General features: G+C 42.6%; 3 protein-coding genes across 3 annotated transcripts; 1 reads left to right on the top strand and 2 right to left on the bottom strand.

Moving 5' to 3' along the window:
- Positions 1-25,019: 25,019 nt before the first annotated feature.
- foxa3 (forkhead box A3) lies at positions 25,020-29,701 on the bottom strand. The gene is given in 3 exon segments (XM_034701770.1): positions 25,020-27,025; positions 27,027-27,740; positions 29,090-29,701. Coding segments are annotated over 3 exon segments (1,380 nt in total). The 5' UTR covers positions 29,162-29,701; the 3' UTR covers positions 25,020-26,431.
- A 3,857-nt stretch (positions 29,702-33,558) lies between these two features.
- Positions 33,559-40,366, bottom strand: irf2bp1 (interferon regulatory factor 2 binding protein 1). The gene is made up of 4 exons (XM_034701773.1): positions 39,884-40,366; positions 37,750-38,594; positions 37,074-37,432; positions 33,559-36,970 (listed from the first exon to the last, which is right to left on the bottom strand). Exons 1-3 carry the CDS (start codon positions 40,043-40,045, stop codon positions 37,114-37,116), a joined length of 1,326 nt encoding a protein of 441 aa, XP_034557664.1. The 5' UTR covers positions 40,046-40,366; the 3' UTR covers positions 33,559-36,970; positions 37,074-37,113.
- Positions 40,367-41,685: 1,319 nt separating this feature from the next.
- polr1g (RNA polymerase I subunit G) lies at positions 41,686-44,256 on the top strand. Its single transcript, XM_034701781.1, has 3 exons — positions 41,686-41,891; positions 42,136-42,280; positions 42,942-44,256. Exons 1-3 carry the CDS (start codon positions 41,807-41,809, stop codon positions 43,753-43,755), a joined length of 1,044 nt encoding a protein of 347 aa, XP_034557672.1. The 5' UTR covers positions 41,686-41,806; the 3' UTR covers positions 43,756-44,256.
- The last annotated feature ends 27,833 nt before the right edge of the window (positions 44,257-72,089 follow it).

Below are 72,089 nucleotides of genomic sequence, written 5' to 3'. Positions count from 1 at the left end.
TGTGTGTGTTTTCATCCCATTGCTCTGTTCCACCATTCATGATGGTAGCTCCTCCTGAAACAAAGTCTGCAGCAGCATGGTGCTGTAAGAAGTACTAAAGCCCTTTAATACAATCAGCACAATACAAGCGTCTTACCTCACAATGAGACAGTGCTAACAGGATTAGCTTTAGGTAACTCATCCTGCTACACCTTTTAGAAACTATGAATCAAGTAGTCATAAGAATTACCTACTGGACTCCAGAGGCCTCTCAGTGAAACCTCCTGAGTGTAAAGAAACGAGTGGAAGTCATGAAAATAATCGATTTTGCAGACTGACTTATTGAAGTTATTAAAACTTGAGATACCCTTGGTAGCATTTTGATCCTTTGGGTGTGTGCTTTGGTTGAGACTGAAATGTCAAAACAACTAATGGATGCCCAATTACTTTGGCTCAGAAGTGTCTTTTGCATTGCCAGTCCACGATGGTACCTTGGTTAGGCCTCACTATCCGTGTAACGGCTAATTCTGGAGCCCTCTGAAGAAGAAGGTGCGCAAGACTTCTATTTTTGCAGGATGCTGGAGCCCAGAGCAGATCGAGCGGGACAGGAAGTCAGACCCCAAAACATCGGGTTGATTTTCAGAATAAAACTATCTATGTTGATGTCAGATCTTATTTGATTTACTACATCAAAAAACCATCATGATGAGCAGAGCCAGGCCTGGAGTCAACAGGTGAGAGGTTGTTAATTAAGACAACATGAATGAAAGAGGCTCGTCACCGTTGATTCAGTAATTACCTTGGGAAATCCTCCGTCTTGTGACTCAAGCTGTCTGCTGGCCCTGCTCAGTACGAGGGTTAAAAACCACAACAGACCAGACACAGATCTGATGGAAGTCCGGCGTAGATGTCACAGAGGTCTCACGGTGGGGTGAAGACGTTCCACGAAGCTGAGTCTGCTTTAGAGGTAGTGACAGAGGTGAAACAGGCTCTCTAAACATCAATCAAGGACCGCACAATGCATGCAAGAAGAGTGCACTAAAAGTTTGCACATTGTGCCTCCCAACACTGTAACTCTCTGTGTGACTTCACATCCATTAGGACACCATGATGACACCTTTATGGGGTTCATTATAGACGTACAAAGCTGAAGTGATGGTGGAGCTTCAATAAGGCACTGCAGCAGAATCTCAAGGTCAGAAGTGAAAGATGCTCACGTTGCCAATTCTTCCTGATTGGAGTAACCTTTCTGTCTGTGGTTTTGATTCACTCTAAAGAAGCACTAAATGTGAAGACAGCCCAGTCGCCTGCAGCCTTGCTTAACTGCACTTCACTTGTGAAAGGTCCTGATCACTTTAAATCCAGCTCAAAGCTTCCTCTGTGCACTGCAGAACTGAAAGCATGAATCTAGACCTGAGCTGTTTTTATTCTAAATAAGGGATTAGATCTTAATGTGCTGATGTCTGAGTCTTCAGCTGATTGAGAGCTATCACTCGACAGTTTAATAAATGCTTCATGCTGTTAATCATCCTCCCTGTGTTCACTTGTTCTGGGATCAAATCAGGATCATAGTCTGAGGTGTGTTTCCATTGATGGTGCAGCATTTATTCATGCTTTCATTAATAACAGGAACGTTTCTCTCCTCTCTCCTGATGGTGTGTTTTATTGCGTTTTCCATGTCCCAGGTTGCCCCCTCTCCTGCACAGAAACCCTACCGTCCCTGTGAGCTTCCTCCGTGTTGATTTGATCTTTATTTGGCCTTTTCACCGCAGCTCTTTGAATAAAGCTTCTCAGCGCGTTTACGGGAAGCGCACAGCGCAACATCACAACCAGCTCCCTCATGCTTCCAAACTCAGCATTTCCAAATAAGTTTGCACGAAATCTGCCAATTTAGAGGGACCAGTTTAGAAAATATCTCTCTCTCTCTTGCTCCCTTCCTCCTCTCTCTCTCTCTCTCTCTCTCTCTCTCTTTCTCGTCAGGACAACCTTCAGGAGGAGCCGTGCCCCAAAAGAAGGTGGTTCTAAATTTAAACCTGCAAAAAGGTAGCTTTGTAAGCTCAGAGGTGGCTTCAGAGGGAAGAGAGAGATGTTTGGGGGGGAAGGAGGGGAGTGGGGGGAGGAAAGTTGTGAGAGAGGAAGATTGAGGGAGAAATACAAGACGGAGGAAGAGTTTGAGAAGGGACAACACACCAAATAGCACATCACATGTCTTAGATAATTAATGATCATCAAAGAGCATTTTTCTAAAACCTCACTTTTAGAAAACGTTTCATGGTTTGTGATTCGTTGTTGCCTTTGTGGTAGATTCTGGCCCTACGATGACACAACATCGGTCGTGGTGAAGGTCATAATCATAGCGTGGAGTGAGTCATTTCCTAAACAACATTAGAAAACGTTGAAGGCTCATTCAGGATATCGTAATATCACGAGCTGTGAATCATTTCCACATGAATAATACACCCAGCAGGAGAGAGGGAATGGAGCTTTTCTGGCTTTAGATATCATGATAAGCTCACAACGTTATACCTGCACTGTCTCCTAGTTTTTTATCTGGACAGGGGTTTATCTTTCATTTCATTTCCCCCGTTTTCTCAGCTTTAAAGAGAAGATTCCACCTTGAGAAGACCCTTGAAAGCTTGAAGTCCACAAGAGAGAGAAACAGGAATGCAAAGGACAGCTTGCTAATGTATGAACTTATTGAAACATGTCAGGCCTTTAGTTGTGAAACTTTGGATGGCAGATGCTGGGGGCAGAAATGAACAAGCGGTGCAGAACACACGTCTAAGACAGAAACAGAGAAGCAGAGAGAGAGAGGGTCTGAGGAGAGACAGAGAGAGAGAGAAATTCCCCCGTGCAGTGGCCTGGGAGCTGCTGGACGGGCGGCGTTCTCTCCGGCCCATGAAAGGTGTGATTGTCCCACGGCTTCCCCGAGCCAGGAAAGTTCCCCCAGCGGCGGTCGGCGGCCCCTCTATCTGCCAGGAAGGCAGCGCCGCGGAGAGAAGCCCAGCGCCGGTTATGTCAGATACCACGCCGGGGCATGAGGAGGAGGAGGAGGAGGAGAAGGAGGAGGAGGGAGGTGTAAAAAAAAGCTGCTTTTCAATGTGTGTTATAAATACTTTAGAGAAACACACATGCACACACACATTGAAGGGACACAGGACACACACACGGGAGGACAGCGGGGTCCTAAATGAGGCTGTGGGCTCAGAGCGTCTGAATGAAAAGAAGGGCAGCTCTCAATGTGTTTATTTTGACAGGAGGGAGTGAGAGTGGAGGGAGGGGGAGGGAGGGGGATACAGAGGGAGACAGAAATGGAGAGATGAGAGAAAGAGACGGAGGAGAGGGTAGAAGTATTTCAGGCTCCGACATTCCTTCACTTCCAAAAACAAAGTTCCTGAGAGGCAGCAGAGACGGTCAGTGAAGACGGTCTTAGTCATGTTCACAGCAGCTTTCTTTAAAGGAAGGGGGGGGGGTATCAATGCAGACATGCAAATACTCTGACACTGGCAGGTAAAGATACTGACTCAGACACTTAACTGTGGGATGAGTTTGGTTTCAGAGCAGTGGAGGGGAGAGGGGACAATAAAGATGCCTTCAGGGTGTAATGACTATTCAAATTCAGCTCAGGATAGCTCCGGGGGTTAACTGGCTAACTGCTCCTGCCCCGCTGTACAGGACACCACTGTGTGACTCCACCGGCCGACTGTCACCGTTGTTTAACTTAAAAGAGTTCTTTCTGTTTGTTTTTTCAGAAAAGTGGATTTTCAGGTATTTTATGCACGGATCATCACGTCACCTCAGGACGTATTTATTATTTATGACCGAGACGACGCTGACACGGTTATCTCCACATGTATCATGCAAATGTGTCCAAACATCTTGAATGTTACAGGCGTCCTTTAAATCAGTCAAAAGACACACGTGTGTTTTTGTTGCCTTCTTATTAAATAGTGAGTTTTAGACTTTAAAACCAACCAACTTTATGTCAGTGAACTTTTCTGCTATCAGCCCACCGTCAGGAAACAGAACTGAACTTACTGAAACATTAAAGAGGAAAATAAAACTCAACCTTTCTACATTTGAAACTTAAACTTGAAGTGAGGCTTGAATTTAGTACTGATGCTGCTCAAGACTGATAAAATGGGGGCGCCGATGGCCTGGCGGTCTAAGCGTGTGCCCCATGTACAGAGGCTATAGTCCTTGTTGCAGAGGTCGTAGGTTCGATTCCAGCCTTGACCATTTACTGCATGTCCTTCCCCACATTTCCTGTCTCTCTTCGGCTGTCCTATCAATTAAAGGCAAAAATGCCCCAAAAAATATATTTAAAAGAATAAAAAATGATAAAATGATTGTTGCTCAGGCGCCATTGGCCTAGCGGTCTTAGTGGGCAGCCCATATACAGAGGCTATAGTCCTCGTCACATCTGTCACAGGATCGATTCCCAGTCTCTACCATTTCTTGAATGTCTTGTCCTCCTACTCCCCACACTTCCTGTCTCTCTCCAGATTTCCTATCCTATATAAAGGCAAAAATGCCCCCAAAACCTAACTTTAATATGGTTGTTGCTCTCTCTGATTTTGCAGAGTGGCAGCTGCATAAAGAAGTTCCTCACTCTGTCTGATGAGGACAGAATAAAGAATGTATGATCTCAAACCTGACATGCATCTTTTGGGTTACTGTTTTGAAAACGTCCTGCATGTAAAGCCAAAGTTTCACAGCTGTCAGAGCCTGACAGATTACTCTCATCATCATTGGTAATCAAACTGTTGGATCAGGAGTATGCATCCTGCACCCTGCATCCTTATGAGCTTCCTACTTCCTTATTCTATAGCTGGGTTGCAGGCGGAGGGGCGCATATGTGTCGTATCTGCAAACAGGCTGCAAAGTAAATGTCTATATGGAGTGTAGACTTACATTGACATTAGTGTTGGGTTTGGAGCTTGTTAAACTCAGCTAAATGACATGGTAGAGCTGACCCCATCTGCAGCGGTTAGTAGCTTAACTTCTATGTTGGTTCTCTGGCTGGTTTCCTCATACAACCCCACTTTAAAAAACAAGGAACTATCCCTTTAACAGCATCAAGTCTTTCAAAATTCAGCAGCTTTGTCTAAAATGACTCCCTGTTTGCTAATGCTGAGGTCAGACTACACAATGTGTTCATAGGATGATGGACACTGTGTCAGAATAGGCGATCAAGGAGCCATACATTTGTGGCGTGACTAGACCAACAGACATGAACTGGAAGAGCCCAAGGGGTGAACAACACTTTCTTTAAATTTGATCCGACATGACGATGTTTTCACAACAGAATATGTCAGTGGAGTGTGTTTATGTAGCGCTCTCTCTTACATGTCACATTCATCCATTCACACCGCATTCAAACGCAGGTGTCAGCGGCTGTTATGTAAAGCACCCATCAGTATTACCTAATACCATTCCCACACCGCTGGCACCGCTACTGCCACCGGGGCAGTTTGGGGTTCAGTGTTTTGCCCAAGGACACTGCGGCATGTGGACAGCTGGACCTGGGATTGAAACCCAGACTTTCTAATTGAAGGACCCCCGACTTTAACTCTGAGACCTGGCCGCCTGTATGTGATCTGTAATGAAGTCGTTTCTGTTCCAGATGAAAAATGAAAACCTACATTTAGAACCTACGGTGTCTGAAGTGGTCCAAACTGTGCTGCGGTGTGTTTTCAGCCTGTGATGTGAAAATAAGTGAAGCTTGTCTACCTGAGCGTGAGAGGCCGTCAGGCTCTCCTCAAGGAGCCCCGTTCAGCTGCACACACACACACTGACACACACACACACACACACACACACACACACACACATGGACACAGAGTCCGGAGCCAGCAGACATAGTAGCTCTCATTCATCCCCTGGCAGCGGCCACCTCCCCCCCTCCCTCAATCCTTCCCCCGGCTTTTTTCGTCCCTCCAGCCTTCTCCTCCTCTTCTTCATCACCCCCTCCTCCGACCACGACCATTTTAAGGCTTTGGGAAGGTAGAAAAACAGTCTGACGGATGAACAGGCGGGATGGATATGTTCATAACGCAACTTGGCTCATTTAAGACACCAAGACGCGCCAAACCAATTTATCCTGCCGTGTCGGCCGGTGACCCGTCTCCACAGTCCTGACTGTTGTTCTGTGTTTTCAGTGGAACAGACCGGTCTGCTCCAGACAGGGATGAGGACAGGGGGGATTTGTAATTGTGATGCAGGGCCAAATGAACCTGTCAGTGCTCTAAGATAGATCCTCTGTGTGTTTATCCTTTACAAGATAATCCAGGTCAGGTGTGTAATAATCCAGGTCAGGTAAAGTGGGCTTTCCTGCAGAGACAGCAGAGACAGTGACGGAGGTATTCTTCTCACACTTGTTAACTTGAACCCCCCCTCACCATTGTGGCAGCACAATACATGACTGCAGGGTCACTCATCTGCTCCAGCTGGTGCTGCAGGAGCCTCCCTGTGACTGTGTGTGTAAGTGTGTGTCTGTTGGTGTTAATTGGTTCTAGCCAGGGGGTCTGTGATTGGAGGCGGTGGTAAAACAAATGAGCATGAGTAACAGGTCGGTGAAAGTGAGAGGGGCCCTCAGATTCCTCTGTAACATGTCAGTGAGTTTGGGGGCGGGAGGCGCAGAGCTGTCATTCATCCTTCAGCTGGAGACCTCAGCCTTTAGAAACACTCGGGTCACTGATGACTGGACTGATCAGAAAACCCTTTAGAGGTGCATATTGACCTCTGCCAGGAGAGCCATGTTAGTCAGCTGGATTATATAAAGACTAGAGGCTACTGTTCATTTAATCTGGTAGGAGGTGAAGCATTGGCAAGAAGGAGCCATCACATCATGGAGCAGATCCATCTCTTAAAGAAAAGATGAAACTGTCAAAACTGTAGCACCGATATGTTTCACTCACTTTCCTCTTGATGTTAGCCGGGTCGGTCTAAACTCATAAACCATCAATCAATCAAGCTTTATTTATATCACACCTTTCATACAAATCAAATGCAACCCAAAGAGTTTTACAGCGATTGAGAACAAGAAAGATGCAGAAATAAAATAATGGCAAGACATATTAAAATACAAAAATGGATTTTAAAATAGAGAGTAATGCACACCAACAACAATAAGATATGTGTAATTAAAATAAGTTAAAGCATTAAATTAATATTAAGAATGTAGATAGTTAAAATAGATAAATTGAAAAGGGTAAGGATAAGAGTTAAAAATAAAATGAGGCTAAAAATATCAATAAAACAGAGTAAATAAATAAATAAAAAATAAATAATTGTCAGATTTTCTTATGTGGTCTTTCCTGAAAATACACAGGCTCTTTCTTAATAATAATAATTTTGTTTGTATTTGGTTCATAAAGCACTGAATGGTTTAGGCTGATCTGCTGCTACTTTATGAACCACCTGGACCTCTGAGGTCCTCAGGTACTGGTCTGCTTTCAGTCCCAAGAGTCAGAACAAAACATGGTGAAGCAGCATTTAGTCATTATGCTCCACATATCTGGAACACACTCCCTGAAAGCTGCAGGTCTGCTCCAACTCTCACCTCTTTAAAATCCAAGATTAAGACTTTTTTATTTCCCACTGCCTTCCTATCTTAGTTTATTTTAACCCACTTTAAATTAAAATTTTAATGTATTTCTAATTTTCTTTTTCTTTTCTGTTTTGTCGTTTTAATTATGTTCTTTTATGCCTGTCTGAATGTCTCCAATGCTTTTAATGTGTTAATGTAAAGCACATTGAGTTGCCCTCGTGTATGAAATGCGCTATACAAATAAAGCTGCCTTGCCTTGCCTTGTAGAGCACTGTTCAAAACCAAGTTACAAAGTGCTTCAACATGGGCTGCAAAATAAAACAGGCAGTTAATAAAAACACACAAGTCAAGATAAAGAAATAAAATATATTTTAAAAGACATAAAATTCCCCTAAAAGAACTCTAAAGGAATACAATTATTTTAAAATAAATGTCTTAAGAAGGTTAAAATAAAATAAAATAAAATTCAGATAAAATCTGTGAAGGCTCTGCGATAAAAGTATGTTTTCAGAAGAGAGTTAAAAGAGCTCACTGACTCAGCAGCAGACCTGATCTCCTCGGGCAGATGGTTCCAGAGTGTCGGCGCGTGCATTGAGATCCTCCTCTTGTCATAAAGAGATTTTTCTGTTTGTTTTGCATTTTATTTTGAAGGTTCTAAAGTTCTTGGCACACAGCATACGAGTAATTCTGTTGTCAGGATGCACAAACATGTTACACACGGAGGCAGATTACAGATCAGGAGTCCAGTAACCAACCAGACATAAATAAAGCTGCACATTCTGTCTGTGAGGTTTTTAATAATATGAAACTCTGCCAACAGACAAGAAAACAATCAAACCAAAACAGAGTTTCCTTCCAAACATGATTGATTCAAAGTTCTTGGAGCAGGTTTCCAAGAACTTTCTTGGAAAATGAAATGAAAACAAAGTTTCTCCCAAAAGGTCTTTTTCAAACGTATAGGAAAAAGTTGAGCCACATGAAAAGAGGCTTCATATTCCCCTTATCATGTGTTAAACCTTTCCACTGTAATCTCATAAAAGTCAGAAATCCATGTGGCTTCTGATGAGACGTTGTAACGTTTTATTTTCATAGATAGTAATCGAGCAGTAATTGAGATGCTGCTGAAAAATGGAAACATGAGCAGCTTAGTTTTCCTGTCCTCAGCGTAGTCCACCCACACACAGGCGTCTCCTGTGTCTCTATTTTTTGGCTCAGGTCTGTGTGATGTTACCACAGATAGTGACACATTTCCTCATAAAAACCAAACTGCACCGACTTCAAACTCATAAAGCCGAGTGTGGCCCCGCCCCCTTCAGATAAAAGTAGCATGGGAGCTGCCAATCAAACATCGCCTGTGCAAGCCTGACTGTCACCAATTAGCTGTGCACCTGTATCCTCCTGCAGACAGGTGCAAAGACTACTCTGCACCTGCACACTTTTACCTCACCACTCATTGTCTGTCTGCGCTCTCATCCCTCTGTTGTTGCTCTCCTGACGTTTTGCATCTCTGCTCAGAGGCTCGTGGACAGCGGGCATTGAAGGAGAGTCGCTCCTGTTCCCCAGCTGTGGATTAAAACCTGCGTCTCTAACTTCCACAGCTCCACAGGCCACAGCTGTTTTATTGTCCTCTCTTACATGTGTGTGTGTCCAGCTGTACACACACACAGCTAATGAACTCTAAGTGCTGGCTGCAGTTGTCACGGTGGTGCGACCAGTCTCAGTCAAAGGCCGCAAAACAGCTTGATTTAAGGTCATTCTGGTCCGAGGGTGCAGCCGCGAGAAGACGGATACAGGGGAGGAGAGAACCTTTGAGATACCAGGGAAGACTCTGTGACCACTTTGGTTTTAAATCTGATTCAGGATGTTTAAAAAAACTACCACATAGAAACAGATCCAGAGTTCTTAATGCCACCAAACCTTTGAGTCTTTAAGTTTTCTTTGATGTGAGCCAGATTAGATGGATTCATCACAGACCTGCTCCAGGCATGGATACAGATCTGTGTTTTAATGATTGCTATTGAGATGTTAATGTGATGTCTGTTCTGAGCCTGCAAAGATGAGCTGTCGATGCTCCACCTTCAGAATAAGTAAGGACACAGACGTTTATATATGTACAAATGAACATATATGACACGTGCACACACACATGCGAGCAGTCACATATTCATAAACACACATTGGCTTTAACACACAGATGTGCACACACACAAACGCACACATGCACACAACCACACATCCACTCTTCGCAGGAAACCGGTAATGGGTGGGGTCTCTGTAACATGCACACCTGTGATGACTGATAAGATAACTACAAGGCGTGTGTGTGTGTGTGTGTGTGTGTGTGTGTCACATGCACACTGCCCTGCACCTGTAGACAGTATATCTTAGGAGTTTGTTTGAGTGTATTTTTTGTGTTGTATCTGAACACTGATGTTTTTTTTTGCTCCTCTCTGTAAAAACAAACCTCTCTCTCTTCCTCCGGGCCTCCGCTCACACACTCACACACTCACACACACACACAGCGGTAGTTCCTCCGCTGCTCATCTCCTCTCTATAGGATACACAGATAAACTCAAAGCAAATTTGATTTTCAGCTGGTAGAATATTAAACAATCAGAGATTGTCTGTGCTGTAAACAAAGATTAATTCTCTGATTCGCAGCAAATATTTGCAGCAAATAATCAGTGTAATGAGAATATTTGCCGACTCACTGTTGTCTTCCTCACCTTTCGACTCTTTCCTCACAAACAATAAGTCGTAGACAAAGTTTATTTATACTTGGTTTACCTGTGTGGACAAAAGGAAGTGATCCTCTTTGACAAGGCTTACTTAAATTTAGCCCTGAAGTCATATCTATGTATTGACTCTGAATCAGATCAACCTAAAATACTCAATTTGTTCTGAACATTTCTCAACAGCACAGTTTGTTATGATTCCTGAAACAGCACCACAACGATGCTCTGCTGTCACTGTGCCTTTGTGTTTCTACATTGATCCTGCTGCAGTGTGATGTTGGTGTCTTCATGTTGCATTACTGCGTCACAAAAGCTTCAGAGAAAGGACCTGAAAACAACCAGCAGTAGCTTCACACACACACACACACTCAGCAATATTCCATCCTGTCGAGTAGGGATGCTCCGATCAGGTTTTATGCTGCCGATTCCTATACCGATCAGCCATGAGTGCCGATCACTGCCGATCACCGATACCGATCACATGGATTTTCTGTAAATTTTTCAATTTAGTTATGGTGAGTGCTACATCATCTGGGAAAAAAGAACCATAAAATCACCTTAATTTAGAAAAAAAACGTCTTTTTACAAACTTCTTCAAGAGGAAAAACACAAAAATGTTGCACAATGCAGCAACTATTCAGTCAAAAAGACAACTGAAAAACACTGAAATATACCTGCTATCAGTAACACAATCTCTAACAGATTGGAAACATTAAAGGTGACATATCATGCAAAATGGACTTTTTAATGGTTCTCTACCTGAAATATGTGTCCCTGTCTTCAAACCCCCCGAGAATGAAAAGAATCCATTCTGCCCCTGTTCTGATTTCTCCACCTTTCTGTAAATGTGTGTGAAACGAGCCGTTTCAGACTTCAGTGTTTTTGTTACGTAACAACAATATCCGGTCTGTCACGGAGTCAGAGATCAGAGCTTGTTCAGCCCATAGACTGTATAAAATACAACTCAACCCCTCCTCCGTTTTTCATTACCTGCACACATGTGTGCTAACAAGGAGCTTAGGAGGGAGGCATGCTAGTTGTAGGCTGTCTTAATAAACACAAAGGTCGGTTTTACTCCCCACGTCTGCAGATTTGAAGATCTAGTGGATGAGTTTTATTTATCATGGATAAGTGCTAGCGCTAGTTAGCATAGCTACATAGCTACATGTCGTAGCTGTAGCTGTGTACCAAGACACACGTCGACATACTGACAAATAAAACAACAAGAAACACTAAATCTGTGACCAATCCTTCAGAAAGGTCCTGCTACAGGCGCCTCTCCGTCAGGATCAGATTCTGGATCAGATTCAGAGGGTTGAAGTAACGTGATCTCTGAGCAGCCGTGTATATTCAGCCAACATGTAAACATTAGATCAACGTGCTGGACAGCCGAGGCACATCCACTTCCTGAGGGGGCGTGGTCAGAGAGAAAACAGAGTGTTCTGAGGAGGGCTGAAGAAGAGGGGTTTACAGGCAGACCAAAATCTGATTTCAAAGTGTTTTTTTGAGGATAAACTTTAAAGACATGTTTTGGGGACCTCTTAGACCAATATATATTGATGAAAAAAGCGTGATATGTCACCTTTAAGGCTCTCAACAGGCTAAATAGTGCAGAAAGTCAAATAAATAAAAGACAATATGTCTCAAGTTTGTCTTTCAGAATATGCCATGTTTGAAACTCGTGAAACTTACAGAGAATGAGATTCCCTCTTTAGGGAGACGTTCGATGTGAGAGTACACAGTCTGGTGGAGCTCTGACAGCGCTACGTCTGTGAATTATTTACATCCCGGTGGCACGTAGCTACCGGGGCTCCAAGTGAGCGAGCAGTCGGTGGAACCCGGTGTCTTCCACCACTGAGAAAGGCTCATCTCGCCCGATTCAATTATTTTTCGGGTTATTTGCTCACAGCCTTCTGACTGTTACGCTCATACAGGCGAGTGTTGCCACCATGGGCTGTTAGCTGCCGTCTGACTGATGCTGCTCCGGCTGTCTTCTTTTCATTCACTGCCGTGAGCCTCAAAACCTCACCATACTCCGCCAAGTGTTTGTTCTTTAAATGTCTTATTAAATTGGTTGTGTTGAGCATAGACTGTAAGAAATATGGATGTAGTATCCGTGACGTCACCCATCTGTTTCTGAAGAGCTGTTTTGAGACCAATCGGCTGCGGCAGCCATATTGCTTCTGTCGAGCCAGTGTGACGTAAAGAGGCGGGCTTTGAGCCTCCTAGCCAACAGCTGCAGTGTTCCTGCAGGCAGCTGTGCCTCTCATTGGAAGACTGGTAATCTCAATATCTTCAAAATTGCCGAATTAGAAAAAAATTCACCCCCCTCACAGTGAGAGGACATCGAGAAATTAGCTATTCAGACTACACTCATCTTTTGTACCAGGCTGTAAACATGTTTATTAATGCTGCAAAGATCGTCTTTTCCCCATTCATGTGTATGTGACTTCCAGTACTTCCGGAGCCAGCCTCAAGCGGATCCTCGATGAACTGCAGCTTCTAACACTTCCGCATTGACTCATATTTTTAGACCGGAGGTTGCCGCTTGGTGTTGAGGCTTTTTTAACGTGCTTCCCCTGCGAGGTATTTTTTCGTCGTATGTGTTGCAGGATGCAAACTTTACATCACTCTTAGACTGTCTAAAAGTTCCACACGGCAGACATGTTTGTTGTGGTTTGCCGCTGCGCGCCTGCGCAGTGTGAAGGAAAGGGGGAGGGGGCACATTACACACAGGTCCTCTTCAGGCTGCAGGCTGCAAAGTATGAGCCACAGGTGATGGTTTTTTGTGATCGGCAATGAAAGGCATTGATCGGCATACACCGATCACGTGCTTTTTCACAGAAATCGGCCGATAATGATCAGTGGCCGATCGATCGGAGCATCTCTACTGTCAAGTTAAGGACTCCGACTCTAAGTCCTGAACTTGTGACTCGACTTGGACTCGAGCACTGACTGCACCAGGACTCTGCAGAGTGAGTGAAGAGGACTCAGACTTGCTTGTAATCAGGACTGTTTGATTGTCTTTGTCAGATTTATTATTATTTTTTTTTTAAAGTTATATTTTTGGGGGCTTTTTGCCTTTATTTTATAGGACAGCTGAAGAGAGACAGCAAATGTGGGGAGTAGAGAGTGAGGGAAGACATGCAGGAAATGGTCAACCGGCCGGGAATCGAACCGGCAACCCCTGCGACGAGGACTGTAGCCTCTGTACGTGGGGCGCTTGGACCACTAGGCCACCAGCGCCCCTGTCAGATTTATTATTTAACGCTCTAATAATTTCTTCCCTTTCAAGTGAGGGCTGTCATGTGAGTTCACCTGCATGCATGTTCACGTATCGTCTCATTCAGCAACACTTCCTGCTAGGTGCCTGCAGAGAATTGCTTACAAAAATGTTACTAGAAATGTGAGCAATAGCAGTGCAATATGAGTTCAAATCTGGAGTAACAGCAGGTGGGTTGCAGGTACCATCAAGTTTATGAGACACCAGTGATCTCAGCGCAGCAGAATCAAGAGAGTTGTGGTGTGCACATGACACACAGCGCTGTTACTTCACTTCTGACTGGGTTTTAAATGAACTCAGAAGAAAGGGTTCGGTAAAAATGTTGTTCATCCTCAAACTTTCCCCTTTCCTGCTTATTTCTTCTTCTCTTCATTTGAATACGTTTCTAGAAACACAGAAAACGTCCAACCCCTGAATGTCAGAGAAGAAGCTGGCAGAGTTTTGGGACAAGCAGACCTTCATGTTTTATCGTCGCTGATGCAGAGATAAAAAAAACAAACCTAAAAACAGAACAAATAAAGTGAAATCCAGCTCAAGGGAGAGGCGTGAGTCCAACTGGGCCAAATTGATTTCAAGCAGAGACAAAGCTCCGCTTCTCACCCGCTCGTCCTGAAACCTCCAGAACTCAAGTTTGGCTCACAATAAAAGTTTGTCGGAGCAGAGCCAGGTTCAACAGATCAGATTCAGCCGTTTGGCAAAGGCCGGACACCCTGCCTTCATCCATCTGTGAGGCAAACACAGCCTCTGACATGCTGTGTGTGTGTATGTGTGTATGTCTTTATGTGTGTATGTCTCTGTCTGTGATTTACAGGGCAGCGGACAGTAGCGTCCGTCATGTCATTTCAAGTGTTGTTGTCTTAAAGTCTAGCCAGCAGCTTTCTCTCTCGCTGTGTTTGACCCGACACATGCTCTCCAGATGTTGGAGAACATTCCTGAAGGTCTCATCACACTCCAGGACATTTAATGTCTCCTCACACCGTCCTGACACCGTCACTGTCCACGTCTCGGTTTTTCAAACTGAAATCAGTGATGAAGAACACAGGACGTCCGCTCTGCTGCAGGACTGAAACACCGGACTGTGACTGAAGAAGATGTCCCTCAATCTTTATGTTACAAACTGTGTTCTCTGAAACAGCATCAGCCTCCTCAGTTTTATTGTTAAAGGAGGTTTAGACTCTTATCATTCTCCTTCTGTCTCATGTAGAGCAGAAGGCTTGTGTGTTATCAAAGCGTCTAATGACTGATCGGTGGAATTATGGGCAACTTAATTATTGGGTGCGCTCTGAAGCTCAATTATGTGTTTGTGGTTTGACTGTTTAAATTCGGCACGCTAAATGTCACACAAAGCTTTAATTGATGGCTCTGTCTGCAGGTAAACATGATACGAGGATTAACAGCACTGCAGGATGAAAGCACGTTATACACACCTGAATCCACCAGAGAGGAGGAAAACAAAACACGGAGTTAAGATGTTTGAATTTGCCTCAAACAGCAAAACAACAAACTCCTCAGTTTTTATCTGTACGCTCACAAGCAAACCAGTCGTGTATGTGATGCTGTTTGGCTCTTTCCAACAGAACTCCAGTCCTTTCAGCACGGTTGCTTTATCGTTAGTTTCTGTTCTTAAATGAAGCAGGACAATTTGCATATCTGGGTGAATTTCTTGTTTTATTTGAGTTAAAGTTGTGTTTCATGTGGTCACCTGTGTTCCAGGGTAACTTAACAAGCAAAAGTTGATGCATCAGAGCATTAGCTATACTTATGGGTCTTTCATTAGCATGAAGACTAAATGTGACTAAATGAAACGTGATTGAACTTTTACTGCTCTGGGGCACGGGTTGAGATCAGCTGGTAGAGTGGTGCCCCATGAACAGAGGCCACAGTCCTCATAGGATCGATTTCCAGTCCTGCATGATCTGATGCATGTCATCTCTTTCCCCTGATCTCCTGTCTCTCTCAAGCTGACTTATCAATGAAGACAAAAAGCCCCCAAAAATCCCCCCCCATCCACCCGGACCTCAATACGTGTTTAAGTGTTTAGTTGTCAAACAATCAAACGTTGTCACCCTAGTCAGTACCAAAGTTACCAGGTGCTTAGACAATATTACTTATTGATGTATATATTTTTTATTTAAGTATTTATTCAGAACAAAATTGAAACAAGTTTTGCAGCGAGTCAAAGTTACAAAGCATTTTTCAGAAAGTAAAGAGATACATAAAACAGATATAAGACAGTTGTCTAAACATTCTTATAAAATGAGGTGGTGATAGTGGGGAGAGAAATAAACATTTTTGTGAAAGAAAATTCAAAGCTTGGCAATGCTATTATTACTTATTGATATTTTTACTATTGTGGGGCCGTAAGCCGGTCATATGTTGTGTCTAAGCTGTACAGCCACTCGTTCCTAGATCCACTTAATGGCTGCAAATGCTGTTATTCTCTACTACCTGGATATAAACAAGCAGATCCAGGAAATGGAGGTGAAGTCATATGTAGGCTATGTCTGGTTAAACTGGCATATAACCGCTTGACTGTATAACTGTATAACTTTATAAGGCATGTGGATTTTAACCTGCAAGGAGGACTGCAGTCTGGTGGTGCTAGCTCTGCTAGTGTTAGCCACACTTTGCAAACCAATTTAAGATTGTTTATCCACAGACTCTGTGATCCATGATCAGCTGTGCTAAGTAAATTGAGCTCAGTTTTTGATGTTTTCTTGACTTTAGACTTGCCAGCTTGTATGGATTTAAATTTCTGTGTCCATGACTCAGAAATTAGTTGCTTAAGTTTATCCCTGATGTGAACATTGCCCATGGTGTCCCTCAAGGCTCGGTGCTTGGTCCCCTCCTTTTCATTCTGTACATCCTACCCCTTGGTCACATCATTCGCCATCATGGACTCCAATTTCACTGTTACGCCGACGACACCCAACTCTACCTTTCCACCAAAACAATCAGTGCTGCCACTGTTTCCACCCTCACCACCTGCCTATCTGCAATAAAATCATGGATGACCACCAATTTTCTAAAACTAAATAGTAACAAATCTGAAATCATCATCATCATCGGCCCCAAATCCCTCCTCCCCTCCGCCCAGGACTTCAAGCTCTCCATAGACGGTCACTCAGTCACCCCCTCCCCTCAGATCAAAAACCTTGGCGTCATCTTCGATCAGACTCTCTCCTTCCAACCCCACATCCGTCACATCACCAAAACTGCCTTCTTTCACCTCCGCAACATCGCTCGCCTCTGTCCCACTCTCTCCAAATCCGCTGCTGAAACCCTAATTCATGCTTTTATATCCTCACGAGTCGACTACTGTAATAGCCTCCTGTATGGTCTTCCCTCCTCCCATCTACAAAACTACAATACGTACAGAACTCTGCTGCCCGGCTACTCACCCACTCCCGCTCCAGAGACCACATCACCCCTGTCCTTCAACAGTTCCACTGGCTCCCCGTAAAACAGCGCATCCACTTCAAGATCCTGCTCACCACGTACAAATCCCTCAATAACCTGGCCCCCCCCCATACCTCACTGACCTTCTCCAGTACTACCACCCCTCCCGCCGCCTTCGATCCTCTGACTCCAACCTCCTCACTCCCATTACTACAAGCACCGTACCTTGGGGGACCGGGCCTTTGCCATAGCCACCCCAACCCTCTGGAACTCTCTCCCCCCACACATCCGTGCTTCTGACTCACTTCATTCATTTAAGAAAGAGTTAAAAACTTACCTTTTCAAACAGGCATTCCCCTCACATTCATTATTCCACCTCTTCCCTTGTCGTCTGCTTGTCTTATATGTCTTTATTGTATTTATTTATTGTCTCTCTTGTAAAGCGTCTTTGAGTTCTTGAAAAGCGCTATTTAGTAGCCTGGAGAAGCTTTAACACACAACAGTGTCTTTTTTTTAGGAATGAAGACAATAACTCCGTCATTAATCAATCAATTTTAGATTTCTGACTCAGAGTAGAGCTTTAAAACCTGTTTTCATCTTTGTTCAGTTCATCCTCTTAACCTCCCTGTGAAGCTCCACTTCTCTTTGACATGAGAGCTGAGCAGCTTTTGGTTTTAGACCCTCGACTGTGTGATTGTCGAATGTAACTGATCTGACGTCCCAGGCAGTCTGCCGGTCCTTAGAGCAGAAATATCAGCCTGATTACAGCTCATTTGCATGTTGAGGTGGATTTCTCCTCCAGATATGCAGCGTGAAATCACACAGGTCAGGAAATAAAGCAGATTCAGTGGATCACGGTTCATTTAAGTAAAACAAATGAGGCACGATGGGGTTTCCCCTGTGGTGTATCATAAACTCCAACCTGAGGCCCTCAGCGCTCACACTGAGGAGAGAAGGAGAGAAGGAGAGAAGGAGAGAAGGAGAGCGGTACGAAGTCCTGAGGATATTGAACCTCCCGCCTCCTCGGCTGCATATCCAAACATCCTGAAAGAACAGAGGAGAGCCGGCCTGAAGCACAGACAGTATAAACCTCTGATAAGACAGATTTTATCACTGCTATCATGTAAGCAGACACCACAACAATCCACGCACAACTGTCCACAACATGGGGCTTTTATTTTGAAATCCACTGTGTATCCTATTGTGGAGTGGACTTGACAAACCCAGCAGGTGCTTTGTGTGTAATCATAACAGACACAATGTTACTCACAGAAATTAAGATAAGATAAACTTTAATGGTCTCTGAGGGGAAACTGGGTCAAAGCAAACAGAGGGAGGATGCAGCGGATCAGCTAAAGATGTAACAGGAAGCATAATAAACCGTGCAGACGCATGACCAACACACACAAAGAAAGCAGGAGCGTCTTTTTAAATGTCTTGTTTTCATGAAATAAGGCTTTCCACTCATAAATCCATGAAAGTGTTTCTACAGTATCCTTCTCCTTCAAGGCATTTACAAAAAAAACTGTTTGCACACAGTTAAGGTTGAACATTTGCCCCAGGCCACAAAGATCCTCAGATCCAGTAACTCAGGGATCAGAACCAGCAACCTTTCCAGAAACCTGCTCCCCGACCTTTGACCTGCTTGTTGTTCTCGCTCTGCTTGGCCGCAGAGAGGCCGCCTGCCGAGAATCTGCTGCGTCCCTGAGTCGATGGTCCTGCTCCGATCGATACTGTCCTCCCTGTTTGTCCCCCTCTCTCTCTCTCTCTCTTTCTCTCTCTCCCTCTCTCTCTCTCTCTCTCTCTTTCACACACACACACACACATACACACACACACAGGTTAAATGTAATCAGCCGCCTCCTCTGTGTTCGTCTCTCAGGCCAGCAGTTTTATCTCGGCCTCTTTGCAACACCCACGGACGACAGAGCAAAGTCCAACCGCTTATCTGAGCCTCTGCTGGCCAGTCTGTCTGTGTGTCTGTCTGCATGTCTGTCCTTCTGCATGTCTGTCTCTCTGCATGTCTGTCCTTCCTCTCTGAAGCTCCATACATCTGAATATCTATTTATCCGTTACATGTATGTACAGCTTCTTGTCCTGACAGTCTGACTCTCTCACACACACTCTGACTCTCTCACTCTCTGAATTTATTCATTGATTTCTATTTCACTGTTTTTCAAAAGCAGTTTGTTTTATGTCCCAGTTCCTCCCTCTCTGAGCTGCATTGAACCTGTAAAAGGTGCCATAAAGATAATAAGAGTCAAGTTTTGGGCTGCAGCTTTATCTCCATCCTTAGGAAACAAGTCATACTCTGGTTTTTAAAGCTGCACAAAAGGGTTGCTGATATTTCTAGGAGGGGAAGTTGAGGACTTTGAATGCATCATGTGTCAATAACAAATCCAATCCACTTTATTTATAGGGCACATTTAAAGAACAAACAAGTTTAGCAAAGTGAGGGAAAATAACAGAACATAAAACGCTGTCAGAGAATAAAATAGAATAAAATACTCTCCTTACTTTCCTAATTTAGAAATGCATATTCTGTTTTTTGTTTCTCTTTCTCTTCTTTTCTTTTCATCATTGTTTTAAATATTAATCCCTCTTATTAATCTCTTTTGTTTTGTTTTTATTTGTATGTAGATATTCTGTTTTTACATTGATGCTTTGTGTTGCTTGTTTTCTTTTTTTGGAGGGCCACTCGACTAGCCTGTTAGGGATTTTTTGGCTGCTCCTGCACATTACATGTTAGTGATTAGTTTTATTATTGAATTTACCTGTTAGATCTCGGCTGGTGTTATTGAAAAGCAATGTTTTGTTTTGTTGTTTTATATGTGCAATAAATAAATAAAATAAATATAATAAAACACATAAAACACCCACAAATAATAAAATGAAAAATAAATAAAATAAATAAAATAAAAACATTGTAAGAGCAAATACAAATCAAATAAAAGAACAGACAGAACAGTGTTCAAATTCAGAGGATTATGTTGTTTTTTGTGGCATTTATTGGATAGGAAAGCTGGAGAGAGACAGGAAATGTGGGGAGTAGAGAGTGGGAGAAGACATGCAGAAATTTGTAGAGGCCGGGAGTCCAACCTGCAACTCTCATGCTGGGTTAAAAGTCAAGGAGTAAAAATATGTTTTAAGACAGGATTTAAAAGTCTTTAATGTTGGGGACAATCTAACATGGGGGGGCAGCTCGTTCCACAGTTTCAGCCTGGTCTTAGGGACCACAAGAAGCTGCTGACCAGTAGACCTCAAAGACCTTGTGGGAGTGTTAAACTCCAAACATCCAATCGTCTCATTTGAGCCTCAGAAGAGACAAAATGTCTCTGTTCACTGATTATTCCAGGCGGTGAAGTTGAGACGCACATTTCTGTTCCTCCTAAATCAGCTGTGGGATCTTCCAGCTCTTCCTGACTCATGACCTGTCTGTCTTTCTGTCTCACTGACCCTCCGTCCATCCGTCCATCTGTCTGTCTGCCTGCTTGGTTAACTGCCAAACTGTCTCCCGTCCTCGCTGTTTGTCTGTTTACTGAATGTCAGACTGACTTTTTTCTGCGTGGCACACTTTCTCTGAAGAGGCGTCAGGGTGAGGGTTTTGTTTTTGTGTCACTCTTCAGCACGTTGGGAACATCCTTATCACTTTAAAACCTGCATGTCGCCTCGTACAGGTGCCACAGAGTGAGTCATCATCACAGTTATTAGCTTCATGTTTCAGATGTGTGTGCTGACTGTCTCACCTCCTCCCTCACCTGTCTCTCTCTCTCTCTTTCCATCTCTCTGTCTGTCGCCTGTTTTCCTAAAAAGGGAGCACAGAGCCCGAGGCCTGAACTGTAAGTGCTCTCTCCTCTCTCTCACTCCCTCTCTCACTCCCTCTCTTCCTTCACTCCCTCCCTCTCCTCGGGCAATAATAACAAGTGTAAACAGTAGATCCACCTAACAGGATCCAGGATGCACGGCTTCATTTGCATTGCACATCTTGAAAGCACGCACCACCCTTTTTTCTTCTTTCTTTCTCTCTTTCTTTCTCTCATTTGTTCTTTAATCCTTTCTTTCTTTCCTTTTCCAATGCATGTTTTAATCACTCACTTTTCCTTAAAGAATTAAACACCTGTCACAAAATAAAGTATTCCCTCTGCTGCAGCACAGTCAATAAATATCACTTCATTAAATTACTTTCTTCATTTATTTAGCAAGTGTGACTCAGTAGAAATCCAGTTTCTGTGACTTTAATTTGGAAGAAACTTTTTCAATGTTTATACATTTCAAAGTCCTGCAGAGACCCAGCAGCTCTGATGTGAAGAAATGAAACTCAGAGCAGTAAAGACATCTTCTCTTTGCCTGAGCCTCGTTCACCTGTGCTGGTGAACAGGCTCATGGTCTCCATGCTGCATTCACTGTCACCAGCAGCACAGCCCGAGGGCAGCTGTCATCAAGTGTTCAACAGGGCGAGCGGAGAGACTGTTTCACCTCAGGAGATAAATATCCGTTACTCCGGGAGTGACAGGAGCGTCGCCCTCACAGGTCTGAAGCCACGCTCGCTCTCCTCAAAGCGTCTTTCAGACCTTCAAAAGGCAGCAATTATGCAAAACATGACATGATGTGATTCATCGTTTGATAAGATCCTATCAATGGGAAGCCTTTCTCTCCAAAAACTGTCGACTGTCACCACAAACTATTTCACACCTCCTGGAATGACGGGTAACAATCACAATCACTTTACTTCAGCTCTTTAAATCAGGGAACAGTTTAAAGGTTAACGATGACATGGAGTCAGATCACTGAACAGGAAGAAGGTCAGGACAGTTAAGACGAGTTGATCGAATTTCAAGTGGAAGGTTTCACCGTCAGTTCAGTGTCATCATTTCTTTAAGCAACATCACATTAGAAGGAGTGATGTTGTGTTGTATGCATGTGTGTCACACTAAGCACAGACCAGAGAGCTTTCTGTTTTATACACCGTAATTGTGGAGCTCTCTGCCTCTGGACATCAGAACATTGAGCTCTCTGTGTGTTTTTAAGAGTAGATTTAAGACTTACATTTTTCAATCTAGCTTTTAATTTGGAATAATTTAATTTTAGCCCTGCACTGCATTATTATAATCATTATTTTAACAACATTTATTCACCTTATGTATTTAATTATCTATTTATTTCTTGTATTTATCTGATATTTTTAACTTTAAATTATTTTAAATTTTGCTTTCTGTCCTTATTTATTTTATTAATTTTGTTTAAGTGATTTTATTTTGTTTTTAAATATTTTTTATGATTATATATTTATTATTTTACCAATTTCTGTTGTTTTCTGTTCTTTTGTGAAGCACTTTGGGCTTCATGCTTGTTTGTATGAAAGGTGCTATATAAATAAATAAAGTTGAGTTGAGTTAACCGGATGATATTTGCCATGTTCTGATATTGGAAGAGATATTAACAACATATTAAGAAGCTACCTGCAGAGGTTTAGAAATATTCATATTTATGTCAGGCTGTGGGGTTGTGAGGAGATCTGTTGCAGCTTCTCCTCAGCTCCAAAGTTCAAGCAGAACCAAGCGTCCTTGAAAATAAAAAATGCACTACAAGTAAAAAAAAGGTCAAACTGGACTCTATTTGCACTCTGCGTCTGAGACACAGACGACACGCTGTCATTAATGCAGCGAGATCTGGAGCAGCTTATTCTGCACGCAGCAGTAACATGTCTAACAGTTCCTTCCATCCTGCAGAAAACTTCCCACACTCATACAATATGTTCACATAGACACATCTCCTGACTCATTCTGACCTCCAGTCAGTCTCTCTCTGCTCCTCACAGAAAACTTTGAGTCATAAAGAAATACCATTCACAGTTTAAAAGTCATAGCTGTGACCACACTGAACATAGAGTTTTGCAGAGTTTCTTCTGCAGAGGTCGGTTTACACATCAGTGGCAAGTTATACTGACGTCCAACAACTCAGGACAAATGTCACTGTGCCCAGCTGAACTCTGCAAGAATCTTTCACCCACAGAGTCACCTTTCCCCTGATTATTGGGGCCACGTTTGTCCTCTTTCTGCGTTACATCTGCAGAATCTTTTCTTTTTGATCTCTTGTTGCTAAAATATCAATCCTAGAAACTTTGAGCAGACTCCCGTCTTTAGTTTAAGTTGTTCTGCAGTTTGTGAGCAGGGATTAATTTATGTGACGTTCACACTCTTATCAGCAGCCGCTATCTTTTTCCTGAAAGCCTCGCTTTGGAAACTGGGTCAGCGGAGGGTCACAGATTACGACTGAGAGGATACAAATATAAGGGTCATAAGCAGCATTTTTCCTCCTTTGTCTCTGAAGTTGTTTCGCTCCAACTTCTTCTTTGTTGCTCTCTCTGAACCTCACAGCCTCACTGAGTTTTATCTGAGCTCTGACTCTAATCTGTTTCCTTCATGAGGAGCTGAATGTGACTCTATCAGCGTGGTCACCTGATTACTGTGAGGGGACATTTTAGAGTGGCCCAGGTTAGTCATACCTGGAGGAGTGTGTGTGTGTGTGTGTGTGTGTGTGTGTGTGTGTGTGTGTGTGTGTGTGTGTATGTGTAGCAGTAGAGAAGTGGAGAACACAACAGGCGGGAGTTCTCCTATCTTATCAAACCGACTGCTCTAAGGGGACTATTGTGTATGCAAGGTGACAAACTGCCTTACATTCCCACTCAGACCATTCTTTGGTGTGTGTGTGTGTGTGTGTGTGTGAATATATATATATATATATATATATATATGTATATATATGTGTGTGTGTGTGTCTCCATGGATTTATGTAAGTGCTGTACTCTTTAAGAGACCTGTGCATCGATCTTTTATCATAGAAAGGTGAAATTATCAGACACTTTGGATTTTCTGCAGAAACAGGCACCAATTTGTGTCTTTCAGTGTCAAGACTAATTGACTATTTTAAGTGTGTGTGCATGCATGCGTGTGTGTGTGTGTGTATGCATGCATGTGTGTGTATGGACACTATATTTCTGAGGCCTCAGGGCTCATGGTTGCTGATCCTGACGTGACAGAGAAGAAAAGGCAGCGACTAATACGTGACTCTGACAGAACAGGGCTGGGTTGAGCAACTGAAAGGGGACAGACAGACATGCAGAGAGAGAGAGAGAGAGAGACAGGTAGAGAGAGAGACAGGAGGCCTGGGGACAGGGAAGGATGGCTGCAGGATCCAAGATCAATAAATGTGCGTTTTACTTTTCCTGTAAACGCAGAGAGGCGATCGTGTCAAAGTTTCTGGGTTAGTGTGATCAGAGGAGTCAGATTTTGCAACATCTTATCCCCTTATTCTTTAAATATGACACCAAAGTGATATTTATATTATTAAGCTCCTCATTGATTACTCCTCTGACTTGCACCAGAGGTGATGCATTCACATGTTGAGTTTCTGGATCATCACAGCGCGTCTAAAGCCAAGCAGAACACATCCCAGACTGAACCTTCTTCTTCTTCTCTCCCTGTTTTTGTTGTTTTGACCTGCTCATAGTTTTTCTGGTGCAGGGTCAGAGGCAGGGCAGTAGTTTTTGGAGCGGTCCGGGCCTCGCTGCGTGTCTCGTTTGAGGCTCTCAGTGTGATCCGGCCGTGTTTAGTCTAGGAGTCCGACATGTCACACACCACAGTCATTTGGTCAGGAGCTGTTTCAACAAGATGCTGCTATTCCTGCCGCTCACCAGAAGTAAAAAGGTGTGACTGATTGACGGACAGAGAGGAGTCCCTCTGAGTGATCTGAGAGCTGAGGTCTGACCACCTGAGATCAATGTGTGGTTACACGGTTTGTCGTATTGGGAAAATTCTAAGACTGATGGTGATGATGAGCAATGTGCTGCTAAATGGTGTCATAGATTTAATTAAAGCTGGTTGATTCAGTTATTTTGAAGCAGGAGCTCATGTTTTTATGACTTGTAGGAAAAGAGCACGTGACTTCTTGTGATTAAAATGAACCAGAGAATAATCCCTGCAAAAACAGACTTGTGTTTTGATTCCCTGAGCATCATTGACCGCTCACACGTAAAGAAAAAACAACAGATGCAGCATTTCTCCCCTCATTTTTTGCCTTTTTAATAAGAAAAATGAAACATGGATCATTTCAATCACATTTAAACCAAACAAAAACAAAAAAACAATATATTATATCAACACACTTTCAAAGTTTGAAAAGCAACATAGCTTAAATAAAAGACATTTTTCTTCCACAGCGGACGTCATGTGACCTGAAGCTTCTGTGTGTCAGAATAATCCTTCAATAGATTGTCGAAACGTTGAGCTCTGATCGGATCAGCAGTCTTTGAAGAAAAGGCACTTTTTTTTTTTTTTTTTTACTGGGACAGCGGCGTTTATTTGACATTGTTCCACTGATCCCATTGAGCTGATGCATTGACAGTGTGAGGGGGGGTGGTCCTAAGTATTGTTGTAACACACACACTATCAGCCCACCTGGCCAGTGGGAGCTCCATAGTGCAAAGTACTGTATGTAAATCTCCCATAGTGCATCTCTCCTCCCCTCCACTGTTTTAGTAACTAACTGAACTCCCCCGCTCTGCTCCTCACCCGTCTCTCTGTTCTCCAACATGTTACAGTCTGACAGGAGCACTTCATGCCCTCCGAAAGGTAACAACAGGAAATGTTTGTGGGAAATAAAAAACAGAAACACGACATGTTTTTTTTTTTCTTTTACCACAGTTTCTTCGCCTCTTCCTTCTGCACAACTTTTCACTAAACTTCAGTTTCCTCACGATGGCTTCTTTTTCTTCACATCGACCAAAATAACAAACTTTTATTTTGAAAGTTACGGATTCATGTTTTTACACTAACAGGACGGAAATGACAGAAGTGGGTGTGAATGCTGTAACACACAAACAGTAACACCTAACTGAAGCAGTAACCTGAATGTCGATCTAAAAATAAACTCACATTGGGGTTGTAACCGGTCGACAGATCGCTATACAAGATATATTAATTTTATTCCCATCATAAATAAATGCAGATATCCTTTTCCCCCCACATTACCTCTATTTACAGTTTGTACAAAGCTGATCTCAGCTCGTGCAGCAGAGCTCCTGCGTCCAGCAGAGTCAGGATCTGACTCACACAGATGCACGAAAAGTCTTCATCGTCAGTCGAGACTCTTCATCACCGAGCTTCACCTTTCTGTCCTCCATGTAACCGACCAGCCTCCGGGATTTGAGACGGTCAAAGAAAATCAAACTGTTCTTCTGCCCCTCAAACAAGCCGGCCATTTTGAGTGAAGCTTTGGACAAGAGCCAGAGAGAGAGAGAGAGAGAGAGAGAGAGAGAGAGAGAGAGAGAGAGAGAGAGAGAGAGAGAGGGAAGAAGAGAGAGAGAGAGGGGGGGAAGAAGAGAGAGCTCTGGTGTCCATTTTAAACAGAAAGAGAAGTCTCCATCTTGGCTCACTGCCACAGAGAGGTGTGTGTGTGTGAGGGTGTGTGTGGTGTGTGTCCACATTAGGAGGCGTTGAGCACCGAGCGGCTGTACAGAGTTTGGTAATAAGCGCCTGTGTCCATATTGTTGGGCCCCTGGCTGTCGTAGATCTGCTTGGCCCCCACAGGAGAGCCCCCAGTGTAGCTGTTGTAGGCCATCACCTGGTCCTGGTAGGACTTGAGGTCCATCTTCTGCTCGTTGGACATGAGGTTGGTGATGGAGAACGGGTGGTTGAAGTTGTAGTGGGGGTCCAGGGACTTGAGGGCGTCATTCTGTAGGTCCATGTGCTGCTGCATGGCGCTGGGCAAGAGGTTCCCCACTAAAGACTGTGGGTGGAGGAGCGGGTTTGAGGCGGAGGCGGCTGAGAGGGACAGAGAGGATGGAGGGATGGAGGACGAGGATGAGGAGGAAGGCAGGGAGATGGGAGGGCTGTGGAGGTGTGAGGAGGACAGCGGAGGGCAGTCTAGAGGAACCAGGGAGTTTCGTTGGTGAGGCTGGTCGTCTGAGGAGCCCGGGTGGGAGTTGTCGGAGTGGGCAGAGTCAGCTCCCTCTGATCCTCCTGTGGGGCTGTGGTCCTCCATGTGGTCTCCACCGTGGCCTCCTTTACCTGACCCCCCCGTCCTGACTCTTGCCTGCCTTCTTGGCCAGCTTGTCCTCGATCTTGAAGCGTTTCTGGCGGCGCAGGTAGCAGCCGTTCTCGAACATGTTCCCTGACTGCGGGTGCAGAGTCCAGTACGAACCTTTTCCCGGCTTGTCAGGCGAGCGAGCAACCTTCACGAAGCAGTCATTAAAGGAGAGCGAGTGGCGGATAGAGTTCTGCCAGCGTTGCTGGTTCTCGCGGTAGTAGGGGAACAGGTCCATGATCCACTGGTAGATCTCGTTGAGGGTCAGCATCTTGCTGCCGCTCTGCTGGATCGCCATGGTGATGAGGGAGATGTAGGAGTACGGTGGCTTGGCGTGGGTCAAAGAGCGGCGGTACGGCTTTGGAGGGATCTCCTTGGGCCCAGCCCGGCTCAGGGTGGTGGTGGAGGGGTAACCCAGCTGGCTCATGGACTGGCCCATGTTCTGGTAGTGGGACAGGGAGCTCAGGGAGCCCGGAGCCGCGGGGCCCAGCTGAGCCAGAGAGCCCGAGGTGAGGGAGGAGGTCACCGGGGAGAGGGACATGTGACCGGGCCCAGAGCCCATGGAGGCCAGCGGGGAGCTGCTGAGGGTGGAGGTTGGGTACGCCATGTTCATGCCTGCGGGGGCGGCGGTGGCTGGGTTCAGGTTGATGTAGCTGTTGAGTCCCATGGGGCCGAGACCAGAGGTCATGGTGCTGGGAGAAGAATACATCTGCAGGAGGAACAAGATGAGGTTATTTACAGGAACTCATCCACTGATGATCACACAGAGACAGAACATATAATGAAATTAAAGGATCTGACCTTGACCTTTAACTTTTCTAACTTTAATTATCTTAAATTAAATTATATTTTCAGTTGTGACTCACTTTAATTTGAATTAACTCCCTTTTATAAAGGTTAAAATGTGAGTGAGGCAGTTGGAGTCTGCGTTGGAAAAGTGACTCCTTATCAATGCACAATGAGGCTCTCAGTGCGCGCGGAGAGGACATGGATTTCACACTGAGATGTTAACCTGAAAATGCGTAAAAAGCGCGTCATGGTGCCTCTCGGCTCAGACAGACTCCTCCACTGCTGAGTGGAAAAACAAGTGAAGCAAATGTTCACCTCTCAGAGATACAGCTGATTGTTTTCTGATCTAATTTCACCTGAGTTTGTTAAAGAGTCCTGAATCCTGAAACCAGATAATCGAACATTTAAAATCCTAAAACGTGGATTAAAGTATTTCACTGTTAAAACAGAGTCCGAGAGGCACAGCAGGTATCTGAGGCCTCTCAGTGTTCGCCTTTGAATATTATCAAACTCTTTCTTCTTCGTTAATTTCATCAGCTCGAGACGAGGTGAGATCTGAAGCTCCTGATGGAATTAGGGCCTAATTGAATTAGTGAGAATAAAGCGATGTTACATTTACACCTGAACTGTCGCGACACTTCAGCAGCTGTGTGGACACAAAGGAGGACAGGCTGTTAACAAGTTCACTGTTTAAATTATCTAATTAATTTAATGAAACTAAAGATTTAAAAATGTTTTAGAATTTTATTTGAATAAGGCAACAAAGTCTGTCAGATGTGAAGTCATCCATTAGTGTCTTTAAGGGACTTTAATCTGCTGCTTTTAAAAAAGGACTTAAAGTGTGCAAATGTTTATTTTAAGAGAAGATTTGATGATTTATTAATTTGTACATTTTGACATTTTTCTCCTGACTGTATTTATTTTATTCAGGTTGAGTTTTATGAAGTGCGCTTTGCTCCTCTGTGTTTGTCTCTAATGCGCACATTTCGTTTGATCCTTTTTGTCCTCCTGTAATATTTTAATTGTAGCTTTAATAGGAAATTTTAAATCTTTGAAATATTCTCTTAAATCTTGTTTTATACTTTGTAAATAATTACGGCTGGGTTTTTTTTTCCTTCTCTTTCCTGCTGAAAAAATGTGCGCAAATAAAAATGTGTGTGTTGTTTCTCTCTTGACAGAAAAGCTGGACTCTTTTAAAAACGAGGAAATAAAATTCTGTGACATCTCTTAACTTATTCTCATTATTTCGTTGTGTGCTAGTGTGTTTACCTCGCTTGCCTCGCTGTAGAAAGTATTCCACTCTGGTAGATCATGGGCTTCCATCTTCACAGAGCTCAACATCCCCAACACACGTCTCTGAAGGAGAAACACTGATCTCTCGCAGAGTTTGTTTTTAACAGAACAGTTTAAAAAAAGAACTTTAAAAATCCTTCAGAAAGTTTAAAGTTTTCAGGAAGAAAAAAAAAAGTCCAAAAACCAATCTGTCTCCTCTTCGTCGAGAAGGAGTCAGAAAGTGTTGAAGTGGAGAAAAAGGCGAAGAGTGATGTGACGCTGTTCTCCTGGAGACGAAAAGTCAATATTTCTTATTGGTCAGTCCTCCATTGTTTCATAACTTTATCTGGTAACGACTCAGCAGATGGTTTAGTCTTCCTTTTGGTCCGTTTGTTTCCTCACGCGCTGCAGCAGGCGGAGGTGAAGCGCGCAAATCCAGCAGAAGAACCTGGACCTCCTCCTCTTATAAGGTGCAGCCGGGTCCCGCCCCGCTCCTGACATTTGAATGCCGTGATGGGATCCAGGAAGGGCCCCGCAAAAAGGCCGATGTGGCCCCCTGGCGTGCTGTATATTGGCCCTGCGGCTGCACCGGGGCCACCCGGACTGACTGTCCCATAATCCTTTAGGGACAGAGCAGGCTGGTGGGTTTTAGTATAGGCACCAGTTCACCAGGGAGGGGAGGGAATATGATCACAAGTTTATACTCGAGCAGCTTCTGACAGAGTTTGTGTTTCTGACTGTGAGATAAAATAAATTAAATAAATGACTTCATGTAGTTTTGTCTCTTTAATTCAGAAACAATGAATCCAGACTTCATGTTTTATTTTACTGCAGCAAAGAAAGATAAGAAAATGTTAAAGGATTGGAAGACTGTAGATCCATACCTTGATCAGTGGAGTATTCTTTTTATTTTGCTAAATTACCTTCAGATAGAAACGCCTGTATCAAGTGTGTCTGTGTCTGAGTGTGTGGGTGTGTGTGTGTGTGTGTGTGTGTGTGTGGGTAGGGGGCGTCAAAGTCGTTAATTCTCTTGGCTATCACTTCTCGGGGGTCGTAAACTTTTTAACACATTCTCTGAGGGGTTTGTAACCGCCCCTCTGATATCAGACTCTGGGTTTTGATAGTCAAATATTTTTTTACTGATAACCAAAAAGATAACATCTCTCAGGATTAGATTTGACTGACAAAGGAAGACCAGAATGTGAGACGTGGAGCAGGAAAGCCCCCCAAAACGAAAAAACCATTCGAGAATCTTAAAAAGCAGAACTTTTCAACATTAGAAAAACAGAGAATAACCTATCCTGAAACCAGAACCATGTCAGATGTTAACAGATCTCTTTTTGTTCGTGCGTAAAATGTGCGTAAATGTCCAATTTGTTCATTTCCGTGAGGATTTAATTTATAAGTGCACAATCTGTGCGTTAATGTCTCTCTTCTGGGTTAGAGAGGCCTCCTCTCTCTTACATCCTCTGGTAGATCTCTTTCTCTTTCCTCCTCAGAGGCCCTGTGGCCCGCCGCCGTGCAGAAATACAATAAATAATGTAATCCTGGTGTAACGCGCAGGGCCCGGCTGCTGTGTGGTAGAATACACATCGGTCCGGGTGCAGACGGAGGCCTGTGAATGTCAATGCCTCTGCTAATGGTCAGTCAATGGACATGTAATTGATGCGCAGGCGGGAGGTCGACGGGATTAGACTGTGAGAAAAGATCCGAGGAATCAGAAATAACAGGAAGGAGAGAGGAGACAGCAGACATGGGGAAGGAGAAGGTGACTTTTAAAGGGGCAGACAGACTCAGAGTAAATCTCTTGTTTTTATTGGGAATAAACTGTTGATGGTGGAATCATGTTGACCTCATGTATGGCACACAAACTGAGCCTACTTTATTTGTTTTGTGTTAATTATTATTCCTTTAATATCCTCTCTTTATGTCATATTTGAGTTGTTGTGCATCATGGTGTGAGTCAGACTCTCTCTGCAGGGCATCACCTGTAGAGCCTCTGCAGTGATCGCCTGTTTGCCAAAAGCTGTCAGGTCGATTAGCACGCGGGATGATCTCACACCTCAGAGTGTGTAATGATGTAATTAAGCCCCGAGAGAGACGAGCTCCTTCATCTGCTGCTGATACAGGTGGAGATAAGGACGGGTGGAAAGAAGTCTGACTTCAAAATATAGTGTTTTTTACGAGGAGGCTAAAAAGAGAGGATTTTGGTCCAACTTCTTCTCAACCAATACATTTAGTGACAGCTCATAGCCTCCAACACATTCGAGGGTGGATAAATGACAGAAGATGATGATAAAGAATACAAATAAAGTCTGAGATTAGAGTCTTTAGGATGACTTATGGATCCATGAGGCATTTTAAGTTTGACCAAGTTTTAACATTTCTTCTCTCAGGTGCCAGAACTGAAATCTTTTACATATTTACACCACAGCTTCAGTTTTTCCTTCTGCAAACAAAGTATAAATTAATAAATGACATTATCATCAGTTTATTTGTTTTATTTGAACTCATTTGTTTATTGGAAATGAGATCGAGTGAAGTTATTGTGTTTGAATCTGTTTTTACATCTAAACGCTGCATCAGCCCTCACACATGCTGCAGACAGACTTCTGTATTTACCTCATTTCCTGTGATGCTACAATAAGTTTCTTCAGATAAGTTGCTGCAGTAAGATTCTCATGTGACGTCCCATCTCATCCAAACACACATTCATCCACATCCTCTCTGTGCGGGCCGTTTCTCATGCCAATGCGCTCCACCGTCCATTAACACCTCTATAATTGGTTTAACAAAGGCCGTAATGAGCTGACACTAATGGAGGAAACGACGCATCGGGCTGCCAGCAGCACGGCGGCCGGGGGGTCAGACTCCCCCCTCCTGCAGTCTCTTCGAATTCACTGTAAAACGAGAATCATTTTATTAGGACTTCATCAGTCTAACTGGGACTTGATCCGAGGTGCATGCGCATGCTCAGTCAGTCCAGAACAGCTGAGCTTCCTGCAGGATCTTGAACACCTGTAGCCTCCATGTTTCCTCGTGTTGCATGTGGAGCTCGGAGGCTCGTTCAGGCTCTACAGGCCTTCATTTTCTCCTCCAGCTGACTCATGATGAATATCTGTCCAATCAGCATCTGCTCTCAGACAGACTGAGGTCAGCAGGGTGACAGCGCCATCTAGTGGCCATGCGCAGAAGTTGTTTGTTTTTCAAAATCCAAGAATTCCCTGAATCGAGACTTCAGAGCTGACATGAATGAAATGAAATGAAGGGACTGTTTGACTTCAGCCTGGATTATTCACTTCTATTTAACCAAGTTGAATCGATTAGGATGTCAAATATACTTTATAGATTTAATAATTTAAAGCTGATAAACCCCAGTGAGCTGGATTCTGAGTAATACTTGCAGATTATCCTCATGAATTTATCGTCATGCTTCTACCCTGCATAATGAGGACTTCATTTTGGCTTTACAAGGTGAAATGAATACAATAAGATATGTGTGCACCTTCCAGTTTATCACAGACCACAAACACCAACATCTTATCAGTGCTACTTTACAGAACCTGAAGGTTTATTACCTGCACAGAATGAAGGACATAAAGTCTGTTTGACAATCAGGGAGTCAATTTAAAATGTTTTTGCATTGTTAGGAAAGATTTAAAGAACCAGAATAAGGATTCAAGTTGTTAAAATCACTTCAATGAAGCTCTGGGGGGTTTGAACTGTTTTCTGTTGCTCAGCTGCAGAAAAGCAGGACAGGATCTTTAAAAAGTGAAGTCAGAATCATGATCAGCTGCTGAAAGAAAGTTTGCAGAGTCAGTATTTAGATAAATGCATGCAATTTAGACTCACCTTTTTTTTTTTTTTGTAAGTTATATTTTTTATTGACAGGACAGCTGAAGAGAGACGGGAAACGTGGGGAGTGGAGAGTGGGGGAAGACATGCAGCAGATGGTTGACCGGCCAGGAGTTGAACCGGCAACCTCTGTGACGAGGACTATTGCCTTGATACGTGGGGTGCTTGATCCACTAGGCCACCAGCACCCCATTTTAGACTCATCTTTGATGGTTTAAAGGTTTGGGTCCACTTTACATCATCAGGAACTGATTCTGGCACAAATAGCACTCACTCCTCCAACATGAAGTCTTTGTTTTGAGTCTAAATTTCATACAAACTCTGAAGATAAATGTCTGAATCAGCCTCAAAAACCAAAGCCCACATGTAGCAACAGACCAAACAAATGAAGAGTTTCACTGATGTTTGATTTAGCGTGGTGAAACTTCATCATTTTAGCTGCTTCATATGATAAACCCTGGATTCATTCAGCGATATTCAGAGAACTTGATCTCATAAAGTTTGTATAATCCCCATCTTATTAACTCACCTCAGAGAGTCCTGTTGTTTTGAACAGCAACAGATGTCACATAATTAATTGAGTGTTAAAATTCAAGAAAGAGAAAAACAACTACAAGTTTCCATCCCATTTTATTCCTGGTTTCTAGTTGTACATGAAGCTGCAATAAAACCAACAGATCTAAAACCCGACACATGAAGGAGACGAGGTCAGCGTAGAGAGCGATGCAGAGAGAGAGACCGTATCAAACAATGAAAGGAAAGCCGACTTTGCAAAAGCTTCAGATAAAAGCGAAGCCGTCTGATGGCGACCGAAGGGAAACAGATTCAGGTTAATCATCGACTGAACAATAAAAAAAGTCATTGCACTCCTAACTTCCCCTGAGGTTCCCAGCACACAAACAGACGGTAAACATTTGAAAAAGGCACTTAACAAGGGATTGCATGATGTATCAGTGCATATTCAACTCAAATTCCACTTCTTCAGAGATATTTCTGTAGAACAGACCTGATCTGTGGGACGATCTTTATATATAGAAGACTAAATACAATTGACTTTTATACGTCACATCCCAGAAGTACAGCAGACCACACGGGCCTGGAACTGTCTGATGAAGAGAACCAGTTCAGACCTGGTCCAGAAATATAGCAATATATATTTTTTAATAAAACATTTACATCCAGAAATATCTGTTTGGGCAGAAAGTGACCTTTGGTTTGTCCGTGCGTCTGTACTGAAGAGTACACGCTGCACTTAAAGAGAGAATCCACCCAGAACTCAGTCCCTGAATATTTGATCTTGTTCAGTGTGAGCATGAAGACTTCCTCTTCTCTTCACCTCTTTATATATTTAATGCAGGGTGACAGCTTCACTTCTTATCAGCTGTGACCTCTTCTAATGTTACAGGGACATGCTCTGGATTTTAAACTTTGTTCTTGTGTTAGAATAAATTCATGAGACTGTGTGCAATGGACAAATTCCACCAGATATGTCACAGCACCGGATTTGATAGGCTTCAATTCTAGTCAATGTGTTAACTTCCACTGGATCCACTCCATTGTGTTCCAGCTCAGTCTCTGATCCGGATCCGATACAGGAAGGGACAGGAAGTCAGGTTTCAAACTAAATGAAAACATCCGGTTGATTTTCAGAATAAAACTCTCTGTGTTATCACCAGATCGTATTTCACTGAACTACAACAACAAACCGTCATGATGAGCGGAGCCAGGCCTGGAGTCAACAGGTCAGAGGTTTTCAGAGGACCAGAAAGACAACATGGATGAGGAGAGAAGGAGGAGGAGAATCCTTGATTCAGTGATTACTGCAGGAAAACCCCGGTCTTGTGACTCCAGCTTCCGGCGGCCCTGCTTTGTGCTGCGTTGACCATAGACTGTATAAAATATGGACGTAGTATCTGTGACGTTACCCATCTGTTTCTGAAGCGCTGTTTTGAAGCTAATCGTCGGTGGCAGCCATATTGGAAATGTTGAACTCAACATAACTGGTGGAGTTTGAGCCTCCTTGCCAACAGCTACAGTGTTAGCTATCCAGACTACACTCGTCTTTTGTACCAGGATGTAAACATGTTTATTTCTGCTGTAAAGATCGGCCTTTTTGAATTGGTGTGTATGTGGTCTCCGGTACTTCCAGAACCAGCCTCAAGCGGACACTTGATGAACTGCAGGTTTTAACACTTCTGCATTGGCTTCAATTCAGTTGACAATTTGGACACGGATCTGGTGGAAGTCCAGTGTAAGAGCATGTGTGCATCTCTGTGTTTTGAAGTGTGCTTTTGTTTCTGTGTAGATTTTGTTTGCTGAACACGAATTAAACCAAAGGTGACAATGAATGGAGTGCAAACATAGCAGACTTAACAGGGTTTGTCTAAATGAAGATCAGATTAAATCCACTCCACACAGGCTCCATAAAAATAAGATTTTTCTCTTTAACTTGAGGAAAACTAATCCCTAAACTCTAACCTCTCAGGGATGATGGATGGATGGACTTGTCTGCTTTTGGGTGGATCCTCTCTTTAGAAAACAAAAGGTTGAAGAAATGATACACAAACGCTTTCAGGTACATATTCCAAATTGTTGCATATACTATGACAGAGGATTGCACATACATACTATAATAGATCTATAGAGTATATAACATTTAACATTCTAGTATAAAATATAGTCCTAGGCCTATCATAGATATCTTTTCATATACATTCGTGGTAAGCGTAGGCCGGGTCTGTATGAAAGCAACATTTAAATACAGTCAGTGTCTGTGGCTGGTCGACAGATTCACTGCATGTTTTTTTTTGTTTTGTTTTTCTCTGAGTCAAAGTCAGCTTCGTTTCAAACTGACCAACACATATGACATAGACGCACAGGGAAATGTCGCTGCTGGCTTTCTGTCCACGCCTCACGTTGGTTTCGTCTGTTCTGGTGTGAAAGTAAAGATTCAGCTTGAGGAAGAGAAGAATCTGAAAGTGTGCTCGGACTCAGATTCAGTCAGAGAACTTAAAATCGTCTGTATTTGAAATTACAGGTGCACTTTGTCATAATCTTTGAATTCATATCAGCTTAAAAAATAAAGTGTTTTCTTTTAGAAGCACAAATATTTAATTTAGATCAAGGAATCGTCGGACACACTAAAACAACTGTGTCAGAGGATTAAGCTCCAACGTGTTTCAGCCTGATGTCCGACCTTTTCTACAAACGTTTTTATCATCAACAAGAAAAATAAATTAAAACAAACGTGGCTTCTGTTTTCATGATTAGAAATTTGTGTTTTTGGGGGTTTTAAAAATATGCTTTTGTGCTTTCATGTGGGAACACGATATCGACTGTACAGTGACAATCAACACTGGACCGTGGCTACTTTCTGAGAGTTTGAGAGGACTCCTCTGAAAACAAGCATAATTTGAAAACACTGGCGTCCAAACATAGATACCTGAGTGGCACATGTGGATTCTTTAAGGTGCATATTTTAGTTGCTGTGTGAATAATTATCTTAGGACAGCACATCTAATGGTGGTGTAATTTTTGGCGTATAAAAAGGTAAATAGTGGTTATGACACCCAGAGAAAGTCTTTGATGCTTCAGCTCTTTTATGTCCGTCTGGCTGAGCTCGTTTGGGATAAATCCGTTATTTTAACCGTTTAAAGTGACAAATAACTCTCCAAAAAGTAGCCATTGTTGAACTGTTGATTGGTTGTCAATATCTGACTGTGGCTTTTATTTCACTCGTCACGACAGGAAATGTGCTGATTCATGAAATTAAGGTGTCACATTCTCGTTTGCAGAGTCAGGAGGAAGAAGAAAAAAAAATAGAGACGATGTGTGAAGGCAGTCTTTGCAACATACGTCAAATATGTGGTGAGGTCTGATGGTGTGGCTGATGTTGGGAGGGTGCGTTTAAAGACCTGTGGAAGGGAGGTTTTTCTGAGCTGTGTGTCGCCGTGTTTCTTCTTCTCTTCTGGAGCTCTCTGCGGTCCAGTGCAGATGTCTCCCTCTGTGGTGTGTGACACGAGTCTGTGGCGATGAGAAAGAAAACAAACAATACATTTAAACAAATAATAACACAATAATTAATTAGATTAATCTTAGATCCTTCATAATCTGTGAGTGAACCTGCCTGTTGCTGTGTTGGGTCCTTGCTTCCGTGAAAATCACCATCACGTCTCCCTCTCTTTCTTCACTGTGATGTCTCCGCTTCCAGACCCGGCTCCACTCCCAGGTCCACTCACTGACCCTTGCGCGGATGCTCCTGCAGCTCCAGGACCAGGTCCGGGCCCGGTCCCTGCTCCGGATGCAGCAGCCGGCGCGGCTCCTGCTCCACCAGTGCCTAGTATAGTGGAGACCTCTCCCTGCATGAAGGCCCAAGGGGGACTGTTGGGAGAGTTATCCAATGGGCAGCGCTCTCCACTGGGGCAGTAGACCTCACCGTCACCCCGCCGGCTCTGGATGTAGATTCGGGTACACGGGAAGCAGAACCTGAACGTGGGGACGGAAGAGAGGAAATTACAACTCTCAGTAAGCTCAGCTTTAATTACAATGTTATACTCATGTCTGTGAAGGTTCTCAGTCATCCAGGTCAAGGTAATTCAAAGCTTGATCTGTAAGAATCCAAACTGAAGAAGCCTTTCGGAGGACAGGATCAAGCTTTGAAATGTTCTCCTCATGTTTTCTTTAATGAAGCATAGAGTCTCAATTTTGAAAGGTATAACAAGATGACTCTAATCAACTTACACCTAATCAATAATGAATTTAACGCCTCTCTCAGAAGTGAAATAACACACACACACACACACCTGTGTCCGGGCACTGATGGACACTGAACAAAGTGTGTGTCTTCCAGCCTCTCGTGACACAAGGTGCAGGACAGAGTGTTTCCTGTTGAATGGGTATTGTTGGCGGTTGCAGACCCCAGCTCAGAGGCCCCACTGTGGGGTAGTGCTGCAGCAGTGGTCGCTGCCTCTGCAGAGGTGCTGGACCCAAGGGGCTCCCCTCCAGACCTCGCGGTGAGGGGGCGTGGCTGCCTGGCTGGAGACGATGCAGGCTTGGGGCTTGTTTGGCTCACACCTCCGGCCATGGATGAGGATGAAGACGGCAGGCCTGAACTCTTACTGGTGCTGCTTCCAGCCACAGCAGAGTGGATCTGGGACTGGATCTTGGGCTGGTTCTGGGACGAACTGAGCTCTCGCTCCAACTCCGGAGTGATAAAGGGGGCGATCCCCATCCCGATGCCCAACTGTCTGCGGCTCATCTCGGCCAGCACAGGAGCAGGGAAGATCATGGGGTTACTCATGGGGGCTGTCCGGGCGGTCAGACCTGCAGGCATGCCTGCAAGAAGTCCATGAGGAATCCCTGCGATACTTTGAGTCACTAGACTAGGAGGGATGGCAGCGCCGAGCATGGGTCTCCGGCTGCCGCTGGGACTCTGGCGGTGGACCTCCTGAGGCGGCTGGCCGTCTCGATGCAGCCCGTTTGGCGGTACTCGTATAGCTGACCCGGCACTTCCTCCCCTCTCGAAGCGGTCTGGATGCGGCCTGCCCCCGTCTGCTGACGGGTCTCCTCGACCAGGTGTGCCGTGTTTGTTGGGTGAAGGACCAGGTGACCTGACGTTCCCGTCCTGCATCCCGTGAGTCCGTTTCAACTGTCAAGAGTCAAGATTCAAGAAAGCTTTAGTGCCAAGTGAGCTCGCACACACACACACACACACACACACACACACACACACACACACACACACACACACACACACACACACACACGCACACACACAAGGAGGACACAACTAGACAGTAAGGACACAACAAGATAGTAAGAGTAAGGACACAACAAGACAGTAAGGGTAAGGACACAACAAGACAGTAAGGACACAACAAGACAGTAAGGACACAACAAGACAGTAAGGACACAACAAGACAGAAAGGACACAACAAGACAGTAAGGACACAATTAGACAGTAAGGACACAACTAGACAGTAAGTACACAACAAGACAGTAAGTACACAACAAGACAGTAAGGACACAACTAGACAGTAAGGACACAATTAGACAGTAAGGACACAACAAGACAGTAAGGACACAACAAGACAGTAAGGACACAACAAGACAGTAAGGACAAGACAAGACAGTAAGGACAAGACAAGACAGTAAGGGTTCAACAAGACAGTAAGGACACAACAAGACAGAAAGGACACAACAAGACAGTAAGGACACAACAAGACAGAAAGGACACAACAAGACAGAAAGGACACAACAAGACAGTAAGGACACAACAAGACAGTAAGGACACAATTAGACAGTAAGGACACAACTAGACAGTAAGGACACAACAAGACAGTAAGGACAAGACAGTAAGGACAAGACAAGACAGTAAGGACACAACAAGACAGTAAGGACACAACAAGACAACAAGACAGTAAGGACACAACAAGACAGTAAGGACACAACAAGACAGTATGGGTAAGGACACAACAAGACATTAAGGACAATAAATCTAGAAACCTAAACACAAATATAAAAATTCTAAATAAATGAAAATACTATCTGCTCAAAGAAAGGTATAGAATTACTTTTAAAGACATGAATAAGTTAAATTAGCCTCAGCCAGAGTGCACATGTATAAGATTAATATAATAATATAATATGTTATTGATTAATTATAATATTGCACATGTTATAGATACATTATATTATTACACATGTAGTAGATGAATATAATAATAAGACATGTTATTGATTCATTATAATACACATGTTATTGATTCATTATAATACACATGTTATTGATTCATTATAATACACATGTTATTGATTCATTATAATACACATGTTATTGATTCATTATAATACACATGTTATTGATTCATTATAATACACATGTTATTGATTCATTATAATACACATGTTATTGAGGTATTGAACAGTAACTCAGACCTGTCTGGCGCTCGCGATGAGGAACTCAATCTGATTCGCTCCCTCGTAGTTCACACAGCCCCGGCAGACCACCTCACTGAAGTCCCAGACCACAGTCCAGGGCATCTTGGGCAGGTCGCACAGGTAGCACCACTGGCGCCTGGACGAGGAGGGGGACGACATGTCTGGATCAAGTCTGGATCAGGTCTGGATCAGGTCTGGACCAGGTCTGGAGAAGCTAGCTTAGTAGTGTGCTAGCAGCCGTTAGCTGAGTTAACCTATTTATCTTCGACAGGTGTTCGACCTCTCTTTACAAACCACTTCCTGTTTTAACGGACTTCAAACTGCTGAAGAGTCAAATTAAACATGATATTTATATTAAATAAAATCTGAATGTGGAGTTATTTCTCTCTGTTCTTCATATGTGTGTGTTGTTTGCCCACTTCGGCCTGCTCTTGGCTGCTGTTGTCAACTGCTTCCCACTAGAGAGGAGACCGGACGAGTCGGTCTTTTGAACGGCTCTTTTGAGTGAACGATGAGAACCGATTCGCAGTTGCGAGTAGGGGTGTGTGATGGTGATACCACACATTTTGGTTTCGATCCGATACCAAGTAATACAGGGGCAGAATCACCCATATCAATACTTTCTATTATTAAAAGTATCTTATGTACTTGGATATATTACATTGTTTTGATGTGGATTCGAGTCAAGGAGCTGAGCTCCTGTTTGTAAAGTCGTTCAGGTGTGGAAACACCAGGTGGAGTACAATTTTGCATTCACATTTTTATAATATCCAAATGTCTATTCTAGTTGTATTTATATTTTTTATATACATATTTATACTATTTTAAAAATGTTTCTGTATTGTTAAAATGTTCTTGAACATTTTTGAGTTGAGGATGCTGAACTCCACTCACTACCTCCCCCCTCTGCCCCCTGGACTGTAACACACCCACTGCATACAAGGACTCTACCTCAGCTGCTTTTTGCACATTAACAGTTTATTTAATCATTTACTTATCTCGAATGCGGTCTTTGCACCTTAATATCATTTGCACTATTATCTATTTACATTGTCCATTTTTTAACTGTCACTGCACTACCTGCACTGTGTACATAGGCTGTTTTTGTATAACTGTATTTTATTATATTTTATTGTATTTTATATTTATATTTTAGATATTCAAAAGCTGGAAGAGAGAAACAGCATCTCGTTTTTCCTGTATGTCTCGTATATATAGTGAAAATTGAAAATAAAAACCTTTGAATCTTTGAATCTTGAATCTTGAATCTTAAGTTGTTTTGCATGGAAGTAATCTGTAGCCTGTGTAGTTTTTAAAGTGCCACGAAGTTTTTTAGGTGAGGGAAAATTCAAAATAGTGATCTCACTGTCGAAGCATGGGGATATGGCACCATCTCATGGACTGCCAAATGCAATTCTAATCAATATTTCAGAATAATTCTCACCAATAGAGTATATATATTGGTGGGATGTGTAAGTTTGAATTATTCTGACTCAAATATTATCTTATAACTGCTACCAGTGATTGTTTCCTTGATAAAAACAAGTTCCCCCTGGTTGACTTCTAAAAAATAAATAGATATAACACTGAGCCAAAGAACCAGTCTTTAGAACGGCTCTTTGAAAGGAACGGCTCCTCCAGATCCGGTTCCCTTCAGAGAGCCATAAATCCCATCTCCACTTCCCAGACAGACGCTGCGACATTACGTAATCTGCCGAGGTGCATTATGGGTGTTAGAGTTTGTCATTGTTTCTCGTCAATGCAAAGCTGCTCACCACGGACTACAACCACAGCTGACACGGAAGTGACGTAGTGAGAGGTCAGAGTTCATTTGGTGTCAACACATGTGCCTTCCCTGTAGCCATGCGTTTGAGGTAGAGATCTTTCTGTGTTAATATCTGTGGTTATTTAAACTTCAACATGCCACGAGACGTTTCATCTTCATCAAGTGAAGAAGAAGAAGACAGTCCCCCGACGAAATCACATCAGAAGCAAAAACAAAGCAGTAAGTGAAGGCTTTATTTAGTGCTCGAAGCTGGGGTTAGTTAGAGGATATGCTAAATGTGCATTGGTTGATCCTCATATCTGACGTTTCACACTTTTTATTCTTACTTTGACTCAATAAAAAAGACATTTATAAAGTTATATATATATTTTTTAGAGCTGTTCTTTGTGGTCTAAATTATCATTGTTGTTGTTGTCTTTGTTCAATTAACCAATTAAATTAATGCTTGTGTTTTCATCCACAGATAAGAAACCCACCAGGTACCAGTGTCCTGCAGACTTTGTGTCTTTCAGCCATAAGCCCTGCAGCAGCACTCTAACTGAGAGTCTGAAGAACAACAATAACGAGCTCTGGCTTATAAAGGCTCCTTCAAACTTCAAACCAGAATGGTGGGTACAACATTACCCCTCTTAATGCTCAGTTATACTTTAAAATGAGGAGGAAACACACTTCATGAAGGTTGTTTAGTCTGTGTACATTTGATTCAGTCGTGCAAATCTACAAAGATGTGAAAGCATTTTTATAATCTAACTGTGAGCACAGGAATTTATTTATTTATGTTTGCATTAATGTCACTACAGCAGATCACTGGTTTGTGTTATTTTGAAGGATGCATAACTTATACATTTATGCAGTCAGTGATATAACTCAGTCTACAAACTACATAGCTATATAATGCACATATATTTAAGGTCTAGTATAAGCCATCATAGACCTCGAGGGCTGTAACAGTGAATTTCTGGTATGCTGTAAATGTGTTCAGTATGCTTTGACTTAGAAGTTGAAATTTCAAAGTTGTTAAATTGAGTCTTTCTGAAGTTTAGTTTTGCTTTTATCCCTGCAGCAGCTCATGTGGTTACTCAGGATGTAAGTCAGGCTGAAAATGAATAATCTGACGGGTCTGGCAGATAGAGCATGAAATTGAAAGCTCAGTGTGGAAGCTTTTATATTTCATATTCATATTCAGTTTTAGAACATGATGATGTTTGGTTTAAAGTTTTGAAGCTCAGTAAATTTTTACCCAACCTTGTCTCCCCTCTTGTCATCCAGCTTCAGTGGCATCAACCTGCCGCTCTCAGGTCTCCGGACTGTGAAGGTTCCTACAGCTGCAGGTGGAGGGCAGACTGGGGGCAGCAAGCAGATCTTCAGCATCCTGGCGTCCCCACATGGAACATCAGAGCTCTGTCTGCTCACCGGTGACAAGCTTCAGTCAGATAGTCACACTTTTGGCCCCGCTTTCTCCGGTCTGCTGAACGTGTGCGAGAGCTACGGAGGCAGCAGCGCCAACCAGACGCCGCACGTCATCCCCGCCACTCCGGCACCCTCCATCCCTCCGGGGCTCAAGCAGCGGTTCCTTCCCTTCGGCAGTAAGACCCCCACGCGGAGCTGCGTGGCTAAGACTGAGGTGGACGCCGGAGCCACATTTGGATCATCGTCTAAGACTTTCCGCCCGTGGTTGGTCAAACGATCCGCAGAGGAAACATTGCAGGAGGAAGAGGAGGAGGAGGATGAAGGGCGGAAAAAGAAGAAGAAGAAGAAGAAAGACAAGAAAGAAAAAAGAGTGAAAACGGAGGTGTTAGACAACTATTTGGAAATGGGGATATTAAAGGAGGAGCCTGTGTTTGAAACTCAGGAGGAAGTGATGATGGAGCTCCCGGTGGAGGAAAAGAGGAAGAAGAAGAAGAAAAAGAAGGACAGGGAGCGAGAGGAGGTGGAGGAGAGCGTGGAGCCCAGCGTGAGGGTGAAGCAGGAAGTAGTAACGGTGAAAACTGAACCAATAGACATTTTGTACGGAGATTTAGAGGAGGGATCGGGGAAGAAGAAGAAGAAAAAGAAGAAGAAAAACAGAAGTGATGATGACTAGTCTGTCGTCTATTTCCTGTTTTCTCTTAGTTGTGTTTATTATTGACCTTTGAACCCTTCTCTAATAATAAACTCCAGACTATTGATGGGTTTCAGAATGTGAGGCTCACTCTGGCAGGACATTGAATCCATAATAAAACATCTGTCATCAATTGATCAGTGACATGAATACGAGACTCTGAGGCCAACGTTCCTCCGATGATCTGAGGTCAGAGAGTGACACTTTTATATGTCGAGAGCCACAGGCATCTGTGAGCACGGCACATTTCACTGTTCCCCTCCAGTTTCTGAGAAGCTGTGGTTCATTTTAGAGTTGTGTTGCTGTTTTTGAGTACATTTTTACACAACCAGACTGGACATCACGGGTGTGTCAGCCGGTTCAGAAGAATAATTCATCTTGACGTTGTTTTCTTATTTTTCATGGAGTCTGAGTCATGTATTGGAGGAATGAAAAACCACAGAATAAAAATCCAAAAGTGATAAAAGAAATGAAAATGAAAAACATGTTGTGTTTTTTGTCCTGCAGTCACTGATCAGTCAGTGCGAGTGTTCCAGCTCAGCACAACATTTTCCTCCCGTGCCTTGTTACAGCGGTGATTTCATCCACGAGGAATGAGACTCCAGCTCAAGTTGGTACTCGACTGTGGCTTTACATTATGCAACAAAAAGAGAGCTCGCAATTTAAAGAGTTGTTTTTATCAAATGAAAGGAACTCATACTTAAAGTCTGAGGACAGAGAAACACTGAAATGAAGGATCTGCACTGTGGGAAGTATTATTTTATGAATAAACAGCTGAATTATTTAAACTTTTTACTGAAATTTCTTTTAGATTCAGGCTCAGTCTGATATTTTGCAACATTGGATAGTTTTCTCACTCTTAAGATGCAGTCAATGTTCTTCTTTTGAAACAGCAGCACACATTTCTCTCACTAAATCAAATAATTAATCATCTCTTCTATTAAATAAGTGCAGCACAGAGCTTCACACTCAGATTATGCAGGGCACTCTTTATGGCTGCAGTCTCTTGGCATGCTAAAAGTTATATTTAACATGTCTGCACAAAATATTGGCTTCTCAGACAGACGCTGGTTGATACCAAGGTTATAAATCTCTGCATGTCGGCCAACTGAAGTTTGTCTCCTTTCCTGTTGGGATGTAATGCAGCTCTGACAGGGAGATGGCGCCACAGTCCAGCCTGTCTCCTGCAGGGAGTGAGCATCAGCCTCGGAACAACCTCTGAGCTTCTTATTTACATGCTACCATCCATCTCCACTAATGTAACACAGGTCTTCTGCTGCTGTCCAGACACACACAATGAAAAGATTTATAATTTTCCTTTTTTCCGACGGCAACAGATCAACTCCCGGTGACACTCAGGTGAAAATTTTCAGCCTGGGTTCTGCATCCTCCCTCTCCTCCCCTCCTCCCTCTCTGCTCCCCTCTCCCTGCTCTGCACCGGGGTATGGTCCTGCTTCTTAATGAGCTCAGGCACCTCTGGCGCTATCACACTCTCGCCATCTGTGGTAACCCTCTGCACATGCTGCAAGGCTTTATTGATCCAGCCTCATGTATGCATTCACTTCTTTTATAACCTCTTTATGTTAAAGAGGTCAAAGTAAACTGAAGCATGTAAGAGTTTAAAACATGCCGAGGAGAATTGTCAGAATAGTTTTCCCCTCAGTGAATCTGACCTGGCTCACCATCATGACGTGTAGTTTTTTTTTTTGGTGCAGCAGGCAGCCATTAGAGCAGGGAGCCACAGATGTCAGATGTTGGATCAAGCGTTTCCCTGTGAGTCACATCTGATGCCAGTTTTCTGTGTATCCTCGCAGGTATGTCGAATGTGTGTGTGAGCGTCTGTGCTCCATAGTCTGCAGACACGAGTGGTTTCAGTGCACGGCTGCATAGGTCTGTGTAACCGAGAGAGTGTGTGCAGCTGACTGAGCTCAAAGTCAGTGGAGTGAGAAATCTTTTTTACTCCAAGTCCACATAAAAAGATTCTTCAGAGCAGAAAACAGACGTTCATGATTTTATATTTCTAACAGGATGTTTTTTTTAAAATTGAACTAACAATTAGTTTCTCTCTTCACACCTCTGAAAGATCCAAAATTGTGTCATTTCTGAAAGTCTTTAGAATCCAAAAAGATGGACCTGAAATACAACAGCCCACAGATACCTTTAATAAAAAGAATATGGGGGCGCTGGTGGCCTAGTGATCTAAGCACCCCATGTACAGAGGCTACAGTCCTCGTCGCAGGGGTCGCCGGTTCTTTTTTTTCTTTAAACAGAGTTTTATTGTTTTTTGTTTTTCCACAAACAGAAAATAATTCAATCAAATCATACTACTTGTCTTCAAACAACATTACACATGTAAAGTAAAGCATTAAGAGTGGATAACATGAAGACATTTACATTAGAAGGAGAAGAGAAGGAAGAAGAGAAAAAATAAGTAAATAAAATAAAATACATAAAACAAAATAACATACTGCCACCGTATCATACCAAACATTCCAAGTAACAGGAAAAAAACAAAACAAAAAAACCCAGCTGCCAGACCACTCCCCCCACAGGTTGATATCATGCATATTGCCATAGTAATACGTTTTCACATATCAAGTGCACGCAAATATAATACCTGATAATAATTTAAAAAAGGCAGATACCGACATTAGGGACTGAATAAAAAAAGAAAAAGAAGAACAGGATGCTTAATGATTAGCTCTCTGCAGGTTTGGCCATTTTATGTCGTTTTGTCCCCTCATCAGAAGTTGAGTCAGTTCTTGAGGTAAATAACTGAACACAGGAGACCACATGTCAATGAAGTGCCTCTCATTACCCCTCAGAACCGCACTGATCCTTTCATGAGGGAGGACCCTGAATAACTCCTGATACCACAGCGTAACAGTTGGCAATTTATCTTTAATCCAATTTATCAAAATACATTTTCAAGCTAATAACAGCAGTTTGTCACACAGTTTGAAATGTGGTTGTGTTAATGCAACCGATTTTGAGGGGAGGCTGAGAATGAAGAGGCCTGAGTCCCTCCTGATGCAGGTCCGGAAAATGCCACTCAGTTCTTTTGAGATTGCACCCCAGAATCTTTTGATCAGTTTGCACTGCCAAAAATAGTGATAGTAGGTTCCAATCTCCCTTCCACAATTATTGCACAGGGGCGAGGTCTGACGATCCATTTTATTTAGTATGTAAGGGGTTAAATGTAAGCGATGTAAAATTTTATACTGTGTTTCTCTGAGTCTGTTACACGTGACCCCCCCCCCCCCCCCCTCAGAAGGGGTCACTGGTTTGATTCCCGGCCAGTTGACCATCTCCTGCATGTCTTCCCCCGCTCTACTCCCCACATTTCCTGTCTCTCTTCAGCTGTCCTATAAAAGAAAGGCAAAAAGGCCCAAAAATATAACTTTAAAAAGAATATGTTCACTGCTACCCAAAATGTCCCCTCTTTAATGGAACAATCATCCTCATCACAAACAGGAAGAAACAGAACTATCCTACGTCCTCTTGCAGACCTGCGCTCGCCTTGTACCCTCAGAAGTCTGTGACACAGATCTGCGTCCTGAAATGAATTTATCTTCAGTCCAACCTGACCCGACAGCAGCTGAAGAGGTCTGCAGCAGCAGCAGCAGCACACAGCTGACGTTAAATAATCAAACCTCTCTGTAAATTCAATTCCTATTTCCTGAATTGTCCCTCTAACATATCTTTTTAAACTAGAATCTGTCTCTAGTTATTTTCCTCCAAGGCCCTCTTACTTCCTCTTTATGTATTGGAGCTTTAAAACCTTTTCAATGAACAAGGATTTGACTCAAGATGAAGCGTTTTTTAACAGACGTGTCTTTGCGTACATTTCAGCCCCCCCTGGATGAAGTTATTGGACTTCTTGTTTCAGAGGGGATTTCTGTTTGCTGTGAGCACACCTGAAGTCAGATCAGCTGTTCAACCGTACATCTGATTAAAGGAGACAGAGTGGATTCATTTTTAATGGAGCTGAAATTGTCAGCTCCCTCAGACTCGCTCAGATGAGGTGTTTGAGTTACAGCACTGACAAAGCCTTTTGGTTTTAGTCATGAAAAAGAGCCTTTAGACATTTTTTTACCAGACTTTTTTCACGTTCAATCTTTGCTCCTTTCCAAAATAAATAATAAAACCTAATAATGGCTTACTTCAGCTCATATAGAAACAGGTAATGATAACCCCAGTGACCACCTGCTGCCTATAAGGTGCAGATAATTCAGTGTGTCGGCAGCTGAAGCTTCACTTACTGCTCCTATAGAAAACTCTACGAGCAGGCATGGAGCAGAATTACATTTACTCCTCTTGTTAAACAGTTTCTGACATTTTCTCAGTGTTTCATTGTGGTTGCATCAGTAATCCAACTGTGTGTGTGTGTGTGTGTGTGTGTTTGTGTGTGTGCATGGGGGGTAAAGTGGTCAAGATGACGCCTCAGATTCTCATCTTGTTTTGTGTCACAATCAGAGTTCACCATCAGCCCGGTTTCATCAGAAGCCCACAGGAGGACGGCGTCACAGAGTTATAATTTCTCTCTGTATGCTCGCTCTCACAGCCGTGGTCGCTGCTCTCCTCGTGTGTTCCTCTCTCGTCTCTGCTCACAGGCGCTCGGGCCGAATTGTCATTTACACCTTGCTCACGACTTTTTCCAGGGAAGGGAGAAATAATTGGGTTCTTTTTAGAGGAGGAAGCTGGTGAAGCGGTGGGGTCAGATTCACACACCTGCTGGGAAACTTACGAGCCGGGGGAAAGTAAACGAGTAATGGTCTCTGCTACTCTAACAATGTCTGCTGCAGGGCCCTCAGGCTGAGCACTTTACTCCCCCGGAAGAATGAGCTGTGCTCTGCAGCCTGCAGGTGTGAGCATGCTCAGCTGTGGTATATGTAATGTGAACACTCCTTTTAAACACAGTTTCCTCACACTCATGTACCTTTGAATAATGACTGTTACCTCAGATATAAGTTTCTTTTCTGCCTAATCTAAGGTGGCAAACGAGGCAAACATGCTGCAAAGACTCAGGAGATTTCCATGTGGAGAAACAGGATGCAAATTCAGGAAGATGCAAACTAAAATACACCTGCAGAAACCCAAACAATCAAAACCTGCTGCAGACAGTCATGAACATTCATGAACAGCAAACTTGCTGTGAATATAAATCCTGAGAAAAATAATCGAACAGGGAGATTGTGCATATCCAGTCACAACAGCAGAGTTCTCCAGGCTTAGAGGGGAAGAAGAACAGCTTTTAGAAAGTGACTGTTGGAGCTATTTACATTGTTTCATATATTTGATTATTTTTACTTTAATCAATTAATGTATTGGTATTTTATTTAAGGTAATTATAGGATTAAGTTTGATGCCATAGGGGTTATTAGTATATTTCGTGACTCACTTTTGTAGGTTGATAGTTTTGCACTGAGTGACGTGTATAAAGATGGGCAGGTAAGATAGGAGGGCAGACACCGGGGGAGGTGAATGTTTTTTTACCAAGAGATTTGAAGGCTTAGAGGCGTTCCCTTTTGTTTGTGTTGTACAATAAACCATCAAAATACTGAATACTTGGCTGGACATTGGCAATCTTTTGGACACCGTGTGATCCACTCTCTCTGTGCCCCGGGGCCGTTTTTTTTTTATTTGAGTTTTGAGTTTTGTAAAGTTGACCAAGTCAAATAGCCAACTCAGTGACATTGCCTGTTTTCGAAACCTCCTACTATACTAGCAGTCTAGCAGTACGTACTGATTTGGCCAAATTTCAGTATGTAGTATGTGAACAAGAGCAAAATCTGCAGTATGCCAAAACTCCAGTATATTTCTCAGTATGCATCGGACCAGCCTGCCGTACTGTTTCCCAAAAAACATATAAAACACTTCCTAACTTTGCAAATCATTAGTGGATGCAAAAGAAGCAGTTTATCTATCAGCTTGGTTGTTGTTTACTTCCGCTTTCTGAAACAGGAAACCCAGTGACGTCTGGCCCAGCATCCTGCAGACCAGATCCAACAGAACAGTCATACTACATACTAAATAGATTAAATGATGCCTAAATGATTTAAAAAGTGAAGAACCTCTCGTGGAGCTCCAAGTGAAGCGGCTCAGAAAACTATATGTAATTTAATAATTTTCACAGCTCTTAAAAACTGAGCTCCCTGAGAAGAAAAAAGAAGAAGTGTAACTTTAGCGCTGTGCATTGTGGGAAACAATACGCGAGGGAGACTGGTCTGATGCATACTGTGAAATTTTCCAGAATCAGTAGACATCTGGGTAGTTTTGGCATACTGCAGATTTTTACTCTCTACATACTGATTTCTGTCCAAATCAGTACGTACTGTTAGTATAGTAGGTGGTTTTGAAAACAGCCATTGACTTTGTTAAGTGTTCTTCAGACCACAGGTCGTTAGTGGTGCTGCAGTGAGGAGCTTTTGAGTGCCATGGCACTCTGACTTCTATTAAAAACACAAAAACCATTAACTCAAGTCTCTGATGGAGGTGAAACTGGAATATTTTTTAAGTTGTCACATCTAATAATCTTGTTCCCCTGCTGCCCAAAATCTCACTGATAAATTATTTTCTCTTTAAGATATGTTGAAGTAATTGACACTGCGTTTAGTGCCCCCTGCAGGCCTGGAGCACTTTTCATATGATGAGTGTGAATCATCTTCTGTTGCACTTGTTTATTCCCTCCCTTTTTTAAATCATAAATGCAGTCGCAGCACGTTTGTAACTTTGTTTGTTTGTTTCATAACTTTTATTTTTGTATTTGCAACCCGTTCTTTATGAAGAAAACTCTCCGGGCTGTTGCAGTGACTTTGTCCTTGCGTACTGTACTCACCTGAAAAAAAGCCACAGAGTGTTCCCTGCATGCAGCATCAGAGAGGGGGAGGGAGACATCCAAACATATCAGCACGATTACGTAAGGTGAATCACTGTGGCTCTTTCCCAAACCTGTCCCCCCCCTCCAGCTCTTCACTGCAGTGTCACTTCACATGAAGTCACACCTGCAGCTGTGGAGGAGTAAACAAACAGGTAAACTCTTCACTGTAGAGAGGCGGCAGACGTCACTGTGGATGCCAGAGGACTCTTCTCACACAGCTGTTGTGACAGATAAGAAGACGTTTCGCTGCAAAGGCGCAACGTCTGAAAAATGAACCGGGCACGTTAAACCATCCCAAAATATTAAAGTTGAGGGTTGATATCATCCACATCGCTCTGGTCTTGTTTGCAACCTGAATTCAGTCACACTGACCTTTGACCTCTGAAACAGTAAGGCTCACCAAGGTGTGTGTGTGGATTAAACCTCCAGCCCTGCAGTATTTGACCGCTGTCTCTCCTCGGTGGTGAACCTGCACAGCTGAAAACAAGCAGCCTGACTCCAGGCTGTCAAAATCTGTAACTGTTACCTCTCTGTTGCTTTTTCACCATTTAAATAAATGTCACCACATTTAGTGTTACAGCGGCATCAGTGCATGAGAGCAGGAGGGTGGAGGAGGTTAGGTAGAGTTAAAAGCTTGGGTTTGCAACACTTTGAGGCAAAGAAATATCACAAAATATGCTGATGTTTTTATTTAAAACTGAATAAATTGACAGCCTCACACAGGTATTGAACTAGAGGTTTAAAAGTGTTTTATTTACCTCCATCTTCTTTCTGTTTCTGACCCTCGAGTTCTGGAGGGGAGCAGAGTGTCACTGTGTCTTTGTGTGCATAAACATCTCTGTAACCTCTCAGACGTCTGATTTGAACATCTCTCCTCCACCAGTGAGGCAGCTTTATTTCTGCACCTGTGTTAGCAAACTGTAATCTTCCAGTGTTCAGAATGTGTCCTCGTGAAGAGAGTGAGGGAATTGTTGAAGCCCTCCTGCTGCCCCTGTTTGGCATCATTATTCTGGATGAGTCCTTTGTGCAGCAGCAGTGTTAGGACACAAAGCGATGATGTCAAAACGCACGGGGTCAGGGATGCTGCTTGACTCTGACACAGACGGATTCATCCACCAGAATGTTTCAGGGAAAGTCTGACAAACCTTTAGTTTTCTTTCAGGCCCTTCTACATCACAGAACTGGAATTAAAAAATCTCTTCCACGATATAAAAACTCAAAGATGTGACGGTGGAGAGGAGTCGTTTTTAAGGTGTCTACGAGGCAAACAGGATCAGTGTCAGACTTCAGGGACAGGACAGATCTGTGTGTATCTGAGTGTGTGTGTGTTTGCAACTATTTACACGTGCCTCTTGTGCTTCCGCGACATCGTAAGGCAGAATGAAATCATGAAGTGGGACACAAGTGTGAAGCTGTTGCAGGATTAAGTGCATACGTATAAGGATGTAGGGACGGTGTAGGGATGGTGTCGATGCAAACGCGGTTTTAGTTAAGAAACTTTCTTCTGATCCAAAGATTACTTTGTAGGACTTCCTGACTTTGTCCAAAATACATATATTAAATAATTCCACCTCTTAAGTTTGTGTTGAAGTACTCTGAGCATTAACTGGAAGGTCTGGAAGTCTGGAGGTCGAATGTAAGCAGAGGTGAGAGGTGTCTTCTTTGGTCACTTTTTTTTGCACATACTGAAATCTAACACCTGCTGTCATCTAATGATGCATTAAATCATGCAGAGGTGATAGACTGATGAAATAAAAGTGTGTGTGTGTGTCTGTCTGCTGTAAGTGTGTGTGTGTGTGTGTGTATGTGTGTGTGTGGTGGGGTGCTAGGCTGCGGTGCTGTCTGCGAGGAGGAGGAGGAGGAGGAGGAGAGGAGGATGAATAATAAATGCAGTCTTAAGTTTGGATCCAACGTGTTCAGACTACAGAGCAGAGCAGAGGCCTTTCCTCGGCCCAGCAGAGCCCCCGCAAAACCCTCCCCCGTCCTCCCCCGCCTCCCCCACACCAGCCCGGGGGGAGGAGGGGGAGTTATAGGGGTAATGAATTGGAGAACCAATTCTCTCCTGCCCTCCGCTCCCTCTGCAGTGCTCTCTCTCTCTCTCTCTCTCTCTCTCTCTCTCTCTCTCTCTCTCTCTCTCTCTCTCTCTCTCTCTCTCTCTCTCTCTCCCTCTCTCTCAGTGCGCCTCGCTCCAGCCAGCCTGCGGCAATGTGAGCGTTGCCATGGAAACGTGGACCTGCCAAGGACCACTGCGATGTAGAGAAAGAGAAACAGAGGGAGAGAGGAGGGGTGCTGCTCATCAATGTCTTAGAGCCCCCCTATACCCCTCCCCTTCCCCTAACACACACACACACACACACACACACACACACACACACACACACACACACACACACACACGCACACACACACACACACACTTCAGGCATGCTGTTGAAACATCACAAAGAGCTGGAGTCTAAAAAATCTGCTGCAGAAACCCTGAAACTGAAACTCTGCTCCCCACTCTGTTAGTACAGAGAAGTGAAGTTAAACATCAACATTCACAAGGTATCTGAGTGTGTGTGTGTGTGTGTGTGTGTGTGTGTGTGTGTGTGTGTGTGTGTGTGTGTGTGTGTGTGTGTGTGTGTGTGTGTGTGTGTGTGTGTGTGTGTGTGTGCGTGTGTGAGAGAGAGAGAGAGAGAGTGAGTCTCTAATTAGCTGCTCTGTTCAAACTGAAAGTGTGACGTGGATCAATAACAAGATGTTTGAAGCTCAGACTGACATGAAAATGAGGATTCTTCTCTCTTCCTCGGTCGTCTCTCTGACTGACGTGTTGTTGATGTTGTTGATGTTGTTGTTGTTTGTGTGTTGTCTCAGAGGAGCTGTGTGACTCTCTTTGTTTGCGTTGACATAAAAAGTATATGTAATCTGTTGGTTATGTCTAAAGAATTGGACAAATGTTATCAGAAGTCAGTGAGCTCTCAGGATTTAAAATAGGAGTCCTTCAAAATGTCAAAAGGTGTGTTTTTAATAAATGAACAACAGCTGCTGAAATCTGAGATTCATCCAGAAAAGAAGCGAGCAGTCAAGATGTTTGCTCCATGATGGTTTCATATTTACATGAATTTGATGTTATGGCTCCTCATATCCCATATTTCCCTTCTTATCTAACATGAGGTAATCTTTGAGAGGTCAAATCCACACTGCAGACTCATCTCAGCAAGTTTATGTTAAAAAATCTCCCATTAGACTCCAAATAAACCACACCTATGTGACAAGTCCAAAAAAACATCTTATTTAAAGGTGTTACAAACATCATCTGATTACAAAAACTCAACGTGCAAATTTTCCTTCCTTCAGCAGCTCATATTTTGCATGTTACAAACCATTCTTAACTTGATTCTTTCTCTTGTATTATCTTGAAATGCAATGTTTATCAGGATTTTTCAGTTGATTGTGGTGCACATTAATTCAAAAGACATATTTATGATGAGAATTAATTCAAAATCACTTCCTAAGGTTAAAGTTCTGCAGTGAGTCACCGGATCACACAAACCGACCCGCACGCTTCAGTCTCTCTTTATGAAACCAGCAGCTCTCTGCAGTCTCACCCTGCCCTCTGAGAACATCACGGCTCTGCAGAGGTCTGAACGGAGCTTTGGTTGATCCTTATGTTTGAAAGCAAAAACAATTCACTGCAGTACAGTGCTGATCTGACGGCTCTGAGCTCCCTATACGTTGATGAAATAATGCATCTTTAATCAGGTGGGTGCAGAAAATAATTTGAAAAACCTTAGTATCTAGAAGTGATAACAAAAACTGTCAAGTTGCATGCTTTACACTTAACTTTTGATGCAAATACATTTGACTTTGGGTGTCAAACTTGGCCATAGCTTTAAGTTTTAAAGCCAATGTCCCTTCTGCAGATGCATTGATTTATTTAAAGCATCATTTCCAATGGACACAATTTTTCTGCTTAAATTAACTTGATGCCTCACACACATTTTCAACATATATTATGACTTTAAGTTTGTTGAAAACGTCTCAAACTTTAATTGATTTTTATCATTTAATTAAGCTGGTTAAACCAGAAACAAAAACAACTTAGCACCCCCTAGTGGCAGAAAATATAGAGGGAAGAATCACCAGCTTTAGCAGGGTTGCCTCATTTTTGGGAAGAATTAAAAATGTCAGTCCAGCTTGGAGAAATTTCTTCAACACATCATGAAGTATTGTGCATCATTTTGGCTATTTAAACATTTCTTTCTAAGAAGATTTAATAAGATATATTTATGCATGTTTAATGGAAATAGATCTACATTATAATACCTCAAGCTAATAATTAATTTCCCTTATTTTGGTGTTTTGGGAACAACCCAAGTTGAACCATCAGATCCCCTCGCTCAGCTCACTGAGTCATTTTTAATCACAGTGTTGCAGCCTCTTGACACATTAGGCTCTGCCCTGCAGGGGGGGTCTATCCACCTGTCTCAGAAACCCCCCCAAACAGCACACGAAGCCTGTCTGAAGACATTAGACTTAGTGCGAGGTGTGATGTATGGAAGTCAGCCAGAGAAGAGAGAAGCAGCAGATCGTCCTGACGCCTCCGGCTGTAACACAACACAGTCACAGAGGAACAACAAAACACACACCAGTGAGTTCTTCTCTCAAGGTTACTTTCTGTTTCATTCGCTAACATCAGTCGTTTATGAGCAAACGGATGAGGATGAACTGAAGAGGGGGGGGTCTGGTTGGTTTCTTCATCTTGGATCTGGTGACGTTTTGGGCCTGCATGCCTCTTCTCTGAGCTTGCATGCTCAGGACGCTGTGTGTGATGGAAAATGTTGATCCTGATAACAACCTTTGAGTTTCCCACCCTGAGCCAGATGTACGATGTCAGTGACTGCTGCACGAATATGCTCGATAGCTGCACTTCATGAGAGCAACACATAAACCTGATGCCAACCAAGACGTTTGGTTTTCCACTGATCCTCATTTTTACTGATTCTTCTTTTATTCCCTCTTCCTTCAGTTCTCCCCATGTCACCTGATTTCTCCCTGACAGTCTCTCACCTCCTCTCTTCTCTCCACTGTCTTTCTTTCACTGCACTCTTTCTTTTTTATCCTTCATTTTCTCTGTTCTGCCCTAGCCTCAGTATTTCCCCGCCCTCCTCTCCTCTCCTCTCCTCCCTCCATCGTTGTCCGGATGGACACTGAAAGAGGACTGCAGACTCAGTAACGTCATGACTCAGTGGGATTCAGAGCAGATTTAGTGATTTGGTGAACTTGCGGTACCCTTGAATCTCTGCATTTCTCCGCTCTGCTTTTAACTTATTATGTTTGCCGGTCATTTAATAACCCGATGATAATCTGATCAGGGTAAGTGCTCGGAAATAAAGAGGATGAAATGAAGCTTTCTTTATTCCTTTGGGCCAGGCGGAGGAGATTTATGGGTTTCAATCCAAAAGGCAACAAGACAGTTTCATTGGAAAAAGTTCATTGTTCAAAGACTGAGAGAAAAAAAAATCTATCTGCAGGAATGTCAGGTGTATCAGGCAAGGTCTTAGAACAGCTTACAACTGATTTATATCCAGACATAAAGGGCAAGTCAGCAGCTAAGAGAGTCTCCTCTTTCAAACAGTAGGACTGTAAATTAGAATCTGCAGGGAAATCATTAAAGAATCGGCGACTGACAAAGTGCTCTTCACTATTTCTGAAGGTAAAGAACGGCTACAGCTAGCAGTAAGTTATCTTAGCTTAGCATAAAAACAAGAAACAGGTAGGAGTGGAAAGAGCACTTATATATTCTTCTCCAGTAAAAGTACGGCTACACTGTTAAAACGAAAAAGCTGTGAAAACTCAAAGTTTCAAGGCAACTGTCTGCACTAGATTTTTGAGTTTTGAGGCGAACTAGAAATCTTACATTTGAGTCAACTGATTAGTTTTCGTTGAGATAACTTATCATGCATATGTAGTGGAACTTAAAGCTTTGAGTTCTACATACTAAGAAGTGAAAGTTGTGACAACTTATTATGTTTTGTTCAGAAAATGTTCCTTTGTTTCTGCACGTTACTGCACCGTTTTCCCACTTTGCAAGGCAGCTAGCTAATGTTCAAGGCGGCTAACTATTGGTAATGACCATGTCTTATTAAACTAACTACACAAATGAAAGTAACATTAACCGGTAATCAACTCACCATCAATTCACCTACTGTAAAGCTAGAGTTTCAATACAATACTCAAACAAAATACTCACCTTTAAGGCGGATTTATACTTCTGCGTTGAATCAACGGCGTACCCTACGCCGGGGGTCCGCGTAGCTCCCGTACCTACGCAGAGGCCTACGCACGTAGCTGACGTGCACCTCCTCCAAAATGTAACTATGCGTAGAATCGACGCGGACCACAAGCCCTGTGATTGGTCCACTCGGCGGCTTTGTATTTCCCGCATTTACAGCACTTCCAGGATCCCGGACATCGGCCACACATCGGCCGTGTATTTCATGTCCTCCTCTCTATTCTTCCTGTAATCATGTCTGTATGATAAACAGCAACATGTATCAGCTGTAGATAAACATAACATGCTCTGAATCACCGTGGAAAGGTAAACAGAGATCGTAGCGGGACCGGAAGGAGGCGACAGGCTATCAGAGAGACCACACTGCCCTCTAGAGTTTAGGAGGAGGATTGCTGCGCGACACGGACACATCGACGCACAAGTATGTGGTGCTAATGTTCACGTCAGCCCCTGCTGCGTAGGGGAGACGCAGAAGTATAAATCAGCCTTTAAGGCGATAAAATCCACACAGGACAGGAGAGATGGCGCCACATGTGGGGAATTAAAAGTGTGGAAGACCCCTGTGGATTTGAGTTGGAGACCCCGTTCTTTGCCTGAAGCATACTCAAATAATTTAGCTGAGCCTCAAACCCATAATTTCCAGTTTTGCCAATCTAACTTATGAAATGAGACCAACTTTACACAACAAACTTCATACAGGGAGTTCAGATAACTACTTTGATGTAGTTTGCAACAAAATGGAACAATTTAAAGTTTTCATTTTTACAGTCTACTTTGATCAAATGTTTCTTCCGCAGAAGTAAAACTACCCGTCTGTGAATCTGCTCCAGTAAATAAATATTTAATTGAAAGTTCCTTTAAGAACTGACGGGGAGAGGGGGAAATCTTCACAAGTTAACAGTTGATATAAAACCAACTAGAGGCTGTTAATGTGTGTAATCATGTTGTTGGCACTACAACCATCCAGAGTGAAGCTATTTGATATTTTTGTAGCATGTTTTTTTTCAGTATTACACTTTGCTTCGCTCTCTGACAGCCTCTCTAAATTGTCTGCCTCATGCTGATGACAATCAGGCTGCAGCTTCTTGTTTACCTGACTGTGGTTGGGGAGAGATGCTGGATTGCTGGATTGGTAAGAGCGTCTTCAGCTGATGAGTCACTGACCTGCAGGCCCAATCTGTGAATATATTTCCAACTCTCTTTTTGTGGTTTGAGCTGAGGCATGCATGTTCTTCTTCTCTGCAATACATGTACGTCAGCCAATCAGCCTGCAGCACACAGATGATTAAAGCTTGTGTTTTTTTTTTGCTTTTCACTTCATTTTTGACTCGGTAGCAGATGCTTTGACGCAAGATACAATAATTCACACAGAAAATACTGAAGTAAAAGTAAAATCACTCATTCTAAAAAGTATCTAAAAGTGTAACACAAAAAGAGACATCAAATTGCAAGACATGAGTAAATGTAATCAGTTACTTTCCTTCCCTGGGAACAGACGGACCTTTTGGACAATGTCAGACTTGAAGTTTCCTCTCAGGAGCTTTAAAGGTTTGGACACCAAAACATTCCTCTGAGACCATAAATAGAAAACCCCCATTAAAGCTCAAAAATAAGCAAATGTTTTTACATGTATCATCTCCATGAGGTTAATTTTATTTATAACTCAATCCCTGTTCAATGACAGTGATTACGTGGCTCACATTCTGAGCTGTTAAAATGTGCCGAAGCCAACACAGTTTTTCAGGCTTAAGTGCCAAAATAGTTTGGCTACGTTCAACAGTTTTGCCAAACAAGCCTGCTTCGTTTTGCCAGAACCTTCCAGGATGGGACTCCCACTGTGACCACCCAGAAGGATTCTAAAAAGTGATTCGTTTACTGCAACAACTGAGGCCAGTCCAACATACTTTACGGTTGTCTAAGCGTCTGTGAACCCTTTCACCACCTTGTCCTCTGTCTGATTCCAGCCCACCTCTTCAGAGCTTTCCACTGCCCCCCTCTGTGTCCTGTTTTTGGGTTGGACTGTGTTAAACTTTCTGTGCAGAGTCCTGGAACTCGGACAGCTGGCCGGGGAAGGGCTGGAGAAAAAAATGAAATCATGTCAGTTCAGACATGCGACTTGTTGTCAGGGTCAGAGGTCAAGTGGATGTACTTTGCTCCATGAAATAAAAAAAACGCCTGGAGGAGCTGTGGAGTTTTCTGGATGGACATTTTGGAATACAAAGGGACTCTTTATGCAACACACTCAGCGCCGGCTAATCCCCCTTTACATAAGTCAGCTTATGGAGCACCAGAGCTCCTCAAAAAGAAGAGCTTCAGTCGGCAAATATAAACTGTCAGCATTACAGAGAGAGAGAGAGAGATGCACTGCCTCTCCTCCGGGAATAGATTCTGCTGTAAAAAAAAAACATTACATCCCTTTATTTTACCAGTGTATTACATTCACAAGAAAACACTTTATAAAACTGTTTCATAACACCTGAGTGTTGAACAAACATCATGTAACCGTGTTCAAACGGGAGAAATAAAAGACCGGGAAGAAAACCCTTACTTTAGCAAAAAGGAGAAACACTTCGACCTTCACTGTGACCCATTTCTGTGCATTACGTAACATATGGAGCACAGGGCCTTTACGGATTACTGCACACAGCAAGTGATTCTTTTTTATAAATGTGTAAAGAGATATGGAGGTCAGGGAGTGAAGAAAGATGTACCATTGATCTGTTAAAGACATAATTTAAACTCTTTTTTTTTTACCAAAACCAGAAATATCTTGCTTCAGCTCAATAATTCTAATTTCAATCAGTGACAAGATTTTAATCTAGCTTTTACATCTGAAGCTCCTGAGGGAAACAAAGTAAGCAGTCAGTAAATCAGACCTGGTTGACTGAAAACACTTACCTGCTGCAGCGGGAAAGACGTCAAAAAACAAAACAAAACAACAAGTGAAAGACTCCAAAGCTCCGTACAACAGAGCAGAGAGAAGCCTGGGCTGTTAGGAAGAAAGACTTTTACAATATATACAGTCATCTAGACTAATGGAAACATAAAATATTGGTTAGATAGAAGCACAATATGACACGATATGATATGATAAGGTATGGTAAAAAGGTGTGGCACTTGGTTCCAGTCCCTTACACCGCTTAGGGACTCATGTTGAGTGTAAACAGCCAAACAGCTGCTGTCAGTCTGCATGTTGATCTAGTACACAGTAGTATATATGTCTAGTATAAAGGGATGCACTGATGTTTTGCCAGTTTGTTCTCAGCCGGTCCTCGCCCTTCTCAGTCTCTTTTGTCAGGGTTGAATGTGTCCCTCTGACAACACCCTTGGTCCCAGCCTGGCCCCCCCAGTAAAATTGGTCTAGAACCGCCACTGAGTAGGATACGATATGTGACAATAAGATAGGATATGTTGCGATAAGGATACATTCTGATGTGATACGATACGATATGACACGATATGATATGATAAGGTATGGTTAAAAACAACAAGATACGATATGATAACAGTAGGATCAGTGGAGGTTCTTGGAAGGGGCCAACAGGGGCCAGTGCCCCTGTAAAACCAAACCTGGACCCCCCCCCTGTGGCCCCCCTCCACACCAAACAAATATTATACAATAAAAAAAGCTTCGGTATCGCGCCAATGTTACAGGCGGAACACATGTGTGTGGTACTTGGTTCCTGTCCCTTAGAGCACTTAGGGACTCATGTTGAGTGTAAACAGCCAAACAGCTGCTGTCAGTCTGCATGTTGATCTAGTACACAGTAGTATATATGTCTAGTATAAAGGGATGCACTGATGTTTTGCCAGTTTGTTCTCAGCCGGTCCTCGCCCTTCTCTGACAACACCCTTGGCCCCAGCCTGGCCCCCCCAGTGAAATTGGTCTAGAACCCTCACTGAGTAGGATACGACACGTGACAATAAGATACAAGATGTTACGATAAACATACAATGTAATATGATACAATACGGATACGATCAGTGTGATACGAAACGTTACGATATGATCCCTTTACAATGCCATATGATATTAGGTTACAATGCAAAGTGATACGATAAGTTGCGATATGAAACGTTACGAAATGATACGATACAAAATGTCAAGATAAGATATGATACCAGTATTATACGACACGTTACAATAAGATACAATACAATAACTTACGATGCCATATGATATAAGGTTACGATACGATAACGGTATATGATATATAATGATAGGATACGATATGATAAAGGTACAATACGATATGATACGATACGATATATGAAATGCTATGATATGATACGATACGATACGATACGATACGATATATGAAATGCTATTATATGATACGATACGATATGATACGATACGATACGATACGATATATGAAATGCTATGATACGATACGATACGATACGATATATGAAATGCTATGATACGATACGATACGATACGATATATGAAATGCTATGATACGATACGATACGATATATGAAATGCTATGATACGATACGATACGATATATGAAATGCTATGATACGATACGATACGATACGATATATGAAATGCTATGATACGATACGATACGATACGATATATGAAATGCTATGATATGATACGATACGATGTGATACAATATATGAAATGCTATGATACGAAACGATATGATACGATACGATACAATATATGAAATGCTATGATACGATACGATATATGAAATGCTATGATACGAAACGATATGATACGATACGATACGATACGATATGATACGATACGATATATGAAATGCTATGATATGATACGATATGATATGATATGATATATGAAATGCTATGATATGATACGATACGATACGATATATGAAATGCTATGATATGATACGATATGATACGATACGATATATGAAATGCTATGATATGATACGATATGATACGATATATGAAATGCTATGATATGATACGATATGATACGATACGATATATGAAATGCTATGATATGATACGATATGATACGATACGATATGATACGATACGATATATGAAATGCTATGATATGATACGATATGATACGATATATGAAATGCTATGCTATGATATGATACGATACGATACGATATATGAAATGCTATGCTATGATATGATACGATACGATATATGAAATGCTATGCTATGATACGATATGATACGATATGATACGATATGATACGATACGATACGATACGATACGATATGATACGATACGATACGATATATGAAATGCTATGCTATGATATGATACGATATGATACGATACGATACGATACGATATGATACGATACGATATATGAAATGCTATGATATGATACGATACAATACGATACGATACGATATGATATGATACGATACGATACGATACGAAATGCTATGATATGATACGATACGATATGATATGATACGATACGATACGAAATGCTATGATATGATACGATACGATATGAAATGCTATGATACGATACGATACAATGCGATATGAAATGCTATGATACGATACGATATATGAAATGCTATGATATGATACGATACGATATGAAATGCTATGATACGATACGATACGATACAATGCGATATGATATGATATGATACGATACGATACGAAACTATATGATACGATACGATACGAAATGCTATGATATGATACGATACGATATGAAATGCCATGATATGATACGATACGATATGATACAATACGATATATGATATGATACGATACGATACGATACAATGCGATATGAAATGCTATGATACGATACGATATGATATGAAATGCTATGATACGATACGATATGATATGAAATGCTATGATACGATACGATACGATATGAAATGCTATGATACGATACGATACGATACAATGCGATATGAAATGCTATGATACGATACGATATGATATGAAATGCTATGATACGATACGATACGATATGATATGAAATGCTATGATACGATACGATACGATACGATATATGAAATGATATGATACGATACGATACGATACGATACGATACGAAACGATACGATACGATCCGAAACGATACGATATGATACGATACGATACGATATGAAATGCTATGATATGATATGATACGATACGATACGAAACGATACGAAACGATACGATACGAAATGATATGACATGATATGATATAATATGATATGATACGATATGATAACGGTAAGGTACAATAATGATACGATACGATACAATACAATCTCGTATAATGATATGGTATGATACGATATGCTTTGATATGAAACGATAACTGTACGATACGTTACAATACGATATGTTTTAGTTATACAGGAAAAACTATTTGGAAACTTTATCTGAGACTTAAATGTTGCCCATGTATTGCTTAAGTTTATGCACTTTATTTTATCTAATATAACATTTGCAGTTTCTTAATTCTTTTCAAATATTTAAAAAACCTGTGTAGGATGCAAAGAAATCCAAAAAAGGTTATTGCCTAAAAACAATAGAGGGGAGAGGTGTCATGAATCTACTGTATGTAGGCCATAGCTGTTTGCAGTCTTTGGGACTCCAGGCTGAAGGTCTCATCTGCTTCGACCCACAGGCAGATGGTGGCCCAGCAGGACTTCAGGACGAGCGACAGTCCTCCTCTGACAGCTAATTCTTCTCTGACCCAGCAGCCTGAACTCTGACCTGAGTCTAAATGACTGCCATGCAGACACAAAGCACTTATGAAAGGGTGACAGTCATCAGGACGAGGGAGGTTAGAGAGGTAAACACTTGTTATTATTTACTGTGTTTACTGTTAAGATCAGGCTCAGGATAACATCTGAACTGTTTTCATCCTGGTGAGAAACTGAGAGCCTCAGGGACAACAACTCAAAGTCTGAGTCTATCATCATCGGACAGGTTGTCTGGCTCGCTCTCATTTCTAAGGCATCAAAAACAGACGTCCTGTCACAGGTCTGGGTGTCTCATAACAGATGCACAAAGGCATGATCCAGATTCACCCTGAGACATTCTGGTTCATGGAATACCTGTAATGTCATCTTATTACAGTGACTGGAGGAAGTGAGGTAGTACAAAGACCAAGAGGCAGGCGAGCTGAGCTTCAAATACAGACTCCAAGATACGTTTGTGCCATTGTTGAGCCTCACAGTGGCACCCTGACAAACAAGTATCACACACACTTTACCTTTAAATCAATTATAGCAACACATTTTCATTTAAAAACATTCACTGTAAAGATAGATGACGTGAAAGCTCCTCTGAAACGAGGCCCTAACATTTGGCGCTCCCTCTACTGGCTGGCTGCAGCATGGGCCATAAAGTCCACCTCCTCCATAGTACCAGATGGGACATGGGTCACACTTTAAAAAGAAAATACACATCAAATAATTTCCCCACAAATATGGCTTTGGTTATTATAGTTAACTCTTTTCACTCTGTTTATATAGGAGTGTTTATTTTCCTGAGAATTTTAGCCATCAATAATTGTTATTTCATTTTTTTTAAGTTATATTTTTTGGCCTTTTTGCCTTTATTTTATAGGACAGCTGAAGAGAGACAAGAAATGTGGGGAGTAGAGAGCGGGGGAAGACATGCAGGAAATGGTCGACTAGCTGGGAATGGAAACCGGCAACCCCTGCGACGGGGACTGTAGTCTCTGTATGTGGGGCGCTTAGACCGCTAGGCCACCTGTGCCCGGTCAATTATTATTTGAAGCTCTTGCTGTTGACAAATGTGACTCTGTGTGCACCAGATTATTAGAATAAAGGGGAAACAGAGACACTAACACAAGAGTCATTGGACTTTCTATAACCATGAGTGTCTGCTTCAAGTTATTAGTAAGTTACGTGTAACATGTGTTTTGATTGGTGGATGGGGCTGAACTGTAGCATTGTAGCTCCACCCACCAATCTCTATTGCACAGGCTGGGATTTTGGTTTCACTTTTGTACAATGGGAGGAGATGGAGATGCTTATCTTTAAATACAGTCAATATAAATAAGAGCATATTTACTAATGCAGCTTTACTAGCTATAGGGTCACTGATTAATTTGGTTATTTCATGAAATGTTTGTATTTAATGAAGCTTTGCATCATTTATTGGTGGTTTTAATATGTTTTCTACACCCTATCTTGAATTTAGAGCTCATTTGAGTGAAACATCAACAGTTCAGACATGATAAAACTGTTGCACTTGAAATAAAGATGTCAAACCACCAGAGAGGATGGGCTTTTAGGGTATCAGGTGTGTATTCTGAAGGAGATTTACGGATTACTGGTGCTTTATTTATTTAAAAGACGGATAGATTCTTAAAACATTATGACAAATACGAACAAATCTATTTATTATTTAATCTTTCTTTTAATGTAATCCCTTATTTCCCCCATAAATCCTCCCCTCCTGGTTTCACCTCAGCTCTGCTCTCAGAGAGCAGCGTCTGCCTGCATCTGCTGTGACGGTCAAATGAAGGACGTCTTTCTTTGTCGCGGCCTCTGACTGAGAGTGAACCTGTACACACACACCAATACACACATGAACACACACACACACAAGCAAGCATCCTTGAGTGTGTGCATACAAGCGGAAACAGACTTATCAAGACACACACACACACACACACACACACACTAGTACACATTCATGTAAATATATACACACAAATATGCTGCAGGAACGTGCAAACCAACAAACTGCACAAACACGGTTTCTTACTGTCGTCCTCCAAGCTTTAATAAACCGGGAGCTTTCTGGATATCGACTGGTCCAAACAATGGGGGGAAATGGCATTGGGGTTTCCATGGCAACTGCTGCAAGCTGCTAAGAGGGCTGCTTTGAAAACATATGTCAGACTCGACTGGTCTGTTCACAGCGAGCCTAGCAACAGATTCTGTGTGCAGCCTATCACACTGTCGCGCTCGGCGTTCACTGTTCTAACATTTGACTTGCTGTCTGTCAGAAAGCATTCAGGAGAAGGGAACGACTTCCATCAGGACGAGGAGACGGAGAAACACAAGCAAGAAATATTTAGGTTCCCAAATTATTTGTGCTTTTCCTTTTCAATGAGTAGTTCTTTGTAAAGATTTCACCGCAGAAAGAAAAGAAAAGAAAGAGAGAGAGAGTGAAGGAGCCCCAAATTCTTAAATCCATGATAGCTTTAGAAAATGTGCAGCTTTTACAGAGCTACAAAGTCTAATCTCTGTGTTCCTTACAGTGATTTACAAAAGCCTCACATAGTACAAGATACAACAATCCTCTCTCATCCAGCTCCTCCCGCCTCCTTTCTTTGCAGAGGACCAAACAGGTGTGACTCAGACTCCAGTAAAGCTTCCAGCATTCACATGATTCTCCGTCTTATACTTAATGCAGGTTTATATTTCAGTTTATATCAATTTGTCCAAACACTTTATACTATTTCTTATTCCTTAGAATAAAACCTCCTGCGCCCTACCTACTGAGTTGCATGGGGACGTCTTTTGTCCTGCAGCATACAATCATTTTCATCCACTTGAGGGCAGCAGAAACAAACTTTAAACACGACAATGGCAAATCAAGTTTCAGTGCGACATGTTAGCAAACAAACGCCCTCTAGACGATCATTAAAGCGCCTCTGAGGAGGTTTTTCCTGGTTGTGTAACAGACTGAAATTGATACCGACGCCTCATCATGACCTTTGAAAGCCAACAAGGTCATTAGCAACAACACTGATAACTTATCCACTGCAGGAGGGTAGGTGTCAGCTGAAGTGAGTTAATAGCAGGATGACATTTTCATTATAAAGTCTACCTTCAAAAGTACAGGGCAAGACCTATAGTTCAGTCCACAAGGCGGCGCCAAATTTGATGCTAGCCAAAAGTTCCTCACAGAAGCTTTATGGTCAAAAACAACTTTAATGTTAGTATGGAAGGGTGTCAGTCTAGTTCAGCTGCTTGATCAAGTACAGAGGCTGCAGTCCTCATTACACTAGCTGCAGGATGGATCCTGATAGGATTTGGTGCATGTCATTCCCCCCGCTCTGTCCCTACACTTCCCTCTCTCTCTCTCTCTCTCTCTCTCACGCTATCCTTTCAAAATAAAAGAAAAAGCCCCCAAAATAAATTGATATCTAAAAGTTCACTTGGCGTTGTGTCTCTTACCACCTGATGAATCTTTCAGTCTCCTTTTTGGCTCAGTTTTGGTCACCACCTACTTGTAATAGTCACAGAAATTCACTCAGCTACATTCACCAGCTAACTGCTAGCTTTAAATGCTTCTATTAAAGCAGGTCAGACATTGTTTTGCTGCTTCAAATATCTGTTTTCAGTATAAAGTACACAAGAAGAGGATGTAGCTTCTGGTTAATGAGAAAGAAGGCAAAACAGCACTGACATTAACTTGTGATTTATCAAATGGCCAGCAGGGGGCGACTCTATTGCAAGAAGAAGTCTTATTGTGTAAAACCAGATGAAAAATGAGCCTTCCTCTAAGCTGATTTTTTTTCTCCTTAGTGAACATTTTCTAAATGAGTTTATGGTCTTGAATGCTTGTTTGAAGTCTTGTTTGAACTATTGAGGATGAAACACGGTGTCCTCTGGGGTGTGGCTACCTGTGATTGAACTACAACTGTGGCCCGTCCAATCAGGGTAGAGACATAATGCACTTTCACTTAAACATTCATACACAGTTACTCCAGGTCCAACAAGAACCAAATGCCAAATTGAGGTTCAAACTTAGGCTACATCCACTTCCTTCAAACAGCCTGTGGATCAAACGCAGTGAGGATGAATTCAGACAGTTAATCTGTGAGTTTAGAGTCAAAACAAGAGCTGAAAGCTGCTGGAAAGGGAGCTGCAGCTTCTCAATGCCTATTTCAAACCAACCAGGGGAACAACAAGCTTAACCAGACTGAACCACTGAAAAACACGCACATGAATCATTCTGAATCTGGCATGTTCCCTTGCTGATAAACCTCTAAATCACAGATTTAATTTGTAGGAGGTCTTTTTTTGTTTCCAAAATACCAAAAGTTGTGTTATAAAGATTCACATTGCTGCTCTGTTGCACACCTGGATAACAGCTTCTCTTTTCTTCCTTCATTTCTCCCTCGTGGCTGAATTTGTGTTTGTCGCTGCAGAGGTGGTGGGCGGGTTGTACCAGCAGCAGCTCAATGCCATATCACTGCCACACAATGTGAGGAGCGAGGAGGGAGGGAGGGGGAAGAAAGACAGAGAGAGAGACATATGAAAATAGATGAGAGGGGGAGGGAGAGAGGGGGGAGATATGGGGGGGGAAGGAGAAATTGGAAAACAGGGAGGAAGGGAGGTTGATTAGGGGGGAGGGAGAGGAGAGGGATGCGTCATACCAAAACATTAGTATGCAATCAAGTTGCTGGTGCAGTAAGGATTGTCTCTGTCTGTCGACGGCTGCAGCTTTCAAATCTGCACTGCAATGTCACACACACACACGCACACACTCACACACTCTCTCAATGACAACACACACACACAACAGTACGTGTATTCCCTCTATTGTCAAGGAAAAGGAGAGAATTACCATTTTTCTGTCAGTTTGAGCAGAGGAGCTTCAAACATCCTCTTATTGATCCACGTCACACGTTCAGTTTGCACAGAGCGCCTTATTAGAGGGCTGGAAACGAGACACACGCTAACTCACACACACACACACACACCCTGACTCACAGCTCTTGTTTGTATGTTTGTAAGGTTTCGCCCCTGTCCTCATTATGTTAATCTGCCCTCGGCCGGCCCACACAGCAGCTCTGGATTCTTGCTCTCTGCATGATTTTTCTGCCTCTGTGTAAATCAGAGTTCATCCTGCAGCCCTGTGAACTCACAACCGAGCCAAACAATGAAGTGCATGTGTGCAGGAATGTGAAACATGCTCAGAGAGCCAGTCAAATTTAATATTCATGTTGGTGCATGTAAGCTGGAACACTGAAAAGCACATGTTCACACATTTAAGTGCTTCATAGAAGAGGTGTGAGGACGGAGGATCCTCTGTACCTCATGGGGGACACTCGAGGGGGATTTAGAGATTCTGCATTTTAATAATTACCTTTTGTTGTGTTATTTCTAAATGGGATCTAACTCAAAGGAGGCTGAAATATTGTTTTGAAGTAAAGTTGCATGTATTCAGAATTACTGGCCTCTTGTTGCCAGTGTGTAAAAACAACAGCTCATCTTATAAAGTCACTAAAGTTAGCTCAGCAACAGTCTTTAATTTGCTGGTTGTGTCCACCTGATGCATGTGAGGCCTGCTTTCCTATTCCTTTACATCTGTTTGAGCTCCTCAACTTCACAAGAAAAACATCCATGATTGAATGATTCATGTGCAGCTTTTTAAACGAGCAAATCAGTGTCCAAACAAAATCTGTTAGCTGCAGGGAAAGAGTTCAAAAGGAGGCGTTTGGTTCGCTGTCATGAATCTAAAGTAGCAAACTGTAAGACCAAAACAATGTGCTAAAAGTGGCTAAAATGAGAGAGTGAATAACTTAAAGGTTTGGGATTATTAGAGGCCCATTCTCTCTTGAATACAGTGATTTGATTCATTATTTTAATAAAGCTTCAGCTGTGATTCAGACGTGTCTTACCTTCAGTCTGATCAGCTCCTTGTCCTCTCCTGAAAACATCACAAAGACCTCGAGTAGAATCTCAAGGACAAGCAGACAAAACAGAGAAGAATATCTGATGCACTGAAATAAGAGTCGGGAGAGAGCATGTAGATAAACTGTATTTTTATGTTGTTTGTAAATAAAAAAGACACCAGAGAAAAAGGGAGCAGAGCTTATTTGCGTTCTGGTTTTGCCGCCACCCACGGCAGCGCCAGAGAGACACATCAAGCACTGCGTAGGCTTCCCTTTGAACCGTAGAAAATGCATTTATTAAAGCACAGCTTCCAGAAGAAAAACAAAAAGAAACAAAAGCTGCAAGATTGCAGAACATATTTAGTACCATAAAATTGATAAAGAAATCACTGTACACGCTACAGTGCTTTTTAATATCACAGCTTTTGCAATGCAGTTTTATAGAACATAGAGAGGGGCTATATATATTTTATACACAATAAACATTCAATAAATCTCTTCTTTTTGGAAACATGTTGGAGTTAGCTTCATAAATGTGTTTCTGTGAGTTAGAGATAAAATGTTATCACAGCAGAACAAACAGCGGACAGAAAGAACAATCATTGTTTGTTATCGAGCTCAGACTGACGTTCAGCGAATCAGAGGAGCGATGGATGAACGACCGTGATGAGAAATTAAATAATTAGCTTCAAAAGCTTCTGAGGGATTGAATATTTGAATGTCTCTAACATGTTAAGCCACATACAGAATTTAATAAACTAGGTAATCTCTGGGTAAAACATGTCAGAGTCTAACTTTTGGTTTTCTCTGCAGAATAAAACGTCACTGCTTCATTTAGACGTTTTAGATTCACAGTAGGGGAAGATTTTGATTCAGTTTTTAAATCATTTTTGGATCAATTGCTGTGTGACTAACATAAATATCACTTTTGTTCAAATTTGGATAAGATGCAGATTCTTCAGATTGTCTTATAAATGATTTTAAATTGCCAAAAATATTCATTTGTATTTAAAGTTTGTTAAAAATTGTATATATTTCAAATTCCAATATCTTACTAAACTCTTATAGAATCAATATTTCAATTTCATATAAATATATATTATTAAAAAACAGAACTGCTTTAGTTTGGCGTACAAACTTTGTTTCCAAAAGACTGAAAATAATCTCTGTCGCACTCGGAGGGTTTTATTTCAGAACGTTTTATTTCTCTTCTCCGTCTCTGAATGTGTTTTAAATGTCTTTTGTCCTCACAGAGACGTGCAGGGCTGAGATTTCTTTCACACACTGAGGCACACACACCGCCTGACAGCAACATATTAAAGGTGAAGTAGAACAAAGGATCACTTCACCTCCACACTTCACTCCTGACACATTTCAGATTCGTCGTCTTATTGGTTTCCTTTTAAAAAAAAAAAACCTGAAGTTACCGAGGATTTAATCTGAACGTCTGCATGTGAATCCCCTGGATTACATTACTGTGTATCTCATCCACTCAGAACATCTGCTGTTTATGCTGGAGAAAAGCTCCAGCGTGAGGAGGACTGACGGAGAGGACTGACGGAGAGGACGGGAGAGGGGCTGATGGATAAATAGAGAAAGTAATGCAGAGTGTGGAGAGGGGAGCACGCTCAGAGGACTGCTGTGAGCATTAATGATGGAGCTTTGTCGTGGTTTGGATATTTCACAGTGTTTGGACAGAGGAGCGTGGACTTCTCCCTGATGTTTGTGTGTTCAGGATGTGGTCGCTGCTTTCAGATGTGTGGCTGGTGTAGAGTTAGGTGCAGATATGAGCAAATAGAGCTTCCTTTTACAAATATAACTGTTTCCTCTCTATGTAGCCCCGTTTCCACCAAGCGGTTCAGTTCGGTTCGTCTCGGTACGGCACGCAATTTGTGGTGTTTCCATTGACTAAAACCGGGACAGGTCCCCAAGTTACCGAGGCATACCGTCCCACTTTTTGGTACCCTTCTGTTGGGGTCCCAGACATACTGATCTGACCCCAGAAGGTGGAGCTAGAAACACTGCAGTCTGTTGATTGGTCATTTCCCATGCAACAGCGGTAATAAATAACAACACATAACCCCACCATGTTTAAATCTCCAGTGGACTTCAGGAAGATCACTTTTTTTCTGTTTGGAAAATGGCGTCAAGAAATGGCGTTCCATGGTTGCAGACCTTCCTCACGTTTTTCTTCTTCGCTGCATTTATTAGCGGGGTACACTGTGTCGCGCTGCCATGACATCACGCTATATCCTGCGTGTAACCTTGGTAACATTGTTTACATACGAGATCAGCTGTTAGCAGCCCCGTAGCATGTCGATGCTAAACGATGCTAGGCCCTGCGAGCTGAGGAGAAGGAGGCGGGGACGACGTGCTGGTACTGAGGTGCAAGCTAAAAAAGACGACATGGACCTGTCCTTCCACCCACCGTTATGGGGAATGTAAGATCTATCTTACACCTTATACCTTGTCCACAGCCTTGTCACTTCCCGTCTGGACTACTGCAACTCTCTCCTCTTCGGCCTCCCTCACAAATCCCTCCATAAACTCCAACTGGTCCAGAATTCAGCTGCCCGTA

Source organism: Notolabrus celidotus, chromosome 14, assembly GCF_009762535.1.
Source record: "Notolabrus celidotus isolate fNotCel1 chromosome 14, fNotCel1.pri, whole genome shotgun sequence".
In the NCBI taxonomy this organism is placed as follows: domain Eukaryota; kingdom Metazoa; phylum Chordata; class Actinopteri; order Labriformes; family Labridae; genus Notolabrus; species Notolabrus celidotus.
This window is presented reverse-complemented; position numbering and strand designations above follow the sequence as displayed.

Coding starts and splice junctions, on each gene's coding strand:
- irf2bp1 (XM_034701773.1), bottom strand. CDS start 40,045: ATGTCGTCCCCCTCCTCGTCCAGGCGCCAGTGGTGCTACCTGTGCGAC. Junction 38,595..39,883: donor TCATCGCGAGCGCCAGACAG/GTCTGAGTTACT, acceptor GACTCTTGACAG/TTGAAACGGACTCACGGGAT. Junction 37,433..37,749: donor CCATCAGTGCCCGGACACAG/GTGTGTGTGTGT, acceptor CCCCACGTTCAG/GTTCTGCTTCCCGTGTACCC.
- polr1g (XM_034701781.1), top strand. CDS start 41,807: ATGCCACGAGACGTTTCATCTTCATCAAGTGAAGAAGAAGAAGACAGT. Junction 41,892..42,135: donor TCAGAAGCAAAAACAAAGCA/GTAAGTGAAGGC, acceptor TTTCATCCACAG/ATAAGAAACCCACCAGGTAC. Junction 42,281..42,941: donor TCAAACTTCAAACCAGAATG/GTGGGTACAACA, acceptor CTTGTCATCCAG/CTTCAGTGGCATCAACCTGC.